This window comes from Corvus cornix, chromosome 1 (assembly GCF_000738735.6).
Source record: "Corvus cornix cornix isolate S_Up_H32 chromosome 1, ASM73873v5, whole genome shotgun sequence".
NCBI lineage: Eukaryota > Metazoa > Chordata > Aves > Passeriformes > Corvidae > Corvus > Corvus cornix.
Window position 1 is genome coordinate 25455903 of NC_046332.1, and position 69915 is coordinate 25525817.

Consider the following 69915-nt stretch of genomic DNA (forward strand, 5'->3'; position numbering starts at 1 on the left):
TACTGTCCAAATAGATGGGACAGAGGAAGATTATTGCCCAGTAAAAGATGTGGGGGTAACAGAGGACTGTATCAGGAAAAGCTGAGAGAAAGGGACCTGTTTAACCTGGAGAAAAAAGGGAATCCTGGATATGCAGGAATGAACTTGCAGTATGCAATTAGCTAAAGGAAGTTAAAGAGAAGACACAGCCAGTCTGCTTTTGGAGGAGGCCAGTGAGAGAACAAGAAACAACAGGCACAGGTTGCAACTAGAGAAATGTTCCTTGAAGCTGAGGAAAAAAAGTCTTGTCTGGAAGGATATTTCATCATTGAAACAGGTTTCACAGAGAGGCTGGGAAATCCTTATCCTTGGAGATTTTTTCAAATTGAACTGGACAGAGTCCTGGACAACAGAACCTAAACAACACAACCTGTTGAAAACAGCCTTGCTGTGAGTGGGGGCCAAGGTTGGAGCCTGCCAAGGTCCTGTCTCACCTGAGGTGTTATCTGACAGGTATACGGTACCACAGAAGCTACCTGTGCACCTGAACCCTGCCACCGATGCTCCATACGCGATCCTCTCTGCCACACTGGAGCCTCTTCAGACAGATATTTCTGCCCCTTTGCTCCATGAGCCTTTCCTTGGTCTTTGTGTTTTGCAAAGCTGAATCCCCACAGTTCCCATCAGGCCCCAACCCAATGTAAAGCCCTATGTAATAACAACATTTCTTGACCATGATTCACAACAGTAGCTACCACCCAAGTTCTTGGCTCACTGTGTAGCCCAATATCTAATGGTGTTCAGTTCAACCCAATATTATCTGCATCCCCACCCCCTCCCACTCCAGTTTCAGAGCCTGGCCAGCACTGAGCCTGTGCTGTTCCTATTCACAAACCTTAAGCACCCTGGCTGCTGCTTGGAATGGAGAGGGAGCACTTGGAGATGAACTTTTAGTGCTGCAAGCTCTAGGGAAGGCTGAAGTCCTTGCTTGTCTGTCACTGATTTATTGATGCTTCCCGAACTGTGGAATGCCAACCATACATGGAGATCTGCAGAAAGAAAGGATTTGGATTGAAGGAAAGAGAGGTCATTGCAGGCAAATCAGACACAGGCACCAAGAAATTGTTTTGTTTTGTTTTGTTTTCTGTGCTGCTGCAATGAATGTAATAAATGTGCATCTGCTGAGCTGTTTCTACTGACAGAGTTTTCCCTTGTTTCAGACTTGGCCTGAACTCTTCTTAGTAATCCTGATCTGCAGTGATCTGCCCAGCAAGAGTATGTGTGCATATGTATGAGAGAGGGAGAGGCAGTGCTCATTCCCAAAGCAGACATTTTGTTCATCCTCTGCCAGCCATTTTTTGGATCGAGGTATTTTTTTCCTTCATTCTTTTGGGTCATAATGTAAGCATGAATTTGAAAATGATCCATAGAAGTAGGATTTAATGAGCCTGTTGACATAGTAATACACCAAAATGAAAAAAAAAAGCAAAAATCACATACACTTTCTCTAGACCCTCCTCTCTACAAATGTGGGTTCTTTTTTTTATTGAAAGTTAATCTATAGCAAGCAGTAGAGAACAACATGTGTTCATTTCAGAGACTGCAATCTGTAATCGTTCTTTGTGAACCACTCTAACACACATCTTTTGTGCCTTCTTCTTCTCTTCCCTCTCTTGAGATGAAGCAGAGCTCTGGTTCAGCAGCCGGCATCTGTCACTGATTACAGCGGCGTAAGGTTTTACCTCTGAGGAGCAGAGGGGGAGCACACGGGGATCCCCAGCGTGTGTAACTGCACACAACTCTGCTCTGGCACTTCACACACAGTCACTCCTCCCTTCTAGGTTTGCTCTTCCAGACCTCCTCAAATCAGCCCTCTCCTCCATTAGCCCTCTTCACACATCATGCCCATGAGACAGATCCTGTTGATCTGTCCCATCCCAGGACCAGAGCTGAGCAGCACTGACTCGACGGCACATCAGACAAAATGCACTTTGGGTTAATCAGGCTAATCCAGCACTTTGAATCCAGCCTGCTGTGGCATGGCCAAATGCAGCATCCATATTAGGCTCTACAGCAGACATGCTGTCGTTGGATTGAGGTTTCTGAGTCACGCTATTGAAGCCACACTCGTGGCAAAGCATTTTATTAATAACTTTTGTTGCAGAACTTTATCCCAACAGTCTAAAAATGGTACTACTCATAATTGCACTTAGATCTTGAGCATGGGGTTATTTTGTAGTTTATTTATGTCAAGTGGGTTTGGGTTTGGTTTTTTTTTTTTGCCATTTTAAACTTTCTTCACTGTAAGCTGAAGGCTTGCTCCTGCCCTGCTTTAGTTGCTGGAATACAGCTCTGTTTACTGAAGCAGGTTTTTCCCAGATGGGCAGACCTGAGGGTTAGTTCTAGTTCAGGTCTAGGACAAGATGGCTAACAGAAGCCAGATAAGTGGAGACAGCAGGTCACAGACACAGCTGACCAGAGCAGAGACTCTACAGAACTCAAGACACGTTGGTTTGAGTATGGCTGGTGCTGAGGAGGCTGTAAGAAAGAAACAGCTTCTTGCAGCACAGCAGCAGCAGGCTGTGGGTGGCAAAGTCTGTGTAGCACCTTCCTGCACTAAACTTGGACCTAGTCTCTGGAAATCTCTCACATTCCCCTGGCAACGGATTCACTTTCCAAAACAAAATGAACTCAAACAGAATCATTTCCTGTGAATGAAGTCGGGATGGAACATAAAACCCAGGCGGGGAAATATAGATGTGTGACATATTTGAAGCAGCAGAGAGAATGATTTCATCCAGCATCCAGCTGACTGGTAAAGAGTCAGCCGCCCCGAGGAGAAAGCCATTAACACACAAACACATTTTATGCTGGCCAAGGTGAGAAAGGAAGGGCTGTAGGTACTGAGGTGACAGCTACTTTAGGATCAAAGGAGAAGGCTGAGAGGAAACAGTAAAACTAACTTCAGATCTGTGTGGGGGAGGCTGTGTGAACAGAGGGGGAAACTTAATTAAATGTGGCAAACAATGACTATATTTTCTGGGAAAGGAGCAGCAATGATTTCACTTCCAAGATACTACACCTGAGCAAACATTATCCAAAGCTGGCTTCAACTAGGACTTCACTGCCAGTATGGTAATGCAGATCTAACCTTGACTTTGAAGGCTAAGAAAAGTAACTGAGTGGGGAGACTTTAGTTTGCCAGTGGTGCTCAGTATTCCTTCCCTCTCCAGTGGAGTAGCTGGAATGGATAATTGCTGGGCGTGGCAGGAGATGTGGCTGTCTTATTCATGCCAATAATTTCTGACAAGACCTAAAAAAAGAGAAAGAAGGTGGCACCAGTGCTGAGGTGAGTGACCCAGAACTTCTGCCAGGTAAAATTCAGTAGCTAGTACAGCTCAGGGAGAACACAGGAGCATCAACAGCAGAGGGTGGCCTACAGGTCACCAGGTGTGGGCCTCATCATCTTGACAAGTGTCCTGCAAACCATCGAGCCAGGAAGAAACTAGCAGACTTCAGGGGATTTTTTGCACCCAGCTAGTTGCTGGGCTAGGAAGGCAGCAAGACACACTGTGCCCAAGCAAGCTCTACACCAGTGCAGAGAAAGGAATATAAGTACAAGAAAAGAATAGATTGACTAGAATGCCACTGTTGACCTTGAGCATAAAGAAGACATCTTCACAGAGTGAAATCTAGGCTGATTTTCTAAGAATTAATACAGAAGCATAGCAAAAGCCAGGGAAGTTAAAATCCAGAAGTCTTTGGGGAAAAAAAAAAGAAAAAGAGATGTAGAATTATAGGCTAATTAATTCAATTTCAATTACAGGAAAAATTCTGGAATTAGTAATGAAAAAAGCTATTTGTAAGAAACTGGAATGTAATGGGATGAGTAACAACCAATAGTCTGGTCTTGACAAACCCATCTAATTTCCTTTTAAAACAAGCAGACAGACCTCACAGGCCAGTAAGGAGAAGCAGATGTCAGTATCTTGACTCGAGTGGGTCCTTTGACACTGTCTTGCATGAAATTCTCATAAACCAGCAAGGAATGTGTGGTCTATCTACTGCAGAGCAGACACAGCACTGGTACTCAGGAGGCTGGGAGCAGGACTTCACTCTCCACAGACAGGAACCTATTAAACAGAGATGTACAGGTCTCTCTCTGTCTCCAACTCCAGTCTGTTGGTGACTTGGACTGTGGACTAGAAGAAAGATGATTAAATTTGCAGAGTGCTCAAATCTGGAAGGATCTGCAGGGACATCAAAGACAGGATTAGATTTTTTTTAAAAAGCAAACAACAGCCTGACAAATTCAAGAAACCGTCAGGGGGAAAAAAATGAAAGGACGTAGTAGGAATCCATACGAGGGTCCAAACTGAGGAATAACTGACTGCACAAATATGGACATGGAACTACTGGAGCTGAGGTTTAATGCAGATTAAAACCTGAAGTGTTTGTCATCAGTGCCATGCTCTTGGAAAAAGAAAAAAGAAAAAAAAAAGTGGGCTAATTAAATACAATCCAGACAAAACCAGGAAGCATCATCAGAGTCTAGAGAACATGATCTGGGAGGAAAATCTGAAAGTTTTGGTAAAGTTTAGCCTTAAGAAAAGAAGAACTATAACAAGCACAGCAAGTCTTTAAGTTCAAGAAAGACTGCAACAAGTGGAGAAAGACACCAGTCACTTCTACCTGCCCAAAACAGAGAGGTTCAGTAATAATAACAGGCTTAAACTGCAGGAAGAAAGGTTCAAACTTGATGTCACAAAAATGTTAGGGCAAATAGATGGAGGCAAGGCATAAAGTGTCCAGGCATGAAGCCTCCCTAAGGGGAGAGCTTCAAGAATGCTGGGTAGCTGTCAGCAATGACAGCGGTGTCCTGCCTCAGGGGTTTGGAGAGGGAGCAGAGGTTTAGGTTTAGTCTGCATCTCTCCTGGGGGAACTTGACTGAGGGGAAGGGTTGGGAAGGGTCCACTGTACATGGAAGGCCTTGTTAGGAGTATTTACTAGGACAGGAACGGAGGAATACTAGGATGTTTCTCCTTCTTCCTTCCTCAGTTTGCTCCCCAAAACTTCCTTTTCCCTCTGCACAGGACCTGTTTCCACTTACTCCCCTTTCAGTCTCTCGTCTGCAGCAGATGTCACTGAGCTTTCTGCACTTCTGCAGCTGCTGCTGAATGCTTGAGGATCAGGAGGTGTCCATCCAGACCAGCCTTGTCCTGGGAAGGTGAAGGGTGCAAGGCTAGATAGGAGACCACTGAAAAGCCTGGAGGTAGGGCTTGCTGCTCCCAGTGCCACTGGAGAGATGGGGTGAGGAAGCAGCTATGGCTGCTGTAGAAGGAAGCTCCCTGCAGCCAGCATCTCCTGTGGTGACAGGAATGGAGGGACAGGCCTGCAAGAGGTGACACACCAGTGCTTCGCCTTCATGGTCCGTGTCACCACTGGTGCCTGTCTCCTCTGGACTAAGCAAAGAGAATGATGGCAGGTCTGGCACCTGAGCACTGCCTGTGCTGCCTGTGCCTTAGGGCATGTTACACATCCCAGCGTGAGGGGCTTCCCCACAACAGCCAGGACAGCAGATGTCAAGGCCAACCTGCACCTCTAGCCTGATCTCAGCAAGGTTCCTACCCTGGCTACAGGGCAGCAGAGGATGACACTTTGGGACCTCTGAATTGTGCTTCTGTTATTTGGGATCAGAATACAATTGTTCCCCACTCACGTGACGGTATAAACTCAGCGTTTCAGCTGCTAAGTGCCCCCTGAATCACTTGGAACTGCATGTATCTGCTATACACTAGGACCTACAGCACACTCTTAAAAACCCCAACTCCAATAGTGAATTAAAAGCTAGTCCCTTAAATATTTAGCTTTAATAATGACTCTGATGATCAATAGAAAACTTGGAATAAGATTTTCAACTCATGCAAACTGGCTGATTTAGATTTTATTGAAAGTAACAGCGCCACGTCAACAAAGCAACCTGGCCCTATGAGCTCACAAAATCCAATCTAAATCATTTACTTTCAAAGAAAGATTAGTTGTAAGTGTTTTCCTGGCCTTCTGAGTGTTCACAGATTATTTGTTCAATGGCAGTTTCATGTGCATTGCTTATTATTGCTAATAATAATTTTGCATTGCACTAGCAATTCATCAGAAATGCACTTGTTAGTACATCAGCATTCTCTTTCCTCGTGTGTTTTTACTGGCAAAACCCATCTCTGAGGGTTTTCATTCAGCTGAACATTGGTGATATACATAGAAGGACCAGGAGCTGCCATAAGAGCTGCTATGTGCAGCACACTATATTCCTTTGGGTCAAGTCCTCTCCTAGTGTCAATCAGCATTAAAAATAGAGCGAGGCACAGTGTTATCACAGATGTAGAAGACTTGTCAAATAATCTTCGTCCCACACTCCTGCCTTCCAGGCCATGTCCAGAGCACATGGCACAGCCCCTCCTGCTTCACCCTTGGCACCAGCACTGTACACTTTGCTACCACGTGGTTCATGAGCCTCAACTCCTGCCGAGTCCCCATCCCCTTGGCGAGGATGCCCTCCCTGTGTGCCAGGACAAACAAGCACCTTCAGCCAAACCCCAGTGCAGCCAGGGAGAAGTGACAAATGTTTTCTTGGTGGCAGAAGCAGCCCCATTGTCAGAAATCAGAAGAATAATTTCCTGGTTACAGTAGCCTTCAGATACATTGATCCAACTTCAACCCACAAATAAAACAATGGGAGTGATATATTGGCTATTCTGTTTCGGTGACTGAGCACTCGAGAGCAGGAATGCAGCTCCCAGAGGCGCGACACAAGGACTTGAAGAGGTTGGCTGTATTTTCTTCCACTTAAAACTGGGAGAGGTGAATAGCTGGTGAAAGTGGGGAGGAGATTGATGGCTTTGGAAACTGCAAGGCCCTCTTGCTATGTGGGACAGCTTTGGTACAGAGAGTCAGCTTCAAGCCTGACCTTGCCCTCCCTGACCTGTCAGTAACCTCAACCCTGACCTTGGAAGGACCACCCTTCTCCTGGAGGAAGAACAATTTGGGGAATAGTGAGAAAATGTGAGTGGTGATCAGGTTAAGATTATTTTATTTTCCAGGAGAAGACAGGCTGTGAGGCATGCAGAAGCTTGGTGTCCTTCTCATGCTTTGGTATTCAAGGTACAGGAACCTTGTGGTGCTCATACAACATTAACTCCAAACATGGTCTATCTCATTACACTTCTGCATGGAGTGCCTTCCTGTCCGCTCTGCTGAATCCCCATCTTCATTGCATTTTGGATTCCATCACAACAATCAGACCACATCCCTGATGGAATTTGTTGAGTCTCTCCTTCTTCAAAAGTCATCAAGATTCAAACCAGGCTCTTTCCAGACCCAAATATTTCAGCAGCATGAGCCCCAAACCCATCTTGTAGCTCCCTGCTTCCCCCTGCAAGATCACCCCCTTCCCTTGGAGTTGCCTCCCCACTGCTTTCCCTTTCTCCTAACCAGCCATCTTTCACTGTCTTGTGTCTATAAAACACTCAGTACACACGGCAGCCGAGGGGGAGGGACCGAGGGGCTGGTGGAAGCCACTCAGATTTCACATTTATTTAAGAGCCGTGGCTGTGCTTGTTTGATTTATCTTCACACATACGTTTGACAGATATGGTCTCATAAAAACTCCACGGAGTAAAAACAGCAGAAAGGCCTGCAGCCATACTGCGTCAGCATTCCGTCTGGCTCCAGCGCTAAGCACAGATCAAGCTCACTGCAGCTGGCAGCACCCCTCACTTGGGAAACTTTTGAGTTTGCAAAGCCTGAAATGCAGAGTGCTCAAGTGTAGCTGGTCCTGAGTTTCCCAGGTGTCTGGGCAAAAAATGAAAAAGGTCGTGATTTTCTCTTATCTTGAAAAGTCCCGCTGCATTTCACATAAATTGCTTTGTTCAAATAAACTTACATTTAGGTGGCTAATCTCATCCTTTCCCCAAATCCTGTGGGATACAACAGTGTTCAGAATATCTCAAGACAGTTATGGTTTTTATAGCATTTCCAAAAACACCTCTACCAAATTGCAGCAGTTAAGGAGTAAACTTGCTTCACCCTTACCTTGCAAGGGCCTTATAAGCTTGCTCTATTTGTATTACTCCCAACATTCCCTTAAAAAAATGAGGTCTTATTTAATGAGTCAGATTCATACTGTTGTGGTTCTGATAAATACGTTTTCATTGGAGCGGAATTGTAAAATTTGTGCACAAAGCAGCTACTATATAGTTTGGGTTATAGGCTCCAAAAAAGCACAGCCCACTTCAATATATGCATATTTCACAGTGCTTTTTTTAAAGGGGAGCACACCTGAAACTCTCATTCCCAGCATCAGGAGAGGCAAAGTGAAATAGCTGTCAATAAAGTCGCTGGCGTGCTAATGTTGCTCGAAGGTAGGACTCCAGCTGCATTCAGGTGGCTTTTTATTACGCGTATAAATAACAGCCCCGCCACGTCTGGGAGCTGGCAGCACGGTCTGCAAGAAGGAGCTCAGAGCTGAGAGTGAAAGGCCCTGTGTTCCAACCTGCTGCTGTGGTGGCCACTCCGTTTCTTTATACGTTACTCACACATATGAAATAACGTTCCTAATGCTTGTCACACAGAGATAAGACAGATCTTGCTCTGTTAACAAAAGCAAATGTGAAGGCCCATGTAACGGGCCCACAATTATCTTGGCTGGTTAAAACCACTGGATGAGTAGGAGAAATTGTGACTGCTTCTCTGTGGGCAGATATTTGTGGTCCTCTCTCTCATTAGGGATTATTTTTCTCAGCTATAGAAATGTCACCTTTTCTGGTTTAGATAGATAACTAAGGAGTATGCAACAAAGTTTTGGAAACCTCATGTTTTCCTGACTTGGGATAACCTGTTCTGGCTTATGGCTATCTCCTCTATCGCTGATCTCCTAGCTCTGATCCTCTTGGTGCCATATCCACCCAGTTTTCATGGTCACACTGAGCAGCGTCACCCCTTCACCATCCATACATGCAGCTCAGTGCCTGGTAGAGGGTTATTTTCCAAAGGTGAGGGCTTTCAGGCAGTGGTTCCCTCTCTCCTTCAGGACAGTTTTTCCCAGCTATGGAAATGCCATCTTTTCTGTTTTAAGCAAAAAACAAAGGAATTGCAGACACACTGCCTTCAGGACACACTCGCCAGCTCTCCTGTTTTCCAACAGCACTAGTCAAGGACCAGATACTGCTCATTGTGGCCTGGCTTTTTCACTCCCTCTTCCCCTGTTGCTGGCAGATGAAAAATGTAATTCACCTTCATTAGTAACTTCAGGGGACCCAGCCCCAGGGCCAACTTCAGACTTCTCTCTGGAGTCTGAACCATTTGAAGAGACATCATTGGTGGACAATGTATTAATTATAGCGCTTATTGTTGTACACATTGTTACACAGACATGCCACACACCTTGGGCAGTGTCTGGGCTTGGACACTTATCATAGAACCATAGAATTGTTAAGGTTAGAAAACACCTCTAGGATCATGGAATCCATCCATTAACCCAGCACCACCATGTTCACCATTAAACCATGTCCCCAAGTGCCACATCCACAGGGTTTTTGAACACTTCCAGGGACGGTGACTCTGCCCCTTCCCTCGGCAGCCCATTCCAGGGCTAGACAACCCTTTCAGTGAAGAAATTTTTCATCATATCCAATCTAAACCTCTCCTGGTGATTTCCTCTTGTCCTGTTACTTGTTACCTGGGAGAAGAGACTAACCCCCACCTGGCTACAGCCTCCTTTCTGGTAGTTGTAGAGTGTGATAAGGTCCTCCCTGAGCCTCCTCTTGTCCAGGCTAAACACCCCCAGCTCCCTCAGCTGCTCCTCATAAGAACTGTGCTCCAGGCCCCTGTGACAAACCAACAGCGAAGACCTGTGGTCTGACATGATTCCTTTCAGAAACAGGCCAGCCTCGGCCAGAGGCAGGGCAAGACAAGCTCCCTCAGAAGGCTGCAGGCAACATGGAAAGGCAGGTCCCTGGAGTGCACAAAATGAAATTACCATGTGTGAGACCCGGCTATCCCAAGAGGGGTACCATATCTCCTGCATATAAATGCAGGAAAGGAGGGCACCCTCACACTGGTGGCATAGCCACCAACATGCAGCATTTCTATCCCTTCTTTTTTATTGTGTGTAGTTACAGAGCCACAAGGAAGGTACTAACAAGCAGTCAAGGAATTCAGTTGCTGGTTCGCTATGCAGGACTTGGGAGCTGGAGGGCGAAAGTGATGCATGGAAATTAAGTTAATTTTAAACCGCAGGCAAGAGAAGAGACTTGCTAGCAGTTACTTAAGAGAAGCTGCTGACTGTTTAAATACCATTAAGAAGATTAATGTCAGCCCGCAGAACCACTGAAAAATTAAGGCTGAAAGGGACCTTGAAAGGTCAGACCAGTCCATTCCACTAACCCAAGCAGGATCACCTAAACCTCGGACATCCCTGACAGATGTTGCTTAACTTCATCTTAAAGTTCTCCACTCCCTAGGCAGTCTATTCTTTATTATCCCTGTCATTAGAAAGTTTTTCCTAACATCTAAATTGAGCCTTTCCTGCTGTTACTTAAGCCTTCTTTCTTTTTTTTTTTTTCTCCTCTCCTCCATCACAGAGAAGGAGCAATTATTATGCCTTTTAATGTGCTTAAATCTTCAGTTCTCTCCTCCTTTGGGTTAGAGAATTTCAGTTCTTTCAGGCTTCCCTGGTAGGTAATGGTTTCTCCATTTCCGTTTGTTCTCCCTGCTCTCTGCTGGGCTGGATCCAATTACGCCACATCTCCCCTTAACTTATTTTCTATCACCTCAACACCATGACATAGCTGACTTGCATTCAGCTTTTGATCCCTTTTATGAAGAATTGCTACTTAACCCATCACTCCCTCCTCTGTACTCTGGGAGTTCATATTATTGCTCACGTGTATGACCTTCCACTTCTCTGTATTCAACTGCCTCCTGTTTCTTCCAGACCATTTCCCCAGTTTGCCCACACAGCTTTTAAATCTAATCCTGCCCAACATTGCATCTATGGTTTTATTTCATGTGTCAAATGAAAGTCCTTATGTTTGTCCTTTATAATAAAACAAAGCAAAACAATTAAGCCAAACTGGATCAAATGTAGGGTGAAACCCCACTCAAAGCCAGCTTTAACCTGGACAAGAAGGTGCTGGCAGCGGTGCCCTGCATGAGGTTGTTCAAGTAGGTTTGTTCCAAGTGACCTCAGCCACTCCTCATAAGGCTTCCCCTCCAGACCGTTCACCATCCTCGTGGCCCTCCTTTGGAAGTGTTCAAGGCCAGCCTGGACGGGGCTTGGAGCAACCTGGTCTAGTGGAACGTGTCCCTGCCCACGGCAGAGGGTTGGAATGAGATGTTCTTTAAGGTCCTTTCCAACCCAAGCCATTTTGTGATTCCACCAGAGCGTGTTTCCCCAGCTGGTTTCAAGCAGCAAACACCAAACTACTCTGACAGCCACACGATGTTACTGCAGCCAGGCCTCTCCCGCCTCTCCCCTCCACCTCAAACCCCCTTTTTGTGTTGCTGTGTCTCTGTCCCAGCTGTCTCTGACCCACGCGCCCTCACCTTCCCCCTCACCCTCGCCTTCCCACTGGGGAGTCCTGGCCGTCACCCAGGCCCTGTCTGCCAGTGGGATCTTCCCCGGCTTGGGGAAGTGCCACGGGACGGACAAAATTAAATAAAAATAAACGAGGACGGTAAAATCTCTGTTATTTTTGAGGTCAATCGCTGCTATCTTTGAGATAATCCCCACCGCGCCTCCCCGGCTCTGGGCGGCGCGGCCCGCGGCTGCCCCCAGGCGGACAGGAGGTGTCCCGGCTCAGCCGGGGGGCAGAAGGCCCAGATGGCACTCGGGCACAGGGGACAGAGGTGTTACTGTCACCGTCCCGCGGCCACTGCAACCAGTGCCGTGGAGAGGAATGACGGGAACAGGGGTTATCCCAGCAGCATGCTACATCAGGGATGGACAGGGATAGCACAAACTCCCCCACCGCTTTGCCTGTCTGTTCTGCAAGTGAGGGCATTTCATCACCCCTGTCATGGTCCCAAGGCAGGGAAAGGGAAAGGCAGTGAAACAAGCCCCTGTGACCCCGCAGCAGATGCGCAAGAGACAGAACCTGGAACTACCTTTGCTCCGCAGGTGAACTGAAGTCTACCTTAGTGCCATACAGACACCTTCTCTCCCTGCTGCTGCACCCCAGCTCTGAGCAGCATTTTGGCCTTACACATTACTCCAAGCAGGCTGATCTTAGCTCATTTCTGGCTCTCTCTAAACTACCGCACTCAGCAAGCATCCCAGAGCGCCTCACGCCCCTGGCCCCACACTGTGCCCATCCTGCCAGCAAGCACACCTGTGGCTTGGCTGCCATTCCCTGCAGCCTGCAAGGAGCCCACCTGCCTGATAAGGATGTGCTTCCCAGAAGCACCAGCAATTGGCACATGCAGAAGAGGACCTGGACAGGCAGGCTGCACCCCTCCTAATTGACTGAAGGAAGAGGAACACTTGAACTTGCTCCAAAAGGAAGCACAAGCTCCAGCTTCCCCACATTCATTTACTTGCAGAGCTTGCCCAAACCTGCAAGTAGGCACGAGCTTGCAGACAGGCAGCTGGGAGGAAACAGAGTCAGGCCAGTGCAAGTCAGCTGGAGATATTGACCCTCGTGGCAGTTTGGATGCAGACCTTGGGCTCAGCTTGAACATGTTTTTCTTCCCCTTCTCCTCTACCTAGAACTGGCCTTCCCAGCCATTATCTTCTTCAGCATGACTCATTCCAGCTACAGGTCCATTGTATCCTTCAACACTGTCTATCCAGGCCCTGCAAAAATCGCCAAGGCAAACTCCATCAGGCCCCACATCCCTTCCCATTAAGGCAAGTGCTAGGGATCAATAAATATACTATCAAGTATCTCTTTTTGTTTTAAACACACAAAAAAAATCCATGAAATGTTGCAATAGTCCAGTTTATTCCAGGGCAAATGCTTAAGGCCAAGACAATGAGCAAGAATCTCTCAAGAACAACCCTGTGCCCCTCAGCTGATGACAGCATTGAGATATAATAGGTATATCTGTGAGATGCACAGAAAGCTCTGGTGACAAAGCACGATATTGCACAGACAAAAACCAAAACAAGCTTCCTAAACCAAATCTGCTTCCTGATGCAAGCAGACAGAGCAGCCATCACTACATGCATCAAAGCAGTGAGCTTCAACACTGTGAGTTATGAGGAAGGAGTGTTTGCAATCTGCATGGTGATGTGATTGCATAACTGAGAACTCCACTTTCCAAGCCTCTCAGAAATGGGGGTTTTGGTTTGAAGTTTCTCTCTGCTCAGTACATTAAATGAAGTCTGCTCAGCAATGAATGCAAACAGTGCCACAGAACAATGACAACTGCAGGTGCAAAGAAAGAAATGCCAAAGGCGTGATAGTGCTTCAACATTTATTTTTCCCAAGACACATAAAAAGAATAAAACAGTTCTAAAACCCACAAAGCTTTAGAATACTTCACAATACAGAAATACTAACTGTGCTTCCTGCTTAGACTAACCAGCAGGGAGGTCTTTTATTCAGGCCTTTATGTCAGTAGGTGCATAAAGCTGTTTCATTTATTTCAGGTACATAACAAGTGACAGGAGAAATGTATGGTAGAATCGTTCCAGTTTGGTTCAAGTCCAGGAAATTCTCCTGAGAGGGATGCTGTGCTGTTGACTGGAAGCCATATTCAACAGATATTGCTCACACCGTGTACAGATGTCTGCAGTCAGCCAGTCTGCCATGGCCCCTGTGTAACAGCACAGCGGCTGTGCTAGGCAACGGGGCTCCAAAACAACGGGTACACTGGAGGGGGAGAGGGAACAACAAAAGCAGGAAAGCTGACCCAGGATTCTGTTAGAGGGCATGGTGCTCTTCCACCCTTCTCCCAGGCTGCTAAGTGATTTAGCCAAATGCACAGGTTCAAAAGAGCCATCAGCACCACTTAGGAAGGCTAAAAAGCACCAGAACAGCTTCCCTTACTGACACCTTCTCTCTATTGACAGTGTGTCAGCCAAAGGGCTAATGGATATCTGTGTCTGGTCCAAGGTTATGGCTGCATCCTCGTGCAGTAGGACATTTTTTGGCCATCCTGCAGTGTGACAGTAATGCAGTCTCTCAGGCCTCTTCTGCAGCATTTGCATTACAACACAGACCAAACTACTGCCTGCCCCATGCAGTCAACTTCAGTAATGAACACTGCTCCTGATTTTCGGCAACTGAAGTACAAGCCTTAGAACCAGAAACTGCTGTGTCTTTATTCTGGCTACATTAAAGAATGGCTTCAGAAGACCAAAAAGAAGGTATTGCTTCCCCCAGTAGAAAATTTTACTGCTTTGGAAAGAAGAGAACATAAAGAAGAGATAATGTATGTTTTCAGTCTTATATGCATGTTGTCTGTCTTTTTCACCCAGAATTGTCGAAAGCTCTTTTTGGAATAATTCGTTTTCTGGGGACAAAAGGAAAGGGTCTGTATGTGTGTGGAGGGACCAAGAAACCATGTGTGGCATCACTCTTCAGTCAGTTATACCTGAGCCACAACTGGGACATTTCATGTCTAGGTAGAAAGTGGCTACTTCTGGGTTGTAGTGACAGACCTCCAGCTGTGGGGGATAGAATGTGATGGGGTCTGGAAATCCTCATACTATGAAGGTATTGCAAGGAGCCTTCTATGTCTGCATTAATATAGACACTTCTAAATCCATGTCACAAGCCTGTTAGTTAAAAAGGAAAACGCATTTCAGAGCAGCTACACTTCCTCCCTTTTGGTCATCTAAAATCCACAATACTTCCAGAGAACTGTAGCCTAGGTAGAGCAGTGGCTAAAACCAGAACATTCAGCAGACCAGCCCAATACTACATACTGCTGTCTGCATGTTTGTAGCTTTGCATAAGTAACTGGTGACATCTTTCAAAGCAAAAACAGAACAACCCCGTCCCAACTTACCCAAAATACTGCCAGTGTTCTATTTCATGTAGCAACTCGGAGCTCTTCTGCTCTTGAGTAGCTGGGTCCTCCTCTCTGGAGAGTCTCAAAAATTTTAGGAACTGAAGTGGGAGATGTACACATGTTCTGAAGGGCATTGACATCTAGAATCACAACACAAGTCACCTGAGTTCTCAGGGAAACACATCCTCCTCCTTAGCAAGACAATTTGCATGCCATGCAATTGATTTATTGGTGCACTTAAAAGGTAGACATTAATGCAGTGAACTTTCTGACCCTTGTATAAATAGAGCACAGTGTAATCCCAACCACTTTACACAGGATGAAAGAAAGAAGAACCAGAGTTGTTTTAGCTGAGTATGACAAGAGATATCTGTGTCACCCTGGCTACTTTTACACCTCATACTATTCCCTCTTCTATTTTCTTAGAAACTAGCTAGAGGGTAGATTTGAGGTATCAGTGGGATGAAGGAAAGCTTCTGAGGACTAGGTGAGGAGGAGGGAAAGCAGAAAATGTAAAAATCCCATATGCTGTTGTAAAGACTAGACTTGCCTTAACGCAGCAGTCACAGCAGACAACCCTGAAAGAAAAAAGTCTCCAGCATCATCATTTGAGTAAAGCTCAGCAGATACCAATATTGCAGCTACAGGTGACATTCCCAAGTAAGTCTGAACTCATGATTGTGGCAGAATCACTTGATGGCAAAGTGAGCAAGCTGAGAAGTCCCCTATTCAGATTGCCAGCCTTCCTATTTCTGGTAGTTTAAATCATCTGAAATGTGTCAACATCCATAGCTTCAAGACTTTATCTGCAAATGCTCATTACACTTCACCCAGCACTACCACCAGACAGTTACTCAATTTCCAGTGGTTGTTTACTTGCTGCTTATAATCAATTCAGTGCTTCACAACCCCTTCAAATAGATTTAAGTGAGCCTTAATGAGCCTGAAGTTCCTCTCTCACTCTCCCGTGAACAGAAAGCCTCTGACAAGTAAGTGGATACAAGTAGGCTCAAGTCCTTCCCCAGTCACAAGGTCTGGAGTTCTCTTTTTCAGTCCTCAACAGAAGATTCTGGTGTAGACCCTCCCCCAGAACCTGTTCAAGCCCTTGGCTGAAGTTATATCAAACCTTTAGAGCAAAATGCAGAGGTTGATCTCAGAGAAATTAATTTAATACTGGCACAGGAAATTTGCTATTGCTGACTTAATACTAAGAGTTAAAACTGAGATACTACTTCAGAGACAAGACTTTCCACATCCTCCCCAGCTGTAGACACTTCAGCCTGGCTTGTGCAGTAAGGCAAAGCTGAAGGGTTCAGCAACCCGTTCCTATCCAGTAGTACAACCAATGAATACTGAAAATTCTCAGCACTGTTCTTTCACTCTTTTCTCTCTCCTCGTTTTTTTCTTTTATATCAGCTCACCTGCTGCAGAGGTAACAGTTGTAAGGCCACTTAAGAAACATCTGCTTATGGCAGCTGAAACAGATCTGTGGAAAGGAAAGTTATTTGTGAATGCAAATGGGAAATATCTTTGTACCAACAGGATCCACTGCCTGCCAAAGAGCAAGCACATAAACCTTCTAAAGGCTTTATATTCATATACAATAACAGAGGTCCAATAAATGATAGCAAAGACACAGGAATTAAAAGCCAAAAAGGCAAAAAAATTCTTACTTGTAGGCCAGTGTTTTTATAATGCAGAGGTTTGGGGCAGCTGCCAGACAACAGGAGTTTAAAAAAAGGCTCTTGAGCAAACAATAGCTGTATTGTGCAAGAGTGTAACAGTAGCTAGTTAAGAGAGAGAAGAGAGACATTCTTTGAGGTAGACTGCAGCAATCCCAAAGAGATTAAATCAGGGCAAATTTGAATTCAATCCTGAAGCAAAAAATGAGTCATAAGGAAGCTGATGAGTTGCCTGGACTTTCTAAAAAAGAGCACATTCATACACAGCTGGCAGTCAAAGTGATATTATCTTGAGAAGTAGAACTTGAGAAAGCTGAAAAAACAGCAGGGGGTAAGAAAGCCATTTTAGAATAGTCATACAGCAGGCAAGTTAAAGCAGGGTCAGTGAGGTGAGAAGAAAACAAGGATTCAGTCTCAGGAGCGTCAGATAGCTTGTGGAAGTAGCATAGCTCTGCTAGTAGAGCCTTTGACTCTTGTCCATACTGCTAAATAAATGAGGGCAAGAAAATGACCCAAAAGCCAAGAAGCACAGGCTTCCTCACATCTGTGTTGCAAAGGGCCTGTACTCAGGACATCTGCTCTGGAGGGGTGGTTGCAACACCCCCTCTCTAAAGGAGACTCAGGGGATAAGCCAGGAGTCAAGAAACATGAACAGCCAACAGTCCTGAGCTACAGCTCCTTCCCTGTGCCCCTCATCTTCTTGGCCTTCATGTCCAATTGCCAAGGTGGTTTGAGTCAGCACAACTCGGGTGTGGGAGCCTGAGTCAAAAGCCTTCGTTTCACTGTTTAGCAGTACCAAATCCCAACTATTTACTTCGGGATTTCAGAGCTGACCAATGGTCTTGGCAGTCAGCTCTCCTCACATGGAAATCAGACAAGAAGCAACAAGCAAATGTTGGGCTACTTTCTAGGCAATTTACACAGTTTAAGATGGATTAGAAGCCATCACTGCATAAATACTAAAAAATTTTTCCAGCCTAGGGCCAAACTCAGATCAGCTGTTATGAATAGGATAAGTTGAGACAGAGGGCACCTCTGCAGTTCATCACTGAGGGCCATGAAACCTGCCAGCTTTTGAAAAGGCAAGGGCAGCACAAAGAAAAGGAGAAGAAACATACCTTTGCTCTTGGAAAGACACCATCACTACCTCCTTGGAAGAGGCCTTGCCCTTCCAGCACCATCATTGCATATCTGGTTCCAATCAGCTCAACAATGGTTGGTGATGGCCACTTGGTAGGAAAGGGACAGTCCTATTGAAAGACAGAAGTTAAACATCAGATCAAGTTGAAGAAAGCAGCTGTTTGGGGAGGTCACCTTAAAACTGGGTCCCAAAGGATCAGGAGCATTTTTCTCCGAAAACCTATTTTGCTTGTGATGGGGACTATCAGGTGACTCTTTGACAATACTAGCAGAAAAACTACTACAGGGAGGTGAGTGGTTGCTGCAGTTTTCAAGCAGATTCCTTTGAGACATTTTACCTTTTGGAACAGGCCACAGAACAGATGCCACCTTGGCCCCTCCTGGATACAAGAGGTGTCAGAGAGCTCAGAGACTTACCAAGGTTGGGCAAGGAAGGATGCAGAAGGAAAGAAAGAGACAAGAGCACAGCACACTTTGTCAGGGCAGAATAGGGTGAGACCATAATTCAGAGGGTTGCACAGAAGCACACAGACCCCAGCATTTCACCCACAACCATCATTCAGAGCCTGATAACTTCAGTTCTACATACATTATACATTTAAAAGTCACCAATGCTGTGCTATCCACATTTTGTTACCTATTCCCCTTTACTGCAGCTTACAAGATCCTTGTGAGCATATCAGAGTCTAGAGAGAATGAAGGGACATGGAGAAAGCAGGACAGTCCCACTTTCAATTACATTCTGCTTGAGGAAGCCTTGATGGACACTTTCAAGTAATGCCATGGTATTTTTCTCTTCTTGTATGAGAAAACTTTATTTCATATCATTCAAAGTGGGAAGCCACCACAAGGACACTACAGCATCCAGTCTTCTCTTAAGCTGTCTCCAAGGAGAGAATAATATACATACTTCAGATACAATATGTCCCAAGACAAAAACCACAGAGCATGCTTACTGCTTGCATGAGGATCAAGGTGCAAGTCATTATCAGAGGTGTCAGACCAGGGTTGCTTGCTGACATGTTGGACTTACAAATTCCTTGCTTTGAAGGCCTCTCTCTAAAGATCTGGACCTTCCTCCGTAAGGAGGCAGCTTCTGTTGGCCAGTGCTCAGGAAACACTTCAGTTTAATGTCTCCTGGTGTGGGTGCACTCATGGGAGGACACATAAAATTTGCAGCGAAACCTGGATGGGAAGAGAGAGTTTTAGGGTGCAGAAAACCAACTGTCAGTTTCTAAGTATTCACCCTGAAAGCTTAACACTCAAGAGCACTACACTGCCTTCTGAAGGTAGCAAGGCTTACACCTCTCCCCCTCCAACCCATCTGCTCAGATCACAAAAAAAGCAGAGGTTACAGTAATTATGCTTGTCAGTAGGCACTGATGAGGCGTCATTAGCACCATTTAGCTTCATAAAATGAAGTGCTGCACTTTCTACTTGAATATTCAAAACACTCATTTAGCTTTTACTGCAAATTCCAGTCAGGCCTTTGGGGACATGCAATCATTGTTTTGAAGCTGCAGGAGCTACACAAGCTTCAGTCAACTGCTGAGAAATTATTTTCTAAGGGCACCTCCCCAGACTTTATTTAGTGTTGGATCTTCTCCTGCAAAGTATCTTCAGGTGATCAGAGAAGTGGACATTGAGCCCAGCCCAAGGCTTTGGGAGCCCATCAGACCACTGGCTGTACTTTGTGACCTGGTTTAGAGGTGCAGCCAGAAGTGCACTGACCTGTGCTGAAACAGGATACTCCTGGTGGCCTGGTGGAGGGAAGGCAGGCACTGGCAGGCAGCTTGGGAGTGGTTTCCTGTAGACCAGAGGACAGGATGTTCATAATCTGCATATAAGAGACACCAAGGCCACTTCCTTAGAACTACTGATGCCTAACAAAATCCAGGATGCCCACAACGGATCAGAAATGTTCAAGGCTCAGCCAAAAGTGGAGCAGAGAGAAAAATCAATGGAGTACATTTAGGAACTTTCTACTTCCTCTTGGAATATCAAGTTAATTTCCCTTGCACTCCACAACTAGGAAGTTCCAGCCAAGTTAGTGAAGTTTCAAATTCACCTGTTGTCTCTCTTGCCCAAGTCCAATAGTGGATACTAGTACCAGAGTTCTATCTGTTCAGGAACCAACTTTGCAACAGCCTCCCTATGCAATCCATGGAATACACTGGAACCATTTTCTTGGCTCCTGTTCACAGGTAGCAACACTGGAGAACAGTTCAAGAGACTGTGACTAACCCAACCCATTAACTCAACTCAAGCCCCATGCTTTATCGCAACAGCATTGTTTCTACCTTGTCTAGACAAGCAGAAAACAAATTTGATTATATTATATATATTGAATATATTATATTATATATGAAAGTCCTTCTAGTTCAGCAGTAATACATCAACCACAGGGCTCTCAAATGCTGAATATTCCTACAAGTAGCACAGATTGGGGCAAATATAGCTAAGATTTTCTGCTTTTATTAATTCATATCTGTTTTCCTCAGTTAGGCAACTGCATTTCAAGCAGAAATATTTACAGAAAACAGATTCCTGTTTATATGCCAGAGCATCTGTGCTAGACATGATGTGTTAGGGCTTAAGTTCTGTTCCACAGAATTTCGGAATATGCTCAGACTGAATCCCAGAACCAAGCAGTCAAGCTTTTCATGACAGAGCCAAGAGTTAAAGAACCCAAAGACTGTGTATCATGGTTTACTGAAGAATGGTGCTCCCAAAATAACTACACAGACAGATGAGTGGGAATTCACCCATCAAGTTGCTTCCTGAAAATAAATCATTACATTTTCCTTCCATGAGCTCACATAACACATGAAATCAAAATACCTCAATACATCTAGCATCAAATGCCTCACTGTGAGGTAAGAGTGGGAATATTCTGGCCCATATTGGTCAGACTCCCATGCTATTAAAACTTCTGCAGGATCTAGTTTTCAGAGACCAGAGCAGACCTCAGTTCTGTAGAATCATAGAATATCCTGAGTTGGGACCCACAAGGATCACCAAAGTTCAACTCCTGCCCCTGCACAAGACCACCCCAAGAGTCACACCATGTGCCTGAGAGCATTGTTCAAATGCCTCTCGAGCTCTGTCAGGCTTGGTGCTGTGACCACTTCTCTGGGAAGCCTGCTCCTGCAGGTGAAAAACCTTTTCCTCATAACTAACTTAAACCTCCCCTGACTCAGCTTCAGGCCATTCCCTTGCATGCTGTCACTGGTCAGAGAGAGAGATCAGTACCTATATGCTTCAGTCATGCCACAAACAGAGGTGTCTGAATATAACATGAGCTTCTGTAGAGGAAACTGACTTCAGTGAACCCAGAAGTACCACATTTTTTCACGTTTGAGACAAGATTTCCTATATTAGGATTTGTTCCTGACCTTCCAGGTTATGTATGTGCTTGCAGCTCAATTCCTGAAGTACCCATGCTTCTCCATAGTCCTTTCACCTAAAGCCTTACCTGAGCTCCTGGTCCCAGCTGCTGTGTTGTAGTGTTGGCAATTTTAAACTCAGTACTGGCATCTTGGAGATGGAAGAAACTGTCACTTGGAGAGTTCAAGGCAGTATTTGATGCCACAAGCATTTCTGCAGGGGAGAGGGAGAACAAAAAACCCCATACTCACAGACTAAATGACACACTGAGCTGGGACGAAGATGACAAATTTGATACCCACCCATTGGAATTTGAGATTTAACCAGACTTTGTCCTGATAGTTACATAATCTTTTAGTCTTAGGTGATGGTCAAAATCCTAAGTAATCTCACTTAGTGGACAGACAAATTTGAACATCCATTTAAAAAAAGCACAAGTTGAAATATCTTTTGAGTCTTAATAAGACACAAACAGATTTTTTAGAAATAACTCTTCTTATGCCATACCATCTCTATCACACCAAATTTGTATATTCCTCCCTGCCCCTTACATTACAAATGTTATTGAAAAGATAAGGGCTTTCATTTCCAAGGCCATCTGTTATTTTTAGCCAATGCTGACGTCACTTTCTTGCTTGCTAAGTCACTCTATGGCAGTGCTTTCAGTATAGTACCTTTGGAGCTGCTCCCCTTTTCCTGTGCTGCTGCTGCTGACCGAAGCTTCGGTGGTTGTTTTATTTCTGCCATGAGCTGTTTGTGCCAGCTGGGCTCCTGGGGCACACACTGTTTCAGCTTCACCTTCAACATCTACAGGCAAAGCATAGGACCACAAAGAGCCATTGGACAGAGAAAGGAGACCAGTGGTGACAGAACAACTGCATCAGCAATGGCTCTGTTTTGCAAGTGCTTGTCACCCAAGAGGGCACTGGGCCCTGCACATGAGACACCCTTCAGCACTATGCATAGTAGAGCACTATAGCGACTCAAATTTGAAATTGAGAGCTCCAGGAGTTCTTTGAAGACCACAAAATGTTCCAAATTAAAGTAGCAGTGGAAGAAGTAGAAAGATTGATCATCTTTCTTCTATGAAGATGTCAATTCCCATTTTCCTAGTGCCATGTTTGGCAGGAGGGTCTATTCAAAAGTTAAGCATGGTTAATATAACCCCCTCCCAAATACAAATCAGTAGCTAAGGTATTAGCTTTATATTCCTTCAAAACATCCTGTCAGCTCCAGAATTAACTTGTTTTGCTATCATCAGATTCAGCACCAGGTCACCTACTGGCTTTAGATGAGGCTTGGGAGCAGCTACATCAACTTTGGGGGCCCTGTGTTTTTGCTTGATGGTCACCTGAAAGAGCAGAAGTGATGCTTAAGAAATAGTTCTTTCTCTACTCCTTGTACACCCTGCCATTCAGCAGCACAGCAAATGATGCAAGTAAGGATTTGGGAACAAGGGAGGTAGGGAAGGCATTAAAAAACAAAACAAAAAACCCCAAAACAAACAAAAACCCCCCACCTCAAAACGAAAAAAACCCCCAAACAAACACAAAACCCCCACAAAACAAACAAACAAAAAAAAAAACCTAAACAAAACAAAGAGTCAGCAAGTGTAGAATAATGGAGTTTCCTTACATGGGTTTTTGGTAGGGTAAGATTTGCCGATGGCAAACCAGAGGCAATCGGAAGTACTGCACAGCCCTTAGAGGCTTGCACAAGGAGCATAAAGCCTTCTAGCCCCAGCAGCTCATGAACTGCTCTGAGAAGCTGCTGGAAAACCCTCATGCTCACACACTAATGCCAGGAGTGATCCTGACAACCACCATGGTCACACCATATTCACCAGTAAAAGCTCGGCTCCAGGGAGGAGAGCAATGGAACGGGTTAACAAGACTAACAAGAACAGTAGCAGCAGGCAGCTGTATGCATAAGCCAGAGTCCCAGAGACTGGCTTACAGCCCTACATAAACTAGGAACAATAGCAAGATAGAATTGCAGGGCAGATATTCATGTGAAGCATCAAGTCCTGTGCTTGCATAGGGGAGAACTGGCAAAAAAGTCAATTGCACATGCATGTCTTTAGCTGCCTTGTTCACTTATTCCTATTTTGAGGCCATGCCATTTACTTTCACTTGTGTGTACAACTTCAGAACACGTGGGAGTGCAGGTAGAACAACACTACAGCTTCCCACACTAGCTGTGCTTTCATTCATTTGCAAATTAGACCACTCTTTGCTAGACAAGCTTTAAAATAGCTTTGCAGATGGGGAAATCCTAGTTTAAGAGCCTTCACAAAGACCTGAGCAGTAGCACTCTGCTTTCTTTCAGTATTTCTGACTACTACTCTTCAAACATGTTTGTGCTTCTCGTGGACCAAAGAAAAAAGTTACCAAAAAGGAAAAAAAGGAAAGGGAAAAAAAAAACAACACAAAAACAAACCCCAAGACCCAGATCATCCTGCCACCTTGAGTTACAGTTCTGTACTGCACAGTGAATTGATACACAGTACATTGCAAGGAATACAAGTTAGTTATGATGCACTGTCTCCTTTCCAATACTATTAATTTACATATCCATCAATAGATAATCTCCAAACACATGACATAGCCTTACCTGGAGGCAGAGTCAAGCCAAGCAAGAGCTGGGATTTTATAGAGGTGCATGGTTTAGCTGAAGCTTTTAAACCTGCTACACTCTAGCAGCACCAACACAGAGGAGAAAAAAGCTGATGCCTAGTGCAGTATGCAAAGTTTTCACTTTTTGTAATACCGCTCTTTATTACAAGAAGAGTTGTGTCTCATCTGCTGCCAAGACGTCTGTTTGCAAAGCATGCCAATGCCACAAGGCCTTGTGCCAATGTTTTAGATCTGCTCATCATTCCCAGCTCAAGCTGCAGCAAGCAAAGAGCATCCCAAGCCTTTAGAGACACCCCAGACATTTTTGTACCTGGTCATCTTCACCAACCAAGTGGTGAAGCTGGAAGTCCCTACCCCTCCCCGAGAGAGGCTCAACATCTTTTACCCTGACTAAACTCCTGCAGTAGTTGAGTGCACTGCCCAGAGGCCTCTGCCTGAGGCTGAGCAGAGAACTGTCTCAAAAGGGCTTTTGCACCTGCATACACACCACAGTACCTGGGAAGACGTGGCAACAAGTAAAAGATGCCAGGCACAGCTCAGCTCAAGGAGCCTGGAAGGACACAAGTGTCCAAGGTGGAAAGCACAAGCAAGCAAGAGTCTATTCCATGGAACTGTTGTGTACCTTTGAGAAAGACAAGCCTTTGGAGAAGAGGTCTCAACACATACTGCTCAGAAATTAAGTAGAGCAGATGTTTCCAAAGTTGTCTGCTGACTCCAGTCACTCACCTTCCGCAGGGTGTACCTCTTGTGCTGAATGTCATCCAAAAGTAGCTCGTAGGGAGAGCGAATGCGTTCTTTTGGAGACACACAACGCTGCGGTCGCTCAGCGGCCTTGCGCAGCCTCACGCCAGTCTGCAGCTCACAGATGACACCAGGCCACAGGGATGCCTTGGAGAAACCAGCAAGGGCCAAGTCAGTAGCTGGCTAGAACTTTCAGAGCAGCATCCCCTCCCTCCATGTAACAGGGCACACTTAACAGCTGAAGTCATTCAGAAACACAGAATTGTGTCCCTAACATGCCCTTCTCCTCACTTCCAGATCAGGGAGCAGTACCAAAGAAGTTAATTTACAACAAGGAAACTGGTAGCTGGCTTACCAAGCTCATTCCCAAATTTTGTCATTAACATTATGGATGTACTTCAGCAAAATACAGCTTTTGCTGCCAGGTAAATTAATAGACATTTTCTTTCTGCAAGTGCTCCAGGTGCAAGGGTGTTTTCATCTTACTGGATCCTAAGAAACACTGGGAATGAAACCCCAAATCTTAACATTAAAATCCCCTAAATTTTCAGAAACCAAGGGTTGAAGTACCCAGAAACAAAAGAAGACGACAAGTGGGAAGGGATCTCATACTTAAAGGCAGCATAGGTTAGTAATCTCAGCCTGGAGACACAAGCTAAAAACCCTGACATCTGCTCATCCTGTTTCTGTACTAGTATCTGAGGATGTTCAGGCATGCAGTATAACCCAACAAAAGTTAAAGGCAGGAAAAAAAATAATCAACTCAATAGCATGTTTAGACAACATTGTAACAGAAGTGCTAAATCAACAGCTTATCTGGACCCCGGTGGCAAATTGAGTAAGAACAAGTCATGGTATTAGAAACAGTGATAGGGAAGCAAAACATTTTAGAAAACTGCCTCAGAACAAAGTATCTGACTTAAGCTTCTCTCTCTTTTCTACTTACAGCATGAAGCACCTTCTCTCAACTCACTCCTTCAGATACCAAGAAGAGTCTTAGGCAATCTCTGCCTGATGGCTGCCTTCAAGGAGACATATTTTTGTTGGACTGTTTTAGCCTGGCTTTGGTACAGTCATACCTCAACTCCAGAGAACTAGAACTCTCAAAGAATGATCAAACACTAGACATATCTTCTAGGCTATATTTAATACTGTGTGGGAGAACACACAAAAGTCTCTGGGCAAAGTCGTCAGTACTTGAGACTTTTGGAATAGCTTATTCCAAGGCATTTGCACTTTATAGAGTTGTATTTCACATGGCAACTGAACTTGACTGAGAGACATGACCTGAAGAGAGACTTCTGTACTGTAATATTGCCACATTAGTTTGGGGACAAGAATTGCCTCCAGCTGGTCATTTCAGAGCAACTTGCACACCCAAAACATTTTTCAGATGTTGGTGACATCATTAGCACTCATGCTTTTATTTCCCTACTGACTGGATCACTGCAATTATTCTATTTGTGCCATCCCATGTATTGTCAAAAGCCACCTAAACTTTCCACAACCTATGCAGTACAAGACAAAGGACTACAACACTCTAAACCCATTGCCTTGAGTTCAACAGTGAGTGGTAAAACAGCTGAGTTTCTAACAGGTCTCACTGCTTAGATTTCAAGGTGAATACCAACAAGGGACATGTAGAAATAAGCTCTGCTGAAACTGTACAACCCTGCATGCTGTCAGGCTGTAGTCTGCATTTCAGAAGACCTGTTTTATATCAGTCAACATGAAAAAGTGTGGTCCATAGAGCACATTACCTGCTTAGCACCACTCAAGGCATCAGCTCTAATCTGTGGGATCACAGAGAAGATGGCATCCTGGTTATTTTAAACTCAAGAGTTTGTCAGAGCAATGCAATCAACTGGTGCTTAAGGACTTGGAAACTAGAGGCAGAGGATTTGCAACAGACATCCAGCTTTTGGAATTCATGTCTCCTGAAGGAGCAGAGGCCAAATACACTGGCCTTCGGGCCACACGGCAAAGTCCATGTATTTATTCATGTATTCCCTGCAGAAAAGAGCTACAGCAGTTGATGAGTTTGTGGTTTGAGATAGCTTGCCAGTTTATTTTAATAGATCACAAAATTGAGAATATGCCCAAACACACATTTCACAAACATTTTCATACAAATAGTTTGAGCACGCTTCAAAGCAAGTGCTATTTAGACAAAGGGAGCAAGTCCACAAGTCTCTTGGGGCTTGCTGTTTGTCTCCACAGACTCCAGACTACAGAGCATTTGTTTATGCTGGGCAGAGCTCCAGCCTGAAGCTATTTGTTTCTGATTGAGCCCTGACTGTGTAGAGCCTTGAAAAGAGCACAGCAAGTTGCTTTCCCTGCCCCAACCACACAGTCCAATGTCTATGGAAGGACAAAAGGCAAAGGCAAGAAAGGCAGTGCACAGAAGGCTGGAGAGACATCTCCTCACCCTCCTTCACCCCTTTGTTTGAGCTGCTGGAGCTGCACAACCACAAAGATGGACAGTGCTACTGGCCTTCAGTCCCTGCCAGTCCTGACCAACAGAGATCCCACATAATAAGAGTGAGCTAGTCCACCTCAGGACTACCAACAACAGAACAGGTTTCTGGGAGTTCTCAGTCCAGCTATGAGAAAGGAACAGATTGCTTTTGGCAGATGTCAGTTCCTGCCAAGAGCTGGAATTTGGGGCTCATTTGCGGGTAGAAAGAGCCTGAGTAACTACTTATGGGCACTTACTCCAAAGACTGCCTCCAACTTCATTTTTAGAAGTGGTTTAAGTTGGACCACAAAGACAATCTTTGGGTAGAATAGAAGTCCACGTGAGGTTGACATATGAAATAGTTTAACTTCAAGTTCACTCCCCAGCTTGTTTTGCAAACAAGTCTTTAACTACTCAGGCTCCTGAACAACCTAAGCAGTTTAATTTGTGTTCAAGCTCTATTTTTCATAGAAGAATCAATGGAAAGCCTCAGAGAGCCAATACTGACCAAAAAACCCAGTCCCCCATAATGAAGAAAATAAATCCCTTACACCATGGGTTTTCTTCTTTTGAATGGGGTTTTCCACCCAATCTTCCACATCCATTTTTCTCAGTCTCTGAGAAGCAAGCACATGAGGTCATTACTTTACACTCTTCAGTGATCTCCTGTCTATCCAGCATAAATTACTAATGTTTATCTGAAAAGCCTAGAAGCTCTAAACACCTAAACTTTCAAATGCTACAATAAATAAAAGTGGTGCAGAGCCAGCAGCTATTCACATAGTGAAAACAGACCTTCATCCAGGTGCTCCACTTCTAGTGCAATAAGAAGGTTACTTTAGAACTTGGTGAGTGTGTGAAGGTAGAGGGAATAGCAGCTAATGGGTAATGTACCTCTTTGGAGGTCTGGATGATGGTTACAAGCTTCTGAAGTTCCATATATTCAGTAAACAGACTCCTACAAGTCATTTCATAGTGGCTGGTAGCCTCAGAAGGCCTGGACAAGTGCTCCTCGCAGACCTGAAAGAAGTGCAGCTATTTTAAAAAGATCTTGAAATTTAAAAAATCATGGTAGGATGGAATAAAGCAAGATTCAGTTTCCTCAGTCCATGGTTAAAAATCATCTTCTTCACTGCCCCTTTATATTTTTTTCTATTGCAGATACAGAGGAACAAAGAAGGAAGATGTCCAATCTTTTACGTACAATAATGGAAGCAGCTGTGTTATTTGTATACCTTGTTTTCCATAAGGTGTGCTTTGAAACAAGCACCTGAAAGGGGAAGCCTCCAGTTCAAAGAACAACAACCCACAGCAGGTGGAGTCACTTGCCCTGTTCGTTTTCCCTGCGCTGATCAGACAGAGGGATGGGAAGTTTCTCATACCTTTAAATTATGGCTGAGGGGGAAATATTTGTTTGAATTGAGACATTCAAATCCCAGCCTTTGCAGAAGCTGAATTCTATGCAAAGCAAGTTTTTTCAATATCCATAGTGTTCTAGGTATTGAATTTGGAGACTGTGTACAGGATTTTGTAGACACAGCTATGGGAAAGCCATGCTCAGTCTTCCTTCTTAATTCTTTTCCATGGGCACTTACAAACACCTAAAATGGTTTTACTTTTTCCCTCTGATGGGAAAGCCAATGCTCCCTCTGTGTCCTCCAACAGCCCACCCAGCTTTTTCCCAGAAGCGGTCTTGCCTCTTGGTTAACGGCACTGTTCCATCAACTCCTCTAAACCTGCTATATTTACTAAGTGGGAAGAAGGAAACCTTGATAACATCCTGCAGGGTGACTGGTGGTTTCATTGCCTTGTCATCCAGTTTCAACATGAGGCACAGCAGTTTCTCCAAAGGATCACTCAGTTCTCGCTCCACTTGGCTGTCGATTCCCCAGTCCAGGGCTTCATAGATCACCATTCCCAAGTACTCCAACAGCTGCGGACAGAGACCAAGGAAGCAGTGCAGCACAAAGCATTGTGGAGAACATCACAGCTTTCACTTTCGACCATTCCAGTACCCTCCTCTGCTCCCAAGGACTGAGCACATCTCTCAGGATGAGATATACCCTCCATTTAAGCTGGTTTAAAGTTTTTAAATGGCCTTAATTGGCAGCCCTAAGATATCTGTTATCAAGACAGAAAGACTCTGTTCTATTCCACAGTAGGCAGCATCTGTCCACATTGTTTCCCAGTCCCATTGTCTTACTTAAATTCAGTCCAAGAATTTTGTTTCCTTTTCCTGGTTGCAGGGAAGTCACTCTCACAGGGCACAGCAAATTTAAGCACCTTGATAGTTTCCAAAGACATCTGCATCTCCTGAGCTGGCCTTCTACTACAACAGGATTATCTCTGCAAACACAGTGAAGGTAAAGACACAGGCTTACCTTGTCCTCTGACTGCTGAATGCTGCCAGCATCTGAAAGGGAAAAATGAGGGTCAGGGGAGAAAGACATCTGTACAGGCATTGATAAACAGCTTTTAGAACCCTTTTCAAGGGAGGGGAACAGGAAGCATTTTTTTTAATAAGGTAACTAACTCCTCTGACTACAGTCAGTCCCACCTGGGGAAAGTAGGCCTGTATTTGGGGGAGTCCTGGAAAGCAACATAGGAGACTCATGCTACTGTGAGCATTAGCCCAAAGTAACAGCTACTGCATTTTGTTGTTTGCTAATTGATATCCAACCACAGGGAAGGCACAGGATCTTTGTCTTTATTCTTTACTACCTACTCTAGTCCCTGAAGAGTTAGCCTAGCACTGACCTCTGCTGCAGCCCAACCAAGCCCTTCCTAACACAGACTGGTTGCCACTTGCTGGCTACACATAGTGACCAAAAAAAGGGAAAGTACCAATCATAAATCTGCTGTGAGAGTTACCATAACAAAGGAACCATATGCTGGAAGATGAACAGAGCAGTACATATAACAAAGCCTCAGACTATTTATTTCAAATAACATGAGTGGTAGAAGGCTTTCATCACAGCTATTCCCTAAAACCAAATGATTCAACAGAGCACTACAAGAGAAATCAGTAGGTCATACATCTGTATTACCACTCATCTAAAGTCCTCTGAAATGAAGTACAGGCAGGAGAATAGCTCCATGACAACGTACAGAGAAAAGAGAGGGGAAAAGAAAAACAAAAAAAAGTAGGGGAAAAGAAATTTCCCCTACTTTGTCCGCACACTTCAGTCTGTTAGGGGAACAGCCCTCGGCATCCGCAGCTACCAATGCTCTTACCAGATTTGTGGTAGACCTTGAAGGAAGCAGTACCATCAGCATGGATAAAGATGCTCCCAGAACCTTTTATAAATACAGAATGGAGTGATGGGAACAGCCCCTGAGCCAACTGCTCTATTTTTCTGCAACACTGAAAGCAGATAGCCCAGGCTTGCTCCTCACTTATAGGATGTTCAAAACACCTCAGAAGCTCAGCTAGAGAGACCTTTGTGATCCTCTGCTCACACTCTGGAGGCTCCATTTTTCTTTTCACCTCTAATCACCACTCTATGCCTAGGGAGCTTAACACTCCCTTTTCTAGGATAGGCAAGTGCTCACAGCAGCCTTTTATCAGTTCTACCTCTTGGTTTGCTCTTATCGCTCTTCCCCCAGGTGCAACCATTAATGGCAATTTTTGCTCTGTCCTTTTAAAGGGACATGACTTTATCTGTATCTGTATGAGATTTCTTAAAAGAACAGAGTAAGTGTACAACAAAATGGAATCAAGAGAAGAGTGTACAAAAATTGTGCTCAATTTAACTCCCTTGTTCCTAAAAAATATATCAATTGGAATCCCAATGTTTGCAAGTAGGAAGAGTACATTCAACTTCAGGCAGGGAGGGAAAGAGGCAGGAAATGTCTTGTATTTGAGGAGAACTCAGAACACCGCAAGAATCTTTTTGATAGGAAACTATTCCACCAACAGTAATACATTACAGCAGTCAACTCCATGGGGCACGTGCATCCGTCACAGGCCTGGCAGTGCCCCTTTGTCCCTGCCACAGCAAATTCCGGCAGCAGGGGTTGGGAGCATGGAGCGGTCGGGACGGCGGGGCGGGTACCCGGGCTGTGGGCAGCAAGGGCCTTCCTTGCTCAGAACGCCGGTGCCACACAACCACAGGATCAGCTGGGCGGGAAAAGAGCTGAGATCATCGAGTCCAGCCTGTGACCGAACACCAGTGTCAGCTACACCAGGGCACTGAGCGCCACGTCCAGTCCTTCCTTAAACACCCCCAAGGATGGTGACTCCACCACCTCCCTGGGCAGCCCAATCCAATGCCTAATCACCCTTTCTGTGAAGAAATTCTTCCTAATGTCCAACCTGAACCTTCCCTGGTGCATCTTAAGACTATATCCTCTAGTCCGGATATGAATTGCTCCTGGTGTGAAGCCAGTCACGCAGCTTTTCCAGCACTTTGAGGGCTGTGTGTGACATGGGACGGCACAGCTGCAGCGCTGGGGACTGGGGTCACCCCCGGAACACCCCTGCACCGCCTCACGGAGCAGCTCAGCTGCTGCTGGGCTGGTTCCCAACGGCCACAGCTCCCGAGGCACACACTGGAGAATTGCGAGGTTTAGAAAGTGTCAATAACACTCAAAATGTCTACTTATTTCCCTTCTCGCTTATGGCATTTGGGAATGCAGTATATCAGCGGCAGCCCCGGGCCATGACGCACCCCCGCGAGGTGACTTGGTCCGGCCCGCGACTCTCCCGCCGGCTCGCCCGGATGGTCCTGCCCACGCTAGGGCTCGCCGCGCGCAGCGGGAAGATGGCGGCGCCCAGGGCGGCGTGGGACGGGCGGGACGCGCCCTGGAATCGGCTGGATGTGCCCTGGCCCGCGAGCAGCGCCACGGTGCCGCTGGCGGCCCAACACCCCGCAGGTCCCGGCGCGGTGCCGAGGGGGGATGGGGGGTTTTTGAAGCCGCTCCCGGGCGTTTGCGGTGGGTGGTCGATCGGTGGGAGCCGGAGCGGGCGCTGAGGTGGTGCCCGGTGCTGGTGCCCGGCGCTGAGGCGGTGCCCGGGTCTCGTCCACAGTGAGATTGCTGTCGGTGCTACGGCGGCGTGCGACATCGCCGGGAAGCGGCTGACGGGGCCGGGCCTGGCCGCCGAGGGACGCGTGCTGCGTGCCGTGCTCTACGTGTACCACAGCAGGCTGCTCCGGCACCGGCCTTACCTGGCCCTGCAGCAGGTGAGCACCAACCCCGCCTGGGCGGCAGCTGGGTACTCCCGGCTCCCAGTCACCACTCCCTGAAAAGCCTTTGGAGCAGCACTTGGCGCCCGGAGCATCGTGCAAAAAATGTGTGGGAGCAGGTGCATTTTTGTCCCCTCATAGTTGAGCCTAGTGGGTTTCTTGGCTCTGTACAGCGAGTGCAGTTCCCATTTTCCAGCCGTGGTCTCCAATACTCACACTGAGACCTGAAGTAGGTACAATTCCATATCTTTGAATACATGAGTAATACAGGGACATCATTCTCAACTAATTGTAATAATGGGAGGATGGAATAATAATCCTAGCCTACTTTATTAGATACTTTCTGGTTTAAGCTGAAAAGTGAACACCTTGCCAATTTTCCAGGAAAGGGGGTGTCATCATCTTCATTAATAATTGTTTCAAAATCGAGCAGGAATGGTGCTTACCTTCTTGATTTGTTTATGTGTTTTCCTTTTGACAGCCAGTACTAAAGGCCATTGTATACAGCAGGGGAAATCATGCAGCACCAATTAAACACAGCCTACTCCAGTCCTTCACGTAATTCCTTATTTTCAGTAGAGTGATGAAGGGATGTTTTTCATCACAGTGCAGATGCAGAAACATCCCAGAACATCCCATGACACAAACCTGCAGTTTGGGCTGTTAAACTGATAAGGAGAAGGTGTCATTTAATATAGTGACAGTTCTTTGACCAGGGCACTCAGTATCTCAAAATACCAGTCAAAGGAATTTTCTTTTTTTAAAGGTAGAACAATGTTTGAAGCGCCTATGGAAAATGAATCTGGTGGGCAGCCTGGAAACTCTGGTAGAACTGATTCCGAAGTAAGTGTCATGGTCCTATATCTTGTACTATCCATTAACTCCATCTGCAGCGCTAAAGGAAGAGGATGCTAGTTCATAACCAACCCCTCATCTCTGTATCAACACAGGAAAAATGCATCCGAAGCCCAGACAGAATGCTTGGTTCCCAGCCAGCCTATGCTGGAAACAGTGGCTTTGAAGGTATTGGGAGGCTGCAAGCTCGTACTGCGTCTACTGGATTGTTGCTGTAAAGCTTTTCTGTATCCTTTTTTCACCGTAGAAATCTTAGAGTTCACCAGTAGCACCTCATGAGACCAAATCTGGGTCTGCTCTAGGCCCCTCCCTGTATTGCTGATGGACTCAACCGTGCAATTCATTTGTACAACTTGAAGTTTCTTTGATAGCCAAACACCTTATTCACCTTATTTTCAAGTTATTATGTAGGAAGCTCAGGCTGTTGGCTGGCAGCTGTTCTGGCCTTGAGCAATCCAAAGTTTGGCTGCTCATCTCCCAGATTATTCCAGGATATCGCCTTGCGAATTGCCTCTAGTTGGTGTGTTCAGCAAATCTCATTACATGCTGTTTATTTTTTTTTTAACCTTAACTGCTGTAATCTTCAGCTTGTCCATTAAACACCTCTGCTCGAAGGAATTCATACTCCTGAACACTGTGGCTTCAGGGCTCCTGAGCCGGCTCTGGTTCGTGTGTTCAAAAGTCTGTCTTGTTTGTGTCTGTCTGTTTGATGTGCCTGTCAGGGAGAAGGGCTTGTAATTAGGCTTTGCTGCTAAGGGGAGCTTTATTCAGTTGGGAGGAGGAGAAGGGAAGGTCCCTCGATGCTTTTGGACTTGATTCTAGCACCTGCAGAGTTGTGCAAGTGAGGAGAGACTTCTTAAATGCACTTATGAAAGGCTTTGTTCTTGGATCTTAGCAAACTGTATGAAGCTCTAATGAAATCAGTGTTAGTGTCAGCCTGCCACAAACACCTGGTGCTCTGTGCAGCAAGCAGTAAGTCCTGCCTCATGCTGAAATGGAAAGGCTGGGATAAACATGTTCTATTATACTGCTGAGTTTTCCAGGGAAATTGGTGTTCTGATCTCTCTCAGTCTGCGAGAATAACTGCTGTCTGTAGCTGAAGGAGTAACAGCATTGTTAGAAGAACTTTCTTTGGCACAAGAAATCTTGTATCTCCAGGAAACGTAGAGCAGGCAATTCTTTGGCATCAGGCTTAAGGTGGTACAGGGTGCTTTTGTGGGAAGACTTCCTGGCGACTGATTTGGATGTGACCCAAGAACCTGATGGGTTCCAAGTGTGGCACTCAGCAAAACTGTACAGAAGCAAAGGGGCTCCTGATCAGGAATTACTAGTTAAGTCACTTCTACATTCTGATCTGGAACAGTTCCTTAAACCTCAGACTTAAGGAAAGCAGGGTGATGAAGTGTAAAAAAGTACGTTTGTACTGAGGGGAAATAGGGAAAGGGCACCTTGGAATCTCTTACCTGAGCTGAAGGTAGTTGTTCAGTGTGCATAATGTTTTGCTAGAGGAGACTCCATACTTTTTTGTCCTCTGTCTTCAGGATTCAGTACAGGTGTGTATTGCAGACCCTCACATCCTTGTATGGTGCGCTGTGGACAACGCTTCATCTGGTATCTGAGACCCAACAGACACCCTATATCAAGGGGTTTACCTTCCCTTCTGATATCAGCGACTTCCTTGGAGTTAATGTATCCTCTGAGGCAAAGAAGCAAAAGGCTAAAATGCTTACAACCAAAAAGTCTACCAGCTGGATGAAGAAGCTCTTCCCAGCAATGCCAGAGGCAGTATCAAAGGTTGGGAAAAAGAGAAAATCTGAGACCTGTACAAGTGCCGTGAAAAGCCATAGCATCCCGTGCCCCGTGGACATTGGAGAGACAGTTGTGGTGCCCAGAGCCAGGAGAGGTAAAGCCTTGTGCCACAGTGTAATGGTTTCTGACACCTCAGAGACTGACTGCAACTTCTGTCCAACAGGGCCAAGCAGTTCTACTGCCCACAGTGTGGTTCTGGTACAAACTCCCTGTCCTTGGGAGAAGAGAATGCTGCATGTACCCTTGCCTTTATAAAGCTGTGGATAATGTCAGTATCATGATTTTTTGGGGCGGTTCTTTTAAACAGGATACAGTCTGGAGAGAAGCAGGTAATGAATGCAGTATATAGGTCCTGAAAATAGTTACTTGTACTTTCCTGATTTTGTGTAGATAACAAGCTAAGGGCACTGTCTGCAGTCCCTACAAGAGTAGGTGAGGCTGTAGGTACAGGATGCAAGTATCCTGCACTTGCTGTTCTGGACTATGCCCAAGTCTTCCTCTGCAGTCACGGCTATGGCCAGTGACTGCAGCCATCCAAGTGTTGGTGTGAAGCTTTTACCCATTGAGCTCTACTTTGCAGCCATCTGTAAACCTCTGCATGCTCTTCATTCCTTGCCAGCTGCAGTGCGCAATGAGTGCAGTTCCCTTGAGTCTGCCTGAAAATGTTGAGTACAGGTGGGAGCCTGCCGAGAGCTCTGTGGCATTTCCATGCAAAGAAATAAAACTGTCTTGGTGTTGTAATGGGAACTCTCCTCTCTCTCTGTAGGGAAGCACCCAGGGTTTGATGTGAAGACCTTGCTTAGGCCATCCAGACATCCAGCACAAGAGGTTTGTATGGTATTGTTTTATATATTAGGTTGGTGGTTTCATTTTTTTTTTATGTAATAGGTTTTTTTTGTTGTTTTAAAGACTCTTAACACTTGAAACACGATATCCCTGATTGAAAATGTCCCTTTTTCCTGCCTTATTTTTGCCTAACAACCCAAGTTAGTGTGGAAGCTTTTCACAGAAAATTGCTACTTATTTCTGCTTAGGAATTTGGGCATTTGTTGGTTTGTCACATGAAATGACCAGAGAGCAAGTCAGTAGTAGACAGGAATACAAATTCTAATTATCTGCCTCTTCTTTCTGTATTCCACAAAACAAGATCGCTGTTCCCTTTTATCCTTAGAAAATAAGGAGTGTTCTCACAAAAACCCCTGTGTTCTGTTCCCTTCCAGCAGAAAGGATCAGACACATCATCTTTTTACAACACTTTCTGTTACTGTTTGTTTCAGGGTCTAAGCATTGCATCAACACCTTTTAAAGCAAAGTTGGCACCACCCTCCTCTCGGATAGCAAAATCACAGCATACTGGATCTTTTGTGCAGATGGTCCAAACAGCTGCATCATTTGGGGAGCTGTCAGAGGCACTCAGAAAAGCTATTCTGTGGTGCAAAACCAACAAATTCAAATCAGAAGCCTATTTTCTGCGTAACAAGTTGTTGAAAAGCAACCGGCTGCACCATGTGGAGGCTCAAGGATGCAGGTAGTTTTGCATGGGTGTGGGATTTCTGAGTCTAACACTTTATATTTTAATATTAAGAATTTTGCTCTTGTATAGTGAAACACAGTGGTCTAAGCCATTCTTTTAAAATTCAAACAGGATCACTAGTTCAGGTTACTGGGCACTCTGACGTGAGCATTCTGTTTAGCTTCAGTCACTTGTGAAAGGATTTAAAAGGCTAACAAATGTACAGTATTAAGAGGGAGGATGAAAATGCAACTTAAATTATTTCATGTTTAATTGTAACAACTGTATGAGACAAGGGCTGTCTTTATTCAGACTGCCCTGGCTACTATTGTACAAGGTGCTGTTCTGTTTCCTTGGTATGATAAGGAAAATGATAGAGAGGGCTAATAAGCAAATCTCTCCAAACTCCAAATGATGTAACATTTTACTAGCTGATAAAGTTCTGTTTTGTGCACTTTCCTCCCCTTAAGCTTGAAGAAAAAGCTGCGCTGTGTCAAAACATCTGTCTGTAAATGCCTCCTGTACGGGTCACAGCACACGCGCCGGCCAAAGCAGCGCCTCGGGGCACGGCTCTGCCGAAGGAGGATCACATCATCTGCGTGCTTGAAGACAGCTCTACAGACCGCTGGGCAAAAGCCTCCTGAGCTTTTTGGGCTCTGTGAGAACATTTCATCCCTCGTCCTCCCAGCTTACCAGGATGGGTCTCCGAGTCAGGAAGAACATTGCAACATCGATACAGGACATGACAGACTAAGCACAACAGGGACCCCTAAGCGGCTGCTGCTGGAAGCAAGCCCTGGCCCTGTGTCGAAAGAAGCTGCTGAGCACACAGATATTGATTCTATTTTTGCAGCAATAGGTGTCTGACCGTGGACTTGAAGGAGGAAAGAGGTCAAGTCACTCTAGTTTTTTGTTGTTTTTTTATTAAGTAAATCCCTCTGAACCCTAATGGTGTGTCAGTAACTCACATTCTGAATTCTGTTAACAAAATAGCAACCATTTTATTATGTTTTTGTAAAGCAGCTTTTTTTTTAAATGGCTGCTTTTTTATTTTTAAGGGTGTTCCAAATACCTGGATAGTATCTGTCTTTTTACATAGCCTTGTCCAGGAACAGTGACTTTGTTACCCTTACTCAGAGTTCCCTCTCTACTGCTTGACCACATGTTAAATGCTGCTGTCAAATCCACAGTGCAAATAGTTACCATCCATGGGAGAAGGCTGCATCTGATCACTTACTGCTGCTTTGGACAAAAGACTTGCCAACACCTTTCCAAACCTTACACCCTTCCTTCCGTGCTCCTTGTACAGGGGACAGCCTTGATGTGCAGTATTATTGCTGTTTCAGCATTTGTTATCCTTGTTCTGAAATGAGGAATTAACTGAACCTACCTCCCCTGAGCTGTTCCAGAAGCAGGGGAAAGCACAGCTGTGGCCTGCAACAGTAAATTCCTGATGAACATGTTTCTCACTGTCCCCAAAATCTTTTTAATCTAAGTGCAGTTTCTGCCTGGTTGGCAATATAAGGCACAGGTACCCCATAGTGTTAGATAAAGCAGTGGGCTTAGTGGTGTCTGCCAGGCTCTTGCTTGTAACTAATTCCCACAATCAGGATCACCAGGAAGTATTAAGGAAAAAAAAAATTCAAAGTGAAGAATAGGAATCTGGTTTAGTACAGAGCAGCTGTATAACAGCAGTATGGAGGGGGCTACAAATAAGTAGTACAAGTAAATCCTGAGCGGGCTAAGTTCAATTTCTTAGGCTTAATAGTGGTAGAAAATAAAAGAGCTGTGCCCACTGAGACAAACAAAAATAACCTTCATAGCCTATGAAGTGCTAAACTCCCTGTATTACCCACCTTGTGTGAACTGGTCAATGTACATTTAGCTGTGAAATGGGAGCACAAACATGTTTTATTCAAAAAGCATATACAGAGCAAAGAGCACAACTTTGATAGTAGTTTGGGCTTAAGGTCTTTATACAGATAACCAAGATCCATTTTCTGGGTTTCCTGTCACAGGAACACCCAGTGACAACTGAAATTATTTTAGAGAATCGTGAATCATCAGCCCTCGAGCCATCTGACTGAACATAGGCCTACTTCAAACAGACTCCTGCCATTGCAGGAATTTTTACAGCTCTTTTTCTCATTTCATCAAACGGTATAAAAATACCTAAGTATACCACATACAATCAGGTAACATTTCAGCTGCTTGAATATTTCTCAGAAAAGGCTGGGAGTGAGGGTAGACATCCCAGCAGTGACCTCCATCCCGAATAACCCTTCCAAACAACACACACGATCTTCCTTCTTACTGAGCAGCAGATGCCCAAATAATGCTCCAGTGCAGCTTGTGCACAAAATCAAGACCCATAGTTTGCTTCATCAAAGGCCTTTCTGGCTCGTTTCAGTTCTTCATTCATAGTTAGGAGGTCTTTAACTCTGGCAAACTTCCGGGGGTCCTTGCGTATTAGAAAGACAATGTCCTCAACCTGCACCCGACCCTGCCGCCCGATGGACATGGCCTTGTGTGTCTGTTAGAGGGGAAAAAAAAAGATAGCAGCATTCCTTTGCCATGGTGGTTTTTTAAGCTCTCAATTCCACTTTATTTCCTGTCATTTTATAACAAAAAAGCAAGCAATTGCAGGTTCTGGGCACCATCATCCTAGTCACAAGAGAACTTGCCAGAAGACCATGGACTTACTCTGCTGTCCCAGGCTGCCTGTCACTTAGACCCCAAACATACCACTATATATACATTACATAACGGTATCAGAACTAAGGCCAGATCACATGTAGGACACCCAGCCTGCAGAATACCTGAAGATAAGGCACAACTTGGAAGCAATGTGAGGTAACCGTATCAGAGGACAGTGTAGGGACAGTGTATCCATTTTGATAAGGATAGGCAAGACCAACCTTTCAAAATAAGAAGGGGTCTGTGAGAACATCTCATCACTCATCTTCCCAGCTTACTAGGATGGGTTTCTGAGTCAGGAAGAACATTGCAACATTGATACAGGAACAGGACATGTCAGACTAAGAACAACAGGGACCCTAAGCGGCTGCTGCTGGAAGCAAGCCCTGGCTTGGATACTTTGAAACGCTATCCAGATCCGGAAAAGTAATGGCTTCAGGCCCAAGAATGCATTTCTTTTGTAGGGCAGAGTTAAGTTCCCATCCATGTACAGACACTGGGCAAACACAGAAAGTTGACAGACTTTCAAATCTGAGCCTTATCTTCTGTCAGCTGCACATACAGTGACGCCACAGTGAACCCCAAAGTCAGATGGGTATTTCCTCTCCTACAATACTAACCTAACTGCTACTTAAGGACTTCAGTGTTCCAAACCCACATGGAGCAAGATGCATAAATTTTGCTTTGATCTTGGAAAAACAAAATCCAAGTTTATGTTTCTCCTACTAATGCCATGAGTTTGGAGCCTGAAATAATGCAGAGGTATTAACCTTCAGAAGGCTAAAAGTTTTGGTGAGGATGTTTTGACCATGCTGTCTAGAGCTGACTTACCATTTCTGTGATAAATTCTATTACCAGGTCCTCAAGAATGTCCACTGATTCTGTATAAGGGTTCTGGTCGTCCCCGAATCCATACATCATGCACCTTACTGCACAAAGAAACACTCAGCATGAGGCGTCTTTCATCCATTCAGTGCTGCACACAGCTAGTTAGAGCTCACCAGCCTGCACATTCCTGCACCAGGACGGCACTCTCGTCTGTCAGGCAGGACAATTCTTGAGGAAACATACAGGAAAAAAGCAGAAGCCAACAAAAGCCAGGTGCTGTACATACAGAAAATCATGTCTGAGGACAGGCTCTCTGAATATTCATTTAGGCTGTAAAGCACTGCACACTGACAGCGCAGCTGACTTCGGGCACACCTAGGTTCAGAGGATGCACTAGTAGTATTTTTGAGGGGGGTCTACGCGGCAGCTTTCTGCACTTGCAGCCAAGGCACAGAATGAAAGCCGCTGCTTTGCTAAGGAGCAGTGAGTTTTGGGCCCCGATAGCTGTGAGCTCGAAGTTTCAGCTGAGTGACCCGTCCGCGCTGGGCAGGGCTCTGTGGCCCGGCCCGACTCACGCTCTTTGGAGAACAGCCTCTTCCTCCTGCCCTGCCCGCCGTCCAGGCCCCCGCCGGCGTCCTCCGCGTCCTCTTCGAACTACACGGGCACAGCGAGGAGAGGCCGCGGTCAGCGCCCGGCTGGCGCCGGCCCCTTCCCGCCGCGCTCCCGCCCGCGGCTGAGCTGCGGATCGCCGGGAAGGGCAGCCCCGGCACCACTCACCGGCACGTCCTCCTCCTCATCCGCCATGGCTGCCCGGCGGCCCGGAACAGCTCCCGCGGCCCGGCCCCGCCCCGCGGCCCCGCCGTGCTGCGCTGCGCTGTGCTGCGCTGGGCGGGGCGGGGCGGGCGGCGCTGCCGGGCCTGCCGGTGCTGAGGGCACCGCGGAGTGGCTGGGGCGTAGGTCTGGTGACCCTCTCCAAATGTGTACACGACACTCATTATTGGATTGTCAGATCAGGATAGCGTGGTTTGAAAGTGAGCTCAGGAGGTGTCTGTTCCACCTCCCTGCTCGAAAGAGGGTCAGCCACGAGGTCGGGAAGGATGTCTTTTCACAGTCTGTTCGGTTGGCAGGGGCTTTTCCTTCCCTTCCGCAAGGCACACTTGCCCATGTTCACAGAATCACAGAATGTAAAGGAGTTGGAATAATGGACCTTAAAGATGATCTAATCCCAACCCCCCCTTCTATGGACACGGACACCTCCCAACTAGACCAAGTTGCCCAAAGTAAGTCCCCTCTTTCAGTTTGTACCCATTCCCCCTTGTCCTATCACTACAGTTCCTGATGAGTGCCTCTCTGGCTTCCCTTTAGGCCCCCTTCACATACTGAAAGCTTGCTATGAGGTTTCCACCTTCTGGACAGCCCCAACTGTCTCAGCCTGTCTTTGTAGGGGAGGTACTCCAGTCCTGCTGTATTTCATACAGTTGCTGCCAGCCCCTTTCCTCCAGCCCTGCCCTTGAGCATGTCCACTGTTCCCCCCGGTTTGGTGCCCTAAGCACGTTCGATAGCAATGCACCTCCTCCAGATTACTTGTAAAGATGTTAAATTGGACACATTCCAGAATGGATCCTTGCAGCGTTCCACTTGTAACTGCCATGCAACTGGAGTATGAACCACTGACTTCTATGCTCCCAGCTCAATTATTCAACCAGTTTACTGATTTACTAGTGCACCTGTCCAGACTGCAATGTTCTAGTTTTGGACACTGTTGCAAAAATACTGCCTTTGTAGTGTCAGGGTTATGGTGACAGACCAGACGAGACAGAGGAAGAAAATGGAGAAAGTACTGCTGAAAGACCAGGGAAGATGCACAAGGTGAAATCCTTTTCCACAAAAGCTAATACTCAACATCATTTCAGTAAGTAACAGCTGTAGAAGAGGCAAAGCTTTACAAGGTAATGATAGGTGCCTGCAGTGAAACTTATGCACTGCAAACAACTGAAGACATTTGAATTTAAAACTGAATTTAAAACTGACATGAGCTCTACTGCGTCTGTATGCTGCCAAGCCCACCCACCACTCATCAGTAAGGGACAAAGAAAGGGAGAGCTTTTGTGTCCCTGGCCTGAGAAAGTGCAGCTCCTCACTCTGCAACACAACAGGTTCCTCAAGAACTTGGCAAAAAAGGTCCAGTAGTGTGTCAAGACACCTGCTTACCCAAAGCATGTTCCCATGAAGGCACTTAAATATAAGTTTTACTGTTTAGGGAGAGGACTTGATTTTATTTACTGTTTTGTCACAGGGGCACTGTCACACTCAAGAATCAAACTTTAGTGTTCTCTCTTGCAAATGACTGAGCAAAATGCAGGAGTTATTCCAGTATTTGAAGCACTTCTGAATAAAACCAAGATGTGTCCAGAGGTAAAGCTGCTTCTTCTGGAGAAGATGGTACCTAATGTTCCATGCACACACATCCAGTTTGTTTATACAAATGGATTAACTGGACATATTTAATGTATTTAAGTGGTTAGTAAAAGACTTCCTAGCACTGTAAGGGATTGTACCATAATGTAATGTAAGGGGGTTTGTTCTGAAGAGGGACTAAAACCAGAACTGCACTGTTTTACATTTTTAGGGTTATTTTCAGAAGCTCTTCAGTCAAGGCTGAGGCCTTGAAAATTACAGCCTTGACAGGATTGATCCTTTTGGAAGGTTTTAAGATACTAAGGAAAGATCCTTCCTGAAGTGTTCACTTTCACCTGTTCTATCTGTATAGCTACTGCTGCACTTCTAGGATCATGCATCCCCTGGGCAAGTTTGCTCTGTAGCAATTTGGGATTAGAGATAAAATATTAACAGAATTACAGGTTTGATCACTGCTAAGATGCAGAAGCTAGAGAGCCAAATCTACATCATTCCTCACATTCTCCACTCCTTACACATATGCTGAAAACAAGATCTTGCCTCACGTCTAGTTTGTTACAAGAAATTGCACGGTGAAAGAAAGTGATATTTCTAGTCCTTTTGCACCCTCAGAGTGGTTTAAAAAAGAACTTTCCTTTCTTGAGGTTTAAACACTTAATGCAAGTAACTTTGACAACTGCATAACCATATTTGGCCATGTTAAGACATGACAAAGACTGAGTGCGAGGGTTTGACACAGGCACTTGGTAGCTTCGGACTAAGTTCTCCTGTATGAGTGCTGCTATTGATGGCTGTCCTTTTGTCCAGTTCTGCGCCTTGTAACTGGACAGTTTCAGGTGCTCTTAGCCAGACACAGCTGCTGTGGGACACAGTTCCCCTAAAAGGCACAGGGCACATCAGTGTTGTGCTTCAGCTGCCAGGGTAGAGCGACACAGATCATGGATGGTGTGCCTCAGATCTGGCAATTCATCCACGTGCAGCTGCAGAACTTCGTGCTGGATCTCAAAACAGGAGGTAGATGCAGTACTGATGACAATGTGCAGGAGAGGGCTCCTCTAGATGTTAGTCTTTTATTCCACTCTGTTTCAAGCCAACAGTGATGGAAAAGCAGACCCCAACAAAGATGTGTTCTTTCCTTCATCCTTGTGGAACAGGGACAACTCAGTGCTGCAAGCAAGGCATGCTATCCTGCTGTACCTACTGAACACAGGACACAGAAGAGTTACAAAAGTAAAATATGCATCACATCAAACACACCTTCACAGACATGCTGGCTATTTCCACTCTGCATGGCCTTAGAGCAGGTAGGTTGCACACGTGGTAGGTTTTGGCCCCCACTATTCTAACCTTAATTGAGAGGAGAAAACCTCTGTGTATCATTCAGTTCAACTGGGCAAGTACAGTTTGCTTAGTGTTAGGGCTGTAGTTTTTCTTTCCTAAACTAAATGCGTATTTATTAATATTACTAGACTATCTCTAATATCCTAAATACAGCAGAGCTGAGGCATGCAGTCATAGCTTTTTGAACATTTCATTGAAGGAAGAGAAAATTTATTAAAACTTCCCTTATCTTTGGAAGTTCTCTGCTTTGTTTCTCCTTAGCACAATCATATAGGTTTTATGAAACAGTTTTTTAATAACCTGGATTAATTCACACTGCAAACTTCCTGAATCAATGAACTTAATAAAGAAAAATCTTAGCTTTATGAATACTAATTTATTATAAAATACTGTATAGTAACTTGGGTTATTTACAACAAAAGCCCCAGATGTCTGGTTTTGGTACCTTTTGTTCTGGTTGAGCCAAGCAGAGCAGGAGTTGGTCTTTTCAGCTGGCCTCTACAGTGGGCAGGTTTCCAGTAACATGGGCTACAAAACACCTGAGCAAATGAACCCCTGAGAACTCCACAGAACTGTGGAAACAGAGGCATGGATGTTTAGTGCCAGATATTGCTGTGTATTGGAGTAATAAAGGCAAACAGCCATTGGCTGTGTTCAATTACATGTCCCACACTACACCTTGGGAAGAGCCTGCACTTTGGCTGTGTAATCCTACAATTACAGCTGCTATGGTTACCAGAACTCCAAATAAAATGGCAAAGCCCACTAGCATGTAGCACAGGAACTGCTGCCTGCCTTTGAAAAGTGCCAAAGGAAGAAGCACCCTTCAAAACAAGCTCCACTTACTTGCAGAAAAAGGGAAAGAGGGAAAGGGACTTTTCCCCATCAGCAGCCCACCCTCCATCCTTGGGGCACAGAGAGGTGCTGCATCTAGAGCAGACAGACCTGTTTTAGGTATCTTGCCCTACTGAGCTCATCACCAGAAAGGAAACAGCAGCAGTGGAGAGGAGCTTTACCTGACCAGGAACAGCTGAGGAAAGCATCCCTGAGTGTTCTCCTTTACAAACTCCTGGATCTCCAGTACGTTCTTTAACAACACTCCCCTGGAAGCTCGATCAATTTTTGTTAACACCATCTGCGTGGATCCAGAAAGGGAGGATTAAAAGAAGAAAGTAAGATTATTTTGCTGCTAACCTGTAACATCTGTAAGAGTCCCGGACCATCTTACAAGGCAGTCTGAAAGCTCTGGTCGTATCTAGGGGGAAAAAATGGTCTAATACACTTCACAAAAACACTTCTACAGCCTGCATAAGGAATGAGCCTTTTCAAGCTGAGCATTGGAAAAAAAAGTATTTATTTAATAAACGACACAAAAGACCCTCTTAAATCCTACTTGTCTCCCTCAACACACTTTAAACCTATTTTATTAACAATAAAGCGTGTGGGGTTACTGCTTAGGTAGGTCAACTTGCATAAGCTCAGGTACAGGGTACACACCTTTACAGATTATGTGTACCTTATAACCAACTCAAGAATGAAGCATTACGTACCACATAAGGAATCCCAAACTCTTCCAGCATCTCTACCGCAATGTTATCCGTTTTCTGGAGTCCAACTACACCATCAACTAATAGGAAAGTCCTCTTCAAGCTGCCAGAAAAACAAGCAACAGTAAATGCCACCACTATTTCATGCCTGCTCTGCTACTTCCAAATCCATAAGTAAAAACAAGTAACATGGGATCTGGGTATAGGAAGAGCCAAGAAAAGCCATGCATGGAAACTGAGGGTCAGCATGGAGCAGCACCTCAATATTTCCTGCTGTTTTGATCTGTCAGAGTATGAGTGAGTGACACTGCAGAAGCTTCCAGGGAAATGATGTCAGAACTAATGGATGGAAGCAGCTATCCCTCTGCATTTTCTCCCCTCATTACATGACACTGTATAGGGGCATCTGGCTGTCCTTTGGCTGTGAGGTACAAGTAGGTCCCTTACTTGCGCCGTTCCTGCAGATAGGCCTCCACCATCTCAACAAAGTCCTGCGGGGCACGATAGCCGTATCCTGGCATGTCCACCAGAGTAAAGTACTTCCCCACTTTGAAGAAATTCATCTTCTTGGTATGGCCCTGAAGAGAGGATTTAGACAAGATGAAGCACAGGAATGGTTTTAAAAAAAGCTGCTTTAAGCAGTGTACTAGGAGATGCTCTGCAAAACATCTCTATACCAGATCCCCACCCCCCCAGAATGCTTTAAACTGTTCAGTCTCCTACCCTTGTACCCTATCGTACATAGCTGTATCCATAAAACAGACTAAAAATACCTTAATGAGTCTCTAAACTTGGCTCTTCTCAAAGGGCTTTATGGCACCAGCTCCTTTGTCTGGCTGAAGAGCTAGGCTGGGCTCCTTCTGCCTCTTCCTGGGCTAGAGCAAGGCCAGTGCCAGCCATGAGTTGATGGCCACCAGAGCCGGCACCTTCTGTCATTTCAGGCTACTGAAGAGCTTGTTCCCTCCAACCCTTCTCAGCCTTATCCTCCGGACTGGTACCAGCTTATGACCCACGGAGGGAAGTTAAAAATGTCACTCACAGGAGTTTTTGACACTCTAACTTCCACTTCTGGAGCCAGCGAAAACAAGGCCCGGATTAAAGATGATTTCCCCACATTGCTTCGGCCGATGAAGCACACCTGCAGGGGGAGAGGCAGAAAGGGCACATCTACACCTGCCCACCTCTCGCTACAGCCAGTCCTGGTCATTTCCCAGCCCGTGCTGCCAGTGGCCGGGGACAGAGGTGTTCTGTGCCAGGCTGCCGAGTTGTACAACGGGGAACAACAACAAATAAACGATTTTTTTAAAAGCAGCAGTAAGTGCCCCACACATTGCACAGCGCTCTGACACTGCCGCCCAAAGCTGCACAACCACTCCACCACCCCTTACCCCCGCAGCTCGCCCAGCCCGGGGTGGCCCGGGCGGGGGGAAGCCGCTGTCCCGGCACGATCCCAGCCGAGGGGCGCGGGGGCAGCGCTCGCCTGACCTCGGGCAGGGCCGGCGGCGGGGCATGGTCCATGCGGACGGCGGAGCTCACGTAGTCGATGGGGTGCCCGCGGTCGGACCTGAAGAGCGCCTCGGCGCGCTGCAGGGCGGCCAGCCCGGGCTGGAAGAGGCGGAACCGCGCCGTGTCGGTGCCGGGCGCCAGGTACCGCTCCAGCTTCTGCAGCGGGAACACGATCCCGGTGCGGCGGCTCCGCTCCAGCCGCAGCACCTGGGCCAGGGCGGCCAGCGGCGGCGAGGCCCGGCCCGCAGCACGGCCCGCCCGGGGCAGCAGCATCCCAGCGGCTGCGGGCGGGACCCAGCCGGCCCCGGAAGGCGACGGGCGGGACGGGGGGAGGGACAACGGGGCGGTGCCCCGGGTGCCCCCGCCCAGCCCGGGGCTGTCAGAGCCCGCTACGGGGTGTGTGCCCGCCGTCCGGATCGGCCCCCAGAGCGGCCGGCGCTCGCCAGGCCCGGCTGTCTATGGAATTACAGAATGTGCTCAGTTGGCAAGGACACACAAGGATCATCAAGTCCAACTCCTGGCATTGCACAGCACCATCCCCGAACCACACCATGTGCCTGAGAGTGTTGTCCAAACACTTCCTGAACTCTGACAGGCTTGGTGCTGTGAACACTTCTTGGGGAACCTGTTCCACTGTTCTCTGGGGGAAGAACCTTTTCCTGATATCCAACCTAAATCTCCCCTGACACAGCTTCAGGCCACTCCCCTGGGCCCTGTCACTGGTTACCACAGAGAAGAGATCAGCGCCTGTTCCTCCTCTGACCCTCATGAAGAAGTTCTAGACTGCAGTGAGGTCTCCCCTCACTCTCCTCCAGGCTGAACACACCAAGTGACCTCAGCTGCTCCTCATACAGCTTCTCCTCAAGGCCCTGCTCCATCCTTGTTACCCTACTTTGGACACTCTCTGATAGCTTTATATCCTTCTTATGTTGTGAGCAAAACTGCACACAATATTCAAGGTGAGGCCACCCCAGTGCAGAGCAGAGCAGGACAATCCCCTCCCTTGCCCGGCTGGCGATGCTGTGCCTGATGCCCCCCAGGACAGGGTTGGCCCTCCTGGCTGCCAGGGCACTGCTGACTCAGGTTCAGCTTTCCACTGACCAGGACCCCCAGGTCCCTTTCCATGGCACTGCTCTCCAGCATCTCATTCCCCAGTCTGTCCATAAATCCAGGGTTGCCCCATCCCAGGTGCAGAATCCGGCACTTTCCCTTGTTGAACTCCATATGGTTGGTGTTATAAATAAAGTATGTAATTCATGCTATTATGTATAAAACTGAAATGTAATAAAACCATGCAGAGTTTCAAACCCCCCCCCCACCAACCTGGCTAAGAGGAAAATTCCACAACACTAGAGCAGTTAAACAAGAAGGTTTTTTTCAGCACAAATGTAATCAATAGGTGAGAATTCCACCCCAGGTGGGGTTGGATCTTATCACCGGGACATTAACACTATGATGACTTGATCACCGTCTTCTGATATCTACATCTCAGCTGAAAAGGAATTGGACATTCTGGGAACTAAAAATAACTGTTCCAGGAACCAGAGATGGACCACTCATCATCCAAGATGGACAATTCATCAGACCCAGGAAAGGCTTTGTGCAGTCCAACTTCAGGAAAAGAATACAATTAATTTGGACTCTGCCCAGAAACTGTATAAAAAGGAACCAGCCAAAGCAGCATTTGTGAAGTTGGGAGGTCTGGTGCGATAGAGATCAGATCTTTGCGTGTTCACCCAGCTCCGACCCCGGGCTCGGGGCTGCTTTTCTTGATCGTGGCTTTTGAGACCGATATTTCGGTCGCATAATAAATGTTATTTCTTTATTCATTCTGATTGGGCTATTATGCTTATCTCAGTTGGTGATTGCCCAGTCCTTTAATTCATCGAGGTCTCTGCGCAGGACCTCTGCCTTCGAGGGAGTCAACAGCTCCTCCCAGTTTTGTATCATCTGTTCAGCTCTGGGTCTTCTCATGTGTGTTCTCAGCCACGCTGTGGAGTTGCTGAGGGCTCCGTGTGCTGACGCCCTGTTTGGCCACGGAGTGGGGCAAAGCAGTCCTGTCCTATAGCACCATGCAGCTCCTGGCTGCAGACACCAGTTTTCCAAGCACTAGTCTGATAAGTATAAAAATTAAGTAATTTAAGAAAAAAAAAAAATCAGTTTCTTCAAGGACTACTATGTAGAGGTCAGTTCTATTTTGGATAAAATAAACCCAAACCAACCACAAAACTGTTGGCACCTGTGTTCACACTACAGTAAGAAAACCCCTGAAGTTTTACAACTTTATTGATATGTATCAGAGTGCTATTTGCATATCAAAAAAACACATAAAGCTTTTTACATTGTTCTCCGTCATGACTACAGTTCACAGGGCTGCAAAACCACAGAAATAAATGTATGTCCTTGAAACATTTCACCTTTAAAGTATTGCAATTTTAACACCATCAAATGAAAGTAAACTTCATCAGTATCTTTATAAAAGTAATACATGAAAATATCCTGATGTTCAACCTTACACTCAGGCCAGCCTGGACATCCTGGGGAACACTGCCTTTCCTTAGAGACAGAGACCCCCTTTTCTTCTGCAGTCACAGCCCTCTGTTTAAAGCCCTGTAAGTTTGGGTGGTTTAATTATTACAATGAATAGATTAAGGCCAGGAAGGACCGTTAGAAGATAAAGGCAGCCAGCAACCTACATGTTTCTCAGAGAGAGCTCTGAGTATTTTGTATTAAGACAAACTTCTACTGAAATCCATAAGCTGCTTCTCAAATTTATGATCAGTGAAAGTGGTTAACAGTGAGAGGTTAATGGTGTAAACCTAGAGAAAAACCCTGTGTTCTACTTCAGTCCTGTAAATTAAGTCCTCTTAAAGCCTGCTTTGTTTCACAGCAAGACAGAGCTCAAATGTGTGTAGCTCAGGACAGACCACAATCACTGGCTGCTACATGCACACTTAGAAGAGTGCTCCCAAATAAATCTACAGATGACTTTTATTTGGAACCTACAGGGCAGGCCTCTCTCCTGTCACTGCCTATGGCACAAATAACTATAAATGCAGGAAAAAAAAAAAGCAAAACCTTTCAAGAATTACTTCAGGAACACTGCTAATCCTTTTTTTGGGGGGTTGCTAAAGCAGCAACCTAATTGAATTGAAATCTGTGGTGAATCTATTAACAGAAAAAACACACTGGCCAGAGAGAGATATGTTCATAACCACACTAGTAGGCAGATTTCCCTGTTTCTATGCCAAACTGTGACAAATGAAACAGAACAAGTGCTTTTAGCTACTTTTGCCTCAGAGTCCCACACAGCTCACGGCTGCAGGGAGCAGACTTGCCTGCTTCAAATTACCCTGCAATAATTACCCCTGTCAGGCAAACGTTCTGCAGCACATTACACCCAGAACAGCCAGCCAGACACAGGGGGAAAGGCAGCAGAGAAACCAATCGTCCCATTTAACACTACATCTGCAGGTGTGATGACGGGAACAGAGGTGCCCTGTTCACAGGCCAGGGTCCCAGCCACTAATTAAGTCTCTCTTTTTTATGTGACAACATAGGTGGCAGGAACAAATTAAGGTGGTATAGGACCTTTTGCCTACTTCTAATTACAGCAGACAGTGGGATAAACAAGAGCATCCAGTAAACCCACATCTAAAACCTGGAGACTGGAACTGTACATTTCAGTGGAAGGTGGGGTTTTTTTCCTGGACTGAACTGCAGTTGAGGTTCTCTGGGGGCAGACCATACAGAGATGGAAAATGGAAGGTTACTGTGGACAGAGCTGGTAAATTAACAACATTTAAGCCTGCTTTGTGTCTCCCCTGAAAGACTCTACTTTCTATTGTGCATGTTATTGCCAAACATCAGGCATTCACACTGACGTTGCCTATGGCTCATGTCTGCGGCAGCAGATGTCTCTTTTCAGTTGCTGGTTATGTAGTTCAAATGTTAGGGAATTACTACAGAAGTAATTTAGTCCACATTAAAAACTCTGACAATCATTCCTCTGGAGTTTGAAAGAGGGATCTATAACCATTGACACTGACCTAAATCCTAAACAATAGTCAGGAGCATGGAGCTGGAAGGAAGTGGCAACACCAGTTGTCTTGTCTGGTCTGATTTTGTCTATCCTAGCATTGTGAGACAGGTCAAACCATCATTCATTTCAGATATCTGAGAAGAGTAGCTGTGAGACCAGCTGGAGATGGAGTTCTGGGAGAGTAGTGAGGTGCATTTGGGACAGTTGGTTCAGGTTCTGTGAACGAAAACCAGATGAGGTCTTGAGTTTCATTTCCACCAAGAGAAACTTGGACCAAATATTGTCACCAGGAAGCATGCTGGAAAGGACAGGGTGAACGCACCAGCCTGTCTGCTTTTTTTGTGACATTAAGAGCACTACTGGCTGTGTCTGAATCTGTGCTTGCCCTTCAAGTACATCTTATGTTCTTTTCACTTGGAAGGTTTCAGTTGTCAAGCAATAATGTGCTGAACTTGGTAATGATTTCCTTGGACTATATTTTTAATAATAATTAACAAATTTATTATAAACACAATTGATGGGAGGTTTTATGATCAATCTGATCACCCTGTCAAGCTCTACTCTTTGGTATCAGGGACTTGTCCTGACAAGTGAAGCATAATGGGATTTTCAGACATTAGGCTCAGAATGAAAGTTTTACTAAGACTTAGAAGAGCAAATTCCAAAAATATGGGATCTGAGAATGCAGCTCTAATCCTTCTCCTTCCTAATCTACAGTAATTATGCAAATTCCTGGTTGTTTTTCTAGTTTGCTTTTGTTAGTACAGGTGGAACAGGTCACAAAGCTGTGATCTTGAGACTCTCAGGGATCTCTGCATGTCACAGCAAACAGGAATGTGTTTTCTTTCCAGTGAAATGCCCTGGAGTCCTCAACTATTTCTTCTGTCCCCACTATAGTGAGGGAAATTGGTTCCTAGAAGCTTTGGAGTGTCAAGGCAGAAATTGCCGCCTGTGCTTGACTCCATTAGAAGGGCGGCTTATGTCCAGAGCAAAAGTGGGGCAAATGTTTTCACACACTCATTCTTCTGCTGGACTGGGCAGTGATGCAGAGGGAAGAGGCAACCTGAGAGATCTCCACAGGGAGATGGGCTCTGCAGCTCATTCAGACTCTGCTTGCCAGCCATGTTCTTTATCCGCTGCCCCAGGGAGAGGACCTTACAGAGGGAGGGAGTGAAAACAAGGCCCAGCGTATGTGAACGCAGCCATGAAACTGGAGATGTATTCCTGCCTAAGGAGAGAATCACAGCTCTTGGGCTGGCACAGACATGGCCTCATGCTGGCGTGTCCCAGGGCAGGCATTCCTCTGTGAACTACAGACCAGACCTCCAAGGCCATGAGTGACATCCCTGGGTACCATCTCACATGCCCTTATTGTTCTTTCCCTCCTCAGGGAACAGCAGAGTGTCAGTGAAAATAAAATAAGTAATATTTATCAAAATAAAATAATCCACCATCAAACTACTTGTATTTAGGAGCCAGATTGTTACTGTGTTTTGAGGAGATTGGATAAAAAAACTAAAATCTTTGTGCGCTGTGGTTTACACAGCAATGCTTAGATGTCTGTTGGACTACACTGTCCTTGCACAAAAACTCAGGACACCATTCAGGGTTACAGCTGAAAATACAGTGCACAGGAGACCAGACAGAATCCTGAACCAAAGGCAGAGCTGGAAGTATATTTATGATGGATGTTGAATTTCTGAGTGCCTCAATTTACTTCAACCAAAAATGCCTTAGAGTTAAGCATTCAGATTCAACATTTAGAAACACCTTTGAGTCTTCCCTGAAGTCTACCAACAATAAAAAAACACCAAAAAAGAATCCCCACAATGAATCAGTGCTGTTTTGGCTCAGTTTAAACTCCCTGTCTGCCCTAAAAGATAAGTGCTATTACTTGCCTGACACGTAAGATAGAGATTAAAGAATAGATAGCATATTTTAGGACTGTTACGTTGGTTTTACATGTAACAAACACATCAGAAAGAACATTGGCACGTCGTCGTGGTTTGACACTGGGCAAGCACCTAGCATCCACAGAAGTTGCTCACTCACCCTCCCCTACCACAGCTGGGCAGAAGAGAGAAAAAAATTAATGAAGGGTTCATGGGTTGAGATAAGGACCAGGAGAAAACACTCCAAGGGCAAAACAGACTCAGCATAGAAGTACAAAGTGAATTTATTACTAACAGAGTCAGAGGAGGATAATGAGAAGTAAAACAAGTCCTTAAAAACACCTTTTTCCTTCCCCAACCCCTCCCTTCTTCCCACCAACAGCGCAGGGAGACAAGGCATGGGGGTTTTGGTCAGTCCATCACCTGAGATTTTTCCCACTGCTCAGAGAGAGGAGTCCTTCCCCTGTGAGACCGTGGGGTCCTTCCAACGGGAGACAGTTCTCCATGAACTTCTCCAGCGTGGGTCCACTCTCACGAGCAGCAGTCCTGCCACACCTGCTGCAATGTGAATTCCCCCACGGGCACACAGCCCTCCCAAAACTGCTGTGATGGCCGCTCTTCCCCGGGGTGCAATCTTCCAAGGACAGGCTGCTCCAGCCTGGAAGCAGAGGCCCCTCTCTCCACTGGGTGTCCCACTGGATCACAGCCTCCTCCAGGCATCCACCCACTCTGGCATGGGCACCTCCCTCAGGGGCTGCGGGTGGATCTCTGCATCCCCATGGATCCCCAAGGGCTGCAGGGGCACAGCTGCCTCACCATGGTCCTCACCAGGGCCTGCAGAGGCATCTCAGCTCCAATGCCTGGAGCACCTCCTCCCCCTCCTTCTCCACTGACCTGGGTGTCGGCCTGTTGTTTTCCCTCACATGTTCTCACCTCCTCCTCTTCTCTGACTAGAAGAAAAATTGTATGCACTTTCTTTTGATTTTCTTCTTAAATATGTTATCACTGAGGCGTTCCCAACCTCTCTCATTGGCCCAGGTTTGGCCAGCAGCATGTCCATCTTCAGAGCCATCAGGGATTGGCTCTGCCAGACATGAATGAAGCTTCCAGCAGCTTCTCACAGAAGCCACTTCTGTGGCCCCCCGCTACCAAAAACCAGCCCATGTAAAACCAACACACAGTTCTATGTAGTCTCATGCACCGAGATATGAATAACCAGATTAAAAAATATGTGGAGGCATATCAATAAATGTATTCCCATGCAAATGTAAGAGGGACAGCATTTTCAGTCCACTTTTGAAGCAGATAAAAGGTTGCAGATGAAAAGAAGAGCATTTCTCCCCCACATTCACCCAGATGCTTAATTGTTCTGTATGTCAACTCATGATGTAGCAGCAAAATATTATACTCATGTAGCAGTTGGCATTATGCTGGTGAATGCAGTCCTGGGTGAATTACTCTCTATGTTACAGTCATTCCTAATAATGCCCTGAAGAACTGTACAGCCTGAGACTTGAGACAAATGAAATTGCCATGTAACTCTAGAATCTGGGAGTTTATTTTAATTGGATGTTTTCTTCTTCAAACCTAGCCTTTACCTCACCCTTATATGCAGAAATAAAAGAAACATATTGTAGAAAGGTCTGGTGAGCGAGTTTCCACAGGAAAACAAACCTAGCACAATGGAAGGCACTCAACTGATTGGAATCAATTGAGCTTTGCACACACTTGTCAGGACACACCTCATTAACAAGTGTACTTGTACTGAACATTTCATTCAACTTTGAGTCCAAGCAACTTGCTACAGCCAGGAGCCATCACTAGTCTGGGTCAAAATTTCCTAAGTGCCACAGAGAAGTTGCACTGGTCCTTCTGTGCTAGGGCCTGTCAGGCTGAGATTGAAGCAGTAAAATCATCACTGCAGATGGAGGTATCCAGCCAGAGCATGAGAGAAAAGAAAGTGGGAGCATCTCTTTTAACAGCTCTTTTCTACAAACCCAGCCACAGGTTTCACTTCTCTCAAGGACAGCGAGGCTCGGGGACACCACAGGATCACACACTGGAGCTTTGCCCATTTGCAGATAATCCATTCTTGAACTCTCTTGGAGGAGGAAAAAGAACACATCTCAGACCAGGAGAAGACACTACTCCAAGTTCCAGCATGGCATCTGTGTCAAGCAAGTGAAAGCCTCTCACTAGAACTTCTAATAAACCTGTTTTCCCTGCAGTTTCTTTTCTCCTACAAGACCAAGTTTGCCTCAGCTGCAGGTCATTCCAGTGAAGGCCCAGCCACAGATGGTAAAAATAACAAAGTCCCTCATTAATTCTTTCTGCATATTCTTTCCAAGTGGTTTGTGTGCACTGCCATATTGTGACTAATTATTGACTGTAAAGTAATGCACATATGCTGTGCAGTGTTTGGGGCTTTTCTTACTGCTTTCAACTGCTTAATTTTCAAGCCTTTAATAATCTGCATATAACATATGACTTTCTTTGCTGTTTTTTTCCTATCATCTTCTTGATGTAGTATATAGTATGTTTATGCTAATGGTACAAAGTGAGCAAGGGGTAGGTGCAGCTTCTTGTGAGAAAACAAGCCATTACTTCTAACTTTCCATTACCAAAACAGAGATCAGTAAGTTTCAAGTCTTCCCCTGCCACACATGCTTATTTGCAAGGCAGCAAATCTGTGACCACAGGTTCTTTATGTTTTACTCAGTGTATCTGTCCATCAGAAGACTATGAAAAAATCCACCCCCATCTTTTCAGTGTGTGAGCTCTCCAGAGACCTTTGTTCTACCTATCCTAAGTTAGCAATACCGAGCTAGGTAAGCATCTCTTAATCTTCAGCATGTTTACTCACACAACAGCACTTCTAATATGCATGGGGTTATAGTTAGAAAAATACATGCACTTACCTGCTCAATAGAAAACAGGAAGTCTAAGATCTGGAACAAGGCTGAATTTAGGTTATGTTACAGAGTGTGCCATCTTAATCCATGGACCCTTTTCTTTCATGCAGTGGGACTAATGGAAGTCATAACAGTGGCTTAAGGACCTTCCGTTAAATGAAATGTGTCACTTTGGAAAGGGATTAGTTTAAAAAGGAGAGGCTAAAAAGCTTCAATCCGGAAAAGAACACCCTGAAACATGAGTAGGAGGAAAAGCCTTTTAGTCTGGTGAAACTGTACCATGTTTTTTTCACAAGTAGATTTTATGCAAGTCCTGTGCAGAATCATGAGTGAGTGCTTGTAGATAGGACTGATACAGTCAGCTCTTAAGAGTGTGCAACATTTCCCATTATAAAAGTCTGTTTTCTACAATTTATAATATTATCAAATGTTAGGAGTTTGGGCTGGAATTATCTGTGGTAAATATCTGTCTCAGCCTGATATTATTTTCCTCTACTTTTTCATTTAGATCAATAATTCAATAACATTTTACTCATACCAGAAAGTGTGGATTCATTTGAAAACCTGTAGCACTGACATATCTGAGATTCAGTGTTTAATGTTTTGCCTTTCTGTTAGTGCTGAGTCCCCATAAAGGCCTGGCCAGAATTAGTCAAGGGACAGAGACTTCTTAAGTGTACAATTCATATATGCAGTGCACTATTCACTGAATCTTTCTTCTCAAAGAAGACAGTCATGTATGTTCCTTTCTTCCCAAAGGAACATCCAGAGAATGAAAGTCCAGTGCTGCTGTAAGATTTTATACACAGATGTGTGAGTGTAGACCCAGACCCTAGGAGTCTTGGCAAAAGCAATTATATAATTTGGAACCAGAAAGATTACTAAAGGCAGGAAGATATCTGTATAAATTAAAATTCAAGCCAATTCTAAGCCTTTAAGTAGGAGAAAAATAAAAACAAAGGGCTAAGCCTGCCATTTCAGAAAAGGGAAATGGAGCGAGAGTGACACAGCCCTAGGTGAGTAACAGGACAGAGAACAAGACTCATTACATTTCCCAAGTCAGGGGGATTTAAGATTGCTAGATTTGTCATGAGCCTCTAGAGTTCAGAGGAAAAGTCCTATAGAAGTATCTCAAGAGGAAAACCTCTAACCATGACCATCAAATCAAATCCCAAATACTGCTGAAGAGCAGCAAGGAAACTGAGGAAGAGTGACAAACAAGTGTTCCCATTTAGTCCGTATGCCCCATGCAGAATGAGCTTGCTTTAGAAACTTGTTTGTAAAGTCTGTTTCCTTGTAAGTCACATTACCCTGAAAGAGAAGACTGTGTGCCAGAAAGATGACAAGGGTGAAGAGCTGGGAAAAAACAAAGTCTAACTTTACCTGCCCTGTGGGGGTCAGTAGCTGTCCTGGGAGTCTGTGGCACTGGGATCCTTGGGTTCCACTTTACAGAGGTATTCCACATACAGACACTTTTCTGGGTCAGACCCAGCAGAGCCAATGGTTGAAGCAGGATGTCTTGCACCAGCCTTTCTTTCTGCTTTTTGCCTCTAGCTGTGTCAACACCATGACCAGTGGCAACTACTTCTAGCTGGCCCCTTCTTGCCATTGATGAGGAGGAGCACTGCACAGTTTCATTCCTGGAATTACATGTGTCCATAGGAGGAAAACATTCATTTTATTAAGTATTTTGTATCTCACTCACTGTCTAGGAGGCCTCAAATCTGCCAGTGAGTGTGCCCCTCGAGAAGGGAGACATTGTAAGGATGCTTTTTCTACAGAGAAATTCTGTGGTTGTTCTTGCTTCTGGGACATAAATAAATCAAATTGTTCTTCGGAAACAAGCAGATGCTATGGATAGGTTTCTTTCCATTTTATTTTGTCCTGTATCACTGAGCCACATGAAGTTGCAACCAGCGTTGGGAATTTTCACAGAAGCCATAAAATGTCTACATTGGATAAAGACCTCTTTGTTTTGGGGTTTTTTTTGGTTTTTTTTGTGTGCCCTGACATACCAAGCTCTTTTCTTATGACCAGATGAATGACCACATAAATGACTAGAAACAGCAAGAGTCAGAGACAAACCTGTTACGGTCTGATTTTGGAGGTTTTGACATTCCCTGTCCCCTGGACATTTCTTATGCTCTTTCCCTCACAGCCACTCTCTCATCAGCAGTATATCTGAAGAACACAGGCAAAAGTAAGATTTCCACCTATAACAGTAATTTGACTGTTAATTAAAAGAAGCTTCTGCACAGCCACATCCATGTTTTATTAAGTATTTGAGAAATGATAAACATACTAAGAGGTACTACCTAGGCATGCAGGTTTATGTGTGTGCCTGTGTAGGCAGTAGAGTTTCTAAGCAGTGTAAACTCTGTTTTTAAAAAAGAGTTTTTTAAAAGTTTCTTTTTAAAAAAAGGCAGTGTGGTGTGTAAATCAGCCATCAGAGCAAAGAGAACATTTTCCTTTTGCACTGAGAAGCAGCACAGTAAGCACTTCACTAAACTAGATTGGGGTTGCTATTAGTTCTTTGTGGTAATGCAACTACATGACTGAAAGCCACAAAGAATCCTGCAGCAGAAAGCTACACTGCCCTGAATATATATTTCAAATTAACATGAAGATCAGGTTCACAGAGTGAAAGTGGTCTTGCTGCAGCAAAAAGGTGCTTGGTTATTATAAATCAGAGCGCTGATCATGTATCTAAGCAAGTAACTCTCTACCACTGAGGTAAGTCAGGTGATTTTTTAAAGTATTTTGGAGATGGGGGGCAAAGGACAGAAACCTGGGATATCCTGTTCAGGCCTGCCAAGAATTGCCAGAAGAGGCAGGAGCAACTTAAAATAATGCAGGGTTCTTTCCAGGACAGCTTCTCACTTAGGCGAGTATCCAACGGACAAATAGGTCTGACAAGTGCTCCGAGCTCCCCCAGGCTATGTGGTTTCCCTTTTGATTATGCTAAATTTTCCAGAGGTAGACAGTATGCACTAGAACAGGCATATGGAACAGGATTGGTACCACTTCCCAAGCTTGACAAGAATGTGCCAGGTGTCTATGATCTCTGCTGCATTCCTTGTGTTCTCTTGAAGTACCTACCTGGGAGGCCTTCAGTTTTCAGGACATGGGCTCAGAACTCCACTCTTGCTGATGCCTGAGCACCACTTCGCTGCAAAAACATCAACACCACAAACCTAACAAACCATATATTGGTACTGTTTTGTAGAAGGATTGGGGAGACGCTGTGTAATTTTCACATTTTCAGTGCTAAAGAAAGAATAAGTTTTTTCCACTAGCTCAGAATACGAAAACTCTCTGATATGAAACACAGACAAGAAGAAACTGCTACCCCGTTTGAGCTCTGCTGTGGGGTTTATCAGTCACAAATCAGCCCCATAACAGAGGTAAGGCAAAGAAGGTACAGGAAGCCCAGCTCTGCAAAATGACAGGGGGTGGAAGCTCCCCAGCTTCAAGGACTAAATCCACCAGAATAATGGGGCGTCATGGCACAGAAGTGAAGAGAGAACCATGACTCTGGTTGCTGGGGATGTACTGCACAACAGGAATCTGGCACAGGCCAGACTGTATGGAAGACCCATGTGAGACAGAGACAAGATCAGGCCTGAATATTAAGTGCAAAAGCTGCTTGTGCTTTGCGTGAGAGGAGCACAAGTGCAGAGCGCAAGTCAGACTGTTCTTTGGAACTGCTCTTTCAAAGATAAACATGCTCCAGGGTAATTGGAAAAGATGACAGAAAGAGCTGACCAGAGACCTAAGTCCACTGGAATTTAACTGTCTTCATCTGGCATTAGGACACCACACCTTAGGGAGGAGTAAAAACCTGTGAGAACTCGGTATCAAACTTACAAAACTTGCAACATATCTTATGAACTAAATATTAAACTTCTGAAAACTAAATGCCACATAAATATCACCGAGTACACGCACAGCTTTTCTGCAAGTGCTTAAAAAGTAGTTCTAAGGACTGCATCCCTTTGTAATGTCTTTTTGGTTCAGTGCTGAAAATATGACAAGATTTTCTGAATATGATATTTAAAAACAAATGGTGTCACCACCCACTGAGGAGTTCTGCTCACAGCACCACTGCATGGGAGTCTTGACATCTCAATCAGACACGTAATTCTAAGACCCAATGGAAACTTCTGTCCTAATCTTATCAGTGATTTAGATACTTTCTTTTCTTTAGAATTAAAAACAATTGCTAAAGAACTAATGACATAAGAATGCAACCACCATCCTTTATTGAATTATCAGATTTTAGCTACCATTAAAAAGGTTTTTATAACGCCCAGCTTGGCAAAACAGCCATAAGGCTATGAGATATCTATCAAGGTTTGCAGACATCCATATATCTGCCTTCATCTGGATTTCTCTCAGTAATGAGATTGCAAACATAGTAACACTACTGGAGTCAGAGTCAGCTCCTGTTTACAGCAGAGTAGAAGGTCAGAATTTCAACTACAGGAATATCTGCTATAAAAGGGAGTTAATAACAAATTTGAGGGGTTTTTTTTAAGTACAAAACGGTATTTGTGGGATCATAAAGTGGGCTGTGTGTCACTCATAGCTACCACTGAGCTGGACATCCTTGGTCCAGAGGGCTGTGTTGGGGTCCCTCCCCCGCCGTGTAGCCCTGGGAGAGGGGCCCTGAGGGCACAGACACGGGGTTTCCCTGCCCCTGCTCAGCCTCGTTCCCATCGGTTGGTTTGTGTTCCCTGCGCGGGCAGAAGGACCCTTGGTCCCCTGACTGGAACAGTTCCTGGGCAGAGCTCCGGCCATGCGGCTGGAGAAATAAACATCTCTGAAACATCTAGCAAGAATCTGTCTGTCCATATATATTTCCTTTCCACGGGACTCCTGGTTTGATATATGCGTGTTGCAGGATCCCCACTGCAACAAATGGTGGAGAATTAAGAGCAGAACGATCCCCGATCCCTAAGCGACTGATTTGTGTGAGTAAACCCTGGAAACTTTGGATTCCTCTTCTTGGTTTTGCTTTGCTATTCCATATCTAAACTATGGAGGAACGGTGGGAAGACTCTTGGCTCTCAGAGCCGCATATGGGCATTTATCTTAAACTTAAAATGATTCTTGAACAACGATTTGTAAATTTTAGCTTGATTCAAGCTCAAAAAGAACTGAAACACTTCCTGGCATGGTTGTTTAAGAACTTTTTCTATGTTTCTTGGGATTTAATTCTTACCAAGGGCTTTTGGAAAACCGTTTGGACACAGTTAATACTGGAGTCAAAATATATGCCAATGGAAGAATATTTTCGTGAATATTATTTAGTTACCGAGACTGTTGAGCAATGTCAGCTGTGTCCTGGCGAAGGGAAGCCTGGCGCAGGGACCGTGCGGCCCAGGCCACGTGCACCGAGCGCTCTGCGAGCAGCAGCGAGGCAGTTCCCGCGTGCGGGCGGAGCCACGCGAGCCGCAGTGTCGGTGGCGGAGCGAGGCGCGGCGGGACCCGACGGTGCCCGCCCGGCCCAGCACAGAGCGTGGTGGAGCGAGCCCCGGGAACGCCCGACCGAGAGAGGCGGCGCGCGGGCGGCGGCTGGCGGCAGCGGCGGTGGAACGGAGCCGCGCCCAGCCGAGACGCGCGCTGGAGCAGGGCGCGGGGGAGTCATCGCTCGGGGCCCGGCCGAGACGTGGGTGCAGCGCCCGGCATCGGCAGCGAAGCTGCGACCAGAGGAGGCGACGCGCGGAGAACTGAGCGGCGCGGCCCGGCCCGGCCCGCGCAGCCCCGAACGCGATCCCGGGAAGAGCGCGCAGGCACCAGCAGCCCCGACAATTCCAACACGGGAGCGACCGAAAGAGAGAGCAAAGACGCAGCGAGACAGAAAACAGCAGCCACTCGGAAAAAGGAAAAGATCATAGTAACTAAGACTTTAGGGATAGTAAAATGGTATAATGTTAAGCAAAATTATGGTTTTATAACAAGGTGTGACAACCAGCAAGACATATTCGTGCATAGAACTGCTATTAAAAAGAATAACCCTGAAAAATGCATCCCAAGCTTGGGAGATGGAGAGGTGGTGGAATTCAAAATTGTGCCAGGGAGAAAAGGGTTACAAGCATCGCAGGTCACTGGGCCTGATGGTGTTCCTGTAAAAGGCAGTATATATGCAAAAAATCGTAGTCATGTTAGACAATATCTCCATTGTAAGCCCCCCCTACAGTTTCCCTTTCCTAATCCCACTTTTCCCTTTTACCCTATGTCCTATTACCCCCAGTGTATTCCCAATCCGTTTTTTCATCCATGGTTTCCCTCACAAAACCATGCTTTTGCCAATTGTTTCCCCAAAAATCCCTTTCCAATGCCGAGTGGGGGATGAAAAGGGGGAGGGAAGAAGTTAAACCCTCTCCTGCCTCAGTTTCCCCACAAAGCATGCTCAGAGAGTCCTGTCTCCCTTCTGTCAGCCCTAAGATGTTCCACAGAATCTGACTGGACATTTAAAGACTCAGGAGGGTGGCTTGTTTTGTTTTGAAACTGTTCTTGTTATGTTTATCCAGTTGTTTTCATTCTCTTTTTATTAAAATAAAACGGGTGAGGTGTTGGGGTCCCTCCCCTGCCATGGAGCCCTGGGAGAGGGGCCCTGAGGGCACAGACACGGGGCTTCCCTGTCCCTGCTCAGCCTCGTTCCCGTTGGTTGGTTTGTGTTCCCTGCGCGGGCAGAAGGACCCTTGGGCCCGTGACTGGAACAGTTCCTGGGCAGAGCTCCGGCCATGCGGCTGGAGAAATAAACATCTCTGAAACATCTAGCAAGAATCTGTCTGTCCATATATATTTCCTTTCCACGGGACTCCTGGTTTGATATATGCGTGTTGCAGGATCCCCACTGCAACAGGGCTGCACTTAAAATGAACATAATGCTAGGGTTTTATATAGGCTTTGTCAGCATCCAGACTTTTATTCACAATCAAAATTGGTTTTTGCTTCACCTGCATTATTCTTTGGATATAATCAGCCTGGAGAGAGCCCTACTTATTTCTTTGCAAAAGGATTTAAAAATCTACAAGTTCCAGCCTGACCAACAGTACAAAAGGTCTGGCTGGGATAATCTCAGAGATGGGGAACTGTCCAGTGTCAAATCCTCCAGATGAGAGTGCAAATGCTCACAATGCACCTGGTGTAACAATACAAAAATAATAGGGCCTGCCTAATCTTTGCTTACTGCTATCTGTCTTTCTATCATCAAGCTTGTTGGCCCTTGCTTATTTTTACTACATCTAGTATTTCAACTCATGCATATGAACATTTCCCTATTAAGTAATTTGCTTAATAGCTCTAAATCAGGAGTTTCTCTTACATTGAATCAAATAGAGTTTATTCATTTCATGTGTTGCTGATAATGTCATCTAAACAACATGTTAGGAGCCAGGGCAAGCACAAACAACCCTCTAAACCAGTGAGTCTGTTTTTGAAGCCAGGTAGCCCGTTGCACCAGGAAAATTATCAAATTACGAAACTCCTTCCTATATGTACCTTGTCACAATAAAAACTGTGCCTGTGTTCTGGCCCATTCATGTACACTGCATTGAGAAGCAACTACAAATTCAGTGTTTTATTTGAAATCAGTGATTTAAATTACAGTTATCAAGTACATCAGAGGCAATTTTCCCCTGGTTCAGTTCTGCTTGTTTCAGGTTTTATGCCATGGGGTTGAAGCATGAATTCTTACAATGCTTAAATTCTTAAGTCTTTACACTTAATGTGAAAAAAACTGCATTAAATTACATTTTGTCTTTTTTCTAGTTCTCAAATGTAGAGAAGAATGAACTTACCTTACTTAAAAAAGATGAATTTTCACAGGAGTCTAAATGGAGGTGAATGTCAGCATGGATTAAAAAAAAAAATCTAATAAAACTTTTCAATTTAAATATTTTAAAATAAACCTGCATATAATGAGGACGAAGTATTACGCCATACCTATTCAAGCAATTACATTAGGTAAAAATCATACAGTGGTACATTCTTTCACCTAAAGTTTCACAAAAAGTAGACCTTCAAAAATATATTAACACCACACCGCCTTTGCCAAATTCTACTCCTTTGAACAAAAAAAGTCTTAGGCTCTGAATAAAGTATTTAATTCCATCCTAAAATGTATTTTTGAAACAGGGCAGCATCATCTGATGTGACCACAAGGTGGTGATGAAAGGGCAACTAGAGTGGGTTTTTTAATCTACTAAGATCACCCACGAGTCAAACGTGTGTTATCCCAACTGCCTGGTCTTATGCACTGAACAATGAGGCAAATAAGGATTATCAGATAGCAAAACCCAGGGGACAGAACAGAGGAAAAGGGTCAGTTTTCTCCTCTAGAAGAAGCAAATGACCCATCTCTCAGATCCTACTGCTACAGTAGCTGAAAAGTAGGGTGGAATGTAAATAGATAAAATGGGAGAATTCTGCAACATAGATGAGATGTTGCTTCTAAAGTAATTTCTGGTCTTTCAGTATTTCTGGTGACACAGAAGCTCATAACACGTTTCTCAGCAGAGATAACAACCAAGGAGAAAAGGTGGCTGATAACTTAGCAGATTCCTTCTCACAGATTGTACAGGTGATCAACTTCATCAAGTTAAAAGTCCAATGCAACAAATATTGCTTATTTCAGCTGCCTGGGCCAGGTATTTTTAAGACAGTTGCATGATTTGAGTTCTCAGATTATTCTTTTTACTCATCAAGACAGTACCTGTGAAAAGATTTGCTGTATCAGTAGGGTACAAAGCCGGGGCTGAACTCCATGTTGCAAGTGTTCTCCAGTGACTTTTGTTCTGTTTGTTCTGATCCTTCTGGACTTAAGTTTAGATCTTTGATTCTCACAGAAATCAAACATTAATAGGTGCCAAAAACCCTCAGTGACTTCAAGGCATTAACTATACATGCCATTTCATATACAGTCATTCTGTCTTCTAGATGGTATTACTGAACTAAGTCTTGGCAGGGAAAAGTTGGGAAGCTTGAGCTGGTCTAGGTAATGAAATAAATGTGTGTATCCCAACCTACCCTGAGAGCAAGCAGAATATTTAATCACAGGGGATTTAATTCTCTGTTCAGACATTATTTGGATCACAATAATATATTGAAAAGGTGATCTGGGGCGAAAACAAAGCTGCTGTACTCCTGCTGCATACTCACTGAAAACCATGCCAAACTCGTTAGTAAGCTACTGTTGGTATTTATAGCTTATCAGGGCAAACAGTTCCTTTTTGCAGGGCTCAAGTTGTAAGTTGCCATTATAATCAAAGGGCACAGGGTTCAGAAAGTCAGCCCAAAGTGGGAAGCTTAAAATGCTGTGCTCAGTACCGCACTTTTGTCTCATCAAAATTCAAGTTGCAGCATTTCCTGGATTTTAGTGCTGTTTCATTCTACTTTCAGCATTTTTACCCAAAGAGTAGCTACAGTAGTTTCTAAAGAGGGAACAAAGCAGCATGAGGAAGCATGTCCCCAGATTACAATGACACACTTGCTTTTCCTGCTTACTGTTCAGGCAATCTTGCCAAGCACTAGGGTGTTGCAAATGTCAATCACTTGTATTCACCAATATCTAGTTTAAAAATTTTGACCTGATTAAAACATAAAACCCCAAATTTATTGTCACTACCAGCGCTGTAGTGACATTTCACCTGAAACGTTGTCAGTATTGCCAAGTTCCCAAATTAAGTGATGTTCGGAGTTCCGTGCCAGATAAAGTCGTATGGTTCTGAGATCTCATGTTTTGGCCATTGTTGTTACAGAGCAAAATCACCCAAGCAAATGCTTTTCTTTTGCAGTGATATGAATAGTGGACAGCAAGCTGAGAAATTATTTTTCAATTTTCAGGGATGTCAAGGCTCTGTTTTCCAGATCATATAGATGCCATGCACCACCAGTCTGGTGTTTCCCTGTGTCAGATAGGCCTTCTTTGTTCTGTAGCAAGCAGGGCTGATTCCTAGCTTTACATTAGTATCAGAAAAAATGAACTGTTAGGTTAGCAAGTCTGCTTACACAGGAGAAACCCATGGGTTCTCAATTTCCAATATATGCATCCCCATCATAGTACAGGCATTGTATGTATGGAATACTTGTAGCCTTGGGAGTGGAGCTTCTCTGAGACAGAAGCAGTGTTTACAATTTCACTTATAAAAAGAAAAGGTGACAGAATGAGTCAATAGCAAAACTGCAAGAGAGATCTTTACCTCTGGACTGTCCTGAACCCCCCATATCAAGTCAACCTTCCTTAGAAAGTGTCAAGAACAGCACCATGAAATCAGGTAATTCCATCCTGTACATTAAAATAATTGAGACTATCAGGAAAAATCAAGGCTTGATGAATAAACTGACCTTTCTGGAGTTAAACTAGAGATTCTTTTGGAGTTACACATCTTAATTAAACAAAATTTAACTTAACTACTTTATGCCTAACACAGCTGTGATGGACTAGTCTCAACTCACCTTATACCAATTGAAGGCAGGGACAGGAAGTAATTTTACATTAGCACATAAATGGGCTGTGTACATCCTTATCACTAGATATTGTTGAAGTAAGAAAGCAAGCAAGCCTGCATAAAACATAAATCATTAATTCTTTTGCAGTGATATGAATAGTGGACAGCAATTGTAGTAAACATGAGAAATTAGAGCAATGCAGGCACAGTACTGAAACAGATACTAAGCTTTATGTACTGTCATTTAAACTAATACCTAACTCCTGAAGATTAGAAAGTGTCTTGCACCTTTGAATGATCTGATGCTGGACTTGAATTTCTTCAGTAGAAATAGAAATAGAGATGTCCATTCTATTAGAATCATCTGCTCTCACCCTTACTGCAAAATAAGATACAAATAACTGTCCAAACCCGCAAAATCAGGCAGAAGTCTCCTGCTTCTGCCTACACATGTAGCATCTGTTGCAGAAAATGAAATGAAGCCTCTACACCCTGCAAAAGTCTCCATACACCAGTTTCTTTCCACTAACTCCCATTGACTTATGTCAGAGAAAATTTCCCCACAGATTTCTCATGTTTTCTTAGTCCAGGTACTTGAAATAATGGAGGATAGATCACATACAGCCTTAGTATTCTGTGCAACCACACTGGGGATCATAGACACAGCACAACATGCAGAGCAGCGCCAAGGTTAGTCCCAGACTAGCTGAACTAGCAAACTTCCAGGCCACATCATTGGAGCGCTACAAAGGGTTTGCAAGTGCAAAATTTCCTCCTTCATATCATTAGCTTGCCTATCCTGGGAGATTGCTAGGGAGCATCTCTACTAGAAAAAAAATAGCCTCAGTCTTTGCTGTCAAGTGAAGATATCCTGTTCATTCCTCAAGTCAAGTATCTAAGTATCTAAGGAATCAGAGAAGTGAAACATCTTCCTGTTTTTCAAGCAGAACCTTAACAATTCCTCATTTCTTTGAGACCTCCTGACCAAAGAAAAGAAGGGCAGACTGAAGTACTTTGGACCTCCAGAAGAGAGGGGAGTTAGGCTTCATCATTCCTCTCATGAAACGTGTCAGTTCATCCGGTCCTCTGAGCCACTTCCTCCTCACTTTTCAGTCATCTGCTCTCAGAGCACTTTAGCGAGTAAGCCCAGTCTTCCTTGCACAATATGGAGCTGTGCTCAAAGGGAGCCTTGCTGAGAGGTAAGCTAGAACACAACCACAATGAATCACAAAAGGAAGTTCCTAGGCACTGTGACCTGCTCAGGATCCTGCGCAGGTGAACATCATGCATTTTAAGGATCTTAATGCTGATTTCAAGAGAGCCACAACATTTCATCCCAGCAGAAGCTGTGTGCCTTTGCTGTGTGTCAGTGACCCAGAAGTGATCTGACAGACCATTGCATTGCATTGGGTGGACTCCTTCACGCCCACCAGGTAGCACTGAGTTGCACACACAAATTGCAGTGCCTTGGCCATGTGCTGGCTTCAGTGCACAGCTTCTCTCTCTGAAGCCAGCTCAAAGCCAGCCCAGGGAGCTCTGCACTGTCAGCATCTGCACAGCACGGACGTGGTCAGCAGAAGCTGTTAAGGCAGGATTCCCAGGACTGATGGGAAGCAGAATTTCAGATTAGGCTGCAGGGAGGTCTTTAGTACTTTTATCACCTACACTCAATCCCAGGAGTACTTTGAAACATGAGTAATATTTTATTTACCTGCATATGTGTATAAAGGGTTCACAACAGCTCTGAATTCAAAGTCAGGTCCCCAGGTTTCAGTCTTGCTATTTAATGTAAGCTTCCCTGAAGGGAGAAGGACTCTGGAAATGTGGGCTTCACCTCAGCCTTACCTACCCTCCAGTAGGAGTTGTGCAAAAGGAAGTTTATTCTCATCAGGACTTTCAGGTGCGTGGGTGTTTCTAGGAATAAGCAACACCCAACCACAGAACAACCAGGAAGAGGCTTTTATAAGCATATTGTGCCACTCTGCTGCCACAAAGATTATACATTATATCTCCATAGCCAGTCTGCTACATTATGCCATTCTGCTAGGGAACTTGCCATATGGTGGGATCCATGGGCTAGGAAATGACCACTGCACACTGGCCTTCATGGCATGGTGAACACAAAAGCTCAAATTACAGAGTCTGCAATCACAATACATTCAGACAATCAAATCTAAGGCATACCTGTCAATCATGTTCCAGATAGAGTGAATGAACTCTATTAGAGTCAAGAAATGGAGTAGCTGGAGGAACATCAAAGTGCATCAGCTAAGTAGATAGAGAAGTTTTGCATCTGCCTACACAAAAAATGACGCTATGAATACTTTCATTTTCTCTTTCTCATACTTCGATATGCAAAATTAAAGTATTTGTTACAGAATATGCAAATAAAACTTCTGAAATTCTTTTTCCACCATTGTAACAAGTTCTAGATTCTAAGACAGGTCATCAAAAGGCAGGAAATTCACTGACAAGTGTGACACACGCTACAACCTCTGAAAGAATTAAATTGGTTTTAAAGCCCCATACATTGAACAAGGCCATTGCATACTGTAATCCAGCCTTAATTTTACCTTCGTGCAAAATTGCCAGACAAAACCACTGTATTTCATTGTTAGGGTGAGCACTTCCTCTGTGACTGAAACAGATCTCTCAGTACACAGAGACCCATGATCCTTTCCCAGAACCATTCCCAGCTTCAGAGATTTACTAATTTATTTGCAGACAATTGAGCTATCTGTATCTTTAGGACTCTCAGCTGACATAGGAAGAGACAGCGGTGAGAATTCTCACATGGAGAAAGTCACGGTAGCTTCATGAGAAGTGAACAAAACTGGGCCAGCTTAACTTTGTACCAGATTGGGTTCCAGCACTCTGATATTCATGTCATCATTGGAAACTAAGTTCCTGGAACAAATTTAATTTCTGTCTACACTTGAATAAAAGTTAAAAACCAGCTTTACAGTTCCTGCACTTCTTGTTGAATTAGTTATTAGCATGGAATCTGCTGTCAGCAAGGACTTCAAGCTCAGTAAAACCACTTCAAACAGAGCAGATCACAGAGACTGCCAAATAATATCTGATGACATTTATGATAATTAACATAAAATGGCTCTGCAATAACCCACACTGAAAACCACAGGCAGAGCCTAGATCTGTGCTCTTAGAACTTGGAAGACAGGGAAAGTTCAGTCTCCAGCAAGGCTACGAGCATTCTTCATAGCACCTTAAACAAACAATGCTTGAGTTTCTCTGCTGCTGTGTGGAAACAGGCACTTACTCAAAGCATCTTTAATTGAACTTGTTTGCAATGTCTTCATCCTCAACTATGTCTCAGGCTTCAGCTTCAGCTATCCCAATCTCTCCACTTTTCTTCCTTTACATTAAATGCACACTATGTTTCTAATTAATGCAGCCAGCAAATCCTGACAACTTTCATTCCTCTACATGCATTATTTCTTCATCTAGGTCATCCTCTGTCCCACTCTGGCCTTTCTCAGGATCAGATGTGGCAGTCTGGTAAAGTTCACGCTGACTGGGAAAAGGGAAACATACCCCTCCCCCCATCCCTTCCCCCACCGCCCCACCACACCTCTTAAAAAGGAAAGTAATGAAGACCCAGGGAAACTACAGGCTGGTCAGTCTCACCTCTGTGCCTGGCAAGATCATGGAGCACATCCTTCTGGAAATTATGCCAAGGCACACAGAAAGTAAGGAGGTGATTTGCGACAGCCAACATGGCTTCCCTCACAGATTTGAGGGCCTTCCGTGATGGGTGAGGGCATCAGTGGATGAGGGAAGAGTAACTGATGTCATCTACCTGGACTCGTACAAACAAAGCACACGACACTGTCCCACACAACATCCTTGTCTC

The 69915-nt window shown here is 45.0% G+C and overlaps 4 protein-coding genes across 11 annotated transcripts; 1 reads left to right on the forward strand and 3 right to left on the reverse strand.

Annotated features, from left to right (window-relative positions):
* Positions 1–821: 821 nt before the first annotated feature.
* LOC104687075 (protein spire homolog 1-like) lies at positions 822–31692 on the reverse strand. 6 transcript variants are annotated; one of them, XM_039559210.1, is made up of 16 exons: positions 31354–31692; positions 29420–29451; positions 28807–28971; positions 27933–28058; positions 27590–27655; positions 24566–24727; positions 22486–22554; positions 21878–22010; positions 21292–21416; positions 19548–19623; positions 18850–19001; positions 17795–17926; positions 16416–16480; positions 15545–15572; positions 14992–15134; positions 12957–13850 (listed from the first exon to the last, which is right to left on the reverse strand). In XM_039559210.1, the coding sequence occupies exons 3-16, from the start codon at positions 28951–28953 to the stop codon at positions 13679–13681; spliced, it is 1596 nt and encodes a 531-aa protein (XP_039415144.1). In that variant the 5' UTR covers positions 28954–28971; positions 29420–29451; positions 31354–31692; the 3' UTR covers positions 12957–13678. The 6 variants fall into 6 exon arrangements, with proteins under 6 accessions (XP_039415148.1, XP_039415144.1, XP_039415133.1 ...); XM_039559214.1 differs by lacking the exon at positions 12957–13850 and adding an exon at positions 822–1028 and having other exon boundaries at positions 29420–31692; XM_039559199.1 differs by having other exon boundaries at positions 29420–31692.
* NEPRO (nucleolus and neural progenitor protein) lies at positions 31654–37867 on the forward strand (the record flags this gene model as incomplete). The annotated part of the gene is given in 11 exon segments (XM_039552450.1): positions 31654–31746; positions 31748–31913; positions 32068–32091; positions 32094–32221; positions 32991–33067; positions 33175–33306; positions 33667–33744; positions 34621–34982; positions 35655–35716; positions 36166–36416; positions 36872–37867. Coding segments are annotated over 11 exon segments (1770 nt in total), but the record flags the coding sequence as incomplete, so codon positions are not given.
* Positions 37868–38281: 414 nt separating this feature from the next.
* On the reverse strand, positions 38282–40788 carry TAF13 (TATA-box binding protein associated factor 13). The gene is made up of 4 exons (XM_039559233.1): positions 40704–40788; positions 40502–40580; positions 39930–40027; positions 38282–38934 (listed from the first exon to the last, which is right to left on the reverse strand). Exons 1-4 carry the CDS (start codon positions 40728–40730, stop codon positions 38764–38766), a joined length of 375 nt encoding a protein of 124 aa, XP_039415167.1. The 5' UTR covers positions 40731–40788; the 3' UTR covers positions 38282–38763.
* Positions 40789–41782: 994 nt separating this feature from the next.
* Positions 41783–47031, reverse strand: GTPBP8 (GTP binding protein 8 (putative)). Of its 3 annotated transcripts, none has more exons than XM_039563755.1 (7): positions 46718–47031; positions 46272–46370; positions 45680–45810; positions 45236–45335; positions 44702–44820; positions 44131–44257; positions 41783–43541 (listed from the first exon to the last, which is right to left on the reverse strand). In XM_039563755.1, exons 1-6 carry the CDS (start codon positions 47009–47011, stop codon positions 44173–44175), a joined length of 828 nt encoding a protein of 275 aa, XP_039419689.1. In that variant the 5' UTR covers positions 47012–47031; the 3' UTR covers positions 41783–43541; positions 44131–44172. The 3 variants fall into 3 exon arrangements, with proteins under 3 accessions (XP_039419689.1, XP_039419680.1, XP_039419694.1); XM_039563746.1 differs by having other exon boundaries at positions 41783–43544; XM_039563760.1 differs by lacking the exon at positions 46272–46370 and having other exon boundaries at positions 41783–43544.
* Between the last annotated feature and the right edge of the window lie 22884 nt (positions 47032–69915).

Excerpts from the sequence above, each read along its gene's own strand:
- LOC104687075 (XM_039559199.1), bottom strand. The coding sequence starts at position 29,500 with ATGCCTGTACAGATGTCTTTCTCCCCTGACCCTCATTTTTCCCTTTCA. Across the intron at positions 27,656-27,932 it reads TCATCCAGACCTCCAAAGAG|AGACTGAGAAAAATGGATGT; the intron begins GTACATTACCCA and ends CTTGCTTCTCAG. Across the intron at positions 19,624-21,291 it reads AGCTGGGACCAGGAGCTCAG|GAAACCACTCCCAAGCTGCC; the intron begins GTAAGGCTTTAG and ends TCTGGTCTACAG.
- TAF13 (XM_039559233.1), bottom strand. The coding sequence starts at position 40,730 with ATGGCGGATGAGGAGGAGGACGTGCCG. Across the intron at positions 40,581-40,703 it reads ATGAGGAGGAGGACGTGCCG|TTCGAAGAGGACGCGGAGGA; the intron begins GTGAGTGGTGCC and ends GTGCCCGTGTAG. Across the intron at positions 40,028-40,501 it reads GAGGCTGTTCTCCAAAGAGC|TAAGGTGCATGATGTATGGA; the intron begins GTGAGTCGGGCC and ends TTCTTTGTGCAG.
- GTPBP8 (XM_039563755.1), bottom strand. The coding sequence starts at position 47,011 with ATGCTGCTGCCCCGGGCGGGCCGTGCTGCGGGCCGGGCCTCGCCGCCG. Across the intron at positions 45,811-46,271 it reads TTAGAGTGTCAAAAACTCCT|GGCCATACCAAGAAGATGAA; the intron begins GTGAGTGACATT and ends TCCTCTCTTCAG. Across the intron at positions 45,336-45,679 it reads TATCTGCAGGAACGGCGCAA|CTTGAAGAGGACTTTCCTAT; the intron begins GTAAGGGACCTA and ends TTTTTCTGGCAG.